The sequence below is a fragment of the Stenella coeruleoalba genome (genome assembly GCF_951394435.1).
Source record: "Stenella coeruleoalba genome assembly, chromosome: 15".
Taxonomy (NCBI): domain Eukaryota; kingdom Metazoa; phylum Chordata; class Mammalia; order Artiodactyla; family Delphinidae; genus Stenella; species Stenella coeruleoalba.
In genome coordinates this window covers 26,326,923-26,398,187 of record NC_137161.1, presented here as the reverse complement: position 1 = coordinate 26,398,187, position 71,265 = coordinate 26,326,923, and the positions used below count along the sequence as shown (strand labels likewise).

Below are 71,265 nucleotides of genomic sequence, written 5' to 3'. Positions count from 1 at the left end.
CAGAACTAGCTATAAGCAAGTCTGGAAAATGTAGGTTTTTTTTAAAAAAAAAAATCTCATTTGGGAATGTTGTCCAGGGTGACTGACCACCCCAGTTTGCCCAGGATTTAGGGCTTCCCCAAAACATGGAAGTTTCAGTACTGTAACCAGGAAAGTCCCAGGAAAACTGGGACAAGTTGGTCACCTTAGTTCTGTTACTAAGGCCTTTGGCTTTCTGTTATTAAGGCTGAAAGGGGACAGCCTCTGCCAGTGATATAGGCCTTACTTCCCCCCGCCCCCCTTTTCAGCGACAATATACTTGCTTAAGACTGTGCACTCTTAGGCCAGTCCTTAAACAACCTGCTAGAGAGATGACAGTCATGACAATGACTAACTTTAGAACTTGCTGTCTGCCAAGTGCTATTCTATAATGCACTTCGTTTTTAAAATCAACATAGCAACATTACAGTAGCTACTGTTTATTTACTGCCTAGTCCATGACTCTAAGTACTGTACAAATATTAACTCCTCTGTTTCTTACAATGACACCAATTTTTATCATACCATTTTACAGATAGAGATACTGAAGAATAGAGAAGTTAAGTAACTTGACCCAAGGTCAAGCAGCTAGTAAGTTGTAGGCCTGCGATTTGAACCCAGACAGGCTGGCTCCAGAGTCCACACTAAGCTTACACTGCTTCTCTGGAGGTAATCATTGAAGATGGTTCTGGAACAATGTAGAGACCAGGAGGCAGGAGCCCAATGTTGACTTTTATTTAAGCAATATTTATTGAGTACCTACCATGTGCCAGGCACTGTGCTCTGTGCTAGGGATACAGTGGGGAGCCAGACAAGGACGAGGCCTGTGCTTGGCACATAGTAGGTACTCAGCAAACAGAGAAAACCAGGTCCCTGCTCTTGCATGGTTTACAAGGTAGCACAGGAGACAATGAAATCATTATTTAGTAATAATAAGCGTCAACAGTAAAAAACACTCAAGAGAAGCTCAGAGTGCTGAGAGAGAGGCTGTGGAAACCCTACCTCATCTGGGGAGTCAGGAGGGCCTCTCCGAGGTGATGACACTTGAACTGAGACATGACAAATAAAAGGGGGAAGAGCGCTCCAGGTACAGGGAACAGCAAGTGCAAGGATGCTGAAGCGGGATCCACTTGGCATGTTTGAGGAGCAGCCAGGAGGCCACTATGGCTGCAGCAGAGGGTGTGAAGGACAGAGTGGTTAGAGAGGAGATCTGGTGGGGGCATCGGAAAGGCCTTCATGTCATGGGTAGGCTTACAGACTATGTGACCACATTTGACAGAGGGTCTAACCCATTCTAGAGGGATCAGGGAAAACTTTCCTGAGGAGGTGACATTTAAGATCCAATGGTGAGGAAGAGTTAGCTGAGCAAAAGACAGGGAAGGGGAGGCACTCCAGGCAGAGGGAACAGCATGTGCAAAGGCCCAGAGGTGAGGAGGTACTTGGAGTATTAGAAGAAAAGACAGAAGGCAGGGTGACCTGAGCACAAACAGCAAGGGGGAGACGAGGCTTGAGAGGTGGTGCGTGGCCAGATCATATGGGGCCTCGAAGGCCAAAATGGTGTATAGGATGAGGCCCCAGGCCCAGAGCACTGGTGGCTGCACCCTCCCACCTTCAGCCTACCACATGGAGAGGAGCTGGAGGGAGGCGAGTGAGGGCCCTTCCCCCCCTGTCTCTGCAGCAATGGCTCCCAGGACACATTTGAAGCCTGTTACAGCGGCACGTCCACACCCTCTTTCCATGGCTCCCACTGCAGCGGCAGCGACCACAGCAGCCTGGGCCTCGAGCAGTTGCAGGATTACATGGTCACGGTGAGCTGGGGCAGGCAGTGCGAACAGCATAAGCAAGGGCCTAGAGAACACATGGGGTATTTCAGGCATCATGAATAATCCTGGACGTAACTGAAGCATAAGACCTCAGCGGTCAGGGCAGGGCATGAGGTTAGGAGAGCAAACGGAGTCAGCTGTGAAAGGCTTTAAGTAATGTCAACTAGCACTGAGTGTCGACTTTATACCAGGCACTGTTCTGAGCACCTTTAATGCATCATTTCTTTCCATCCTTTCAACAACCCAAGAAGGAAATGCCTTCATTATCCTCACATTGCAGATGAAGAAAGCGAGGGTTAAGGAGGTTGTCACCTACCCACGATCACAGAGCTGGTCAGTGAAGGGGCCAGGATTTGAAATCGGGCAGCTTGAGTCCACATCCCATTCTTAGATGCAGCCCAAGGCCGGGTTTTCACGGGAGGGCTGGGCTGGATACACCCTTAGCGAGGGCTCTGGGTCTTTTAGGCAGGGGTTGGGTGGGGGTTGCTCTTGGGATTAATCTCGAATGGTGTCCCTGACAGTTGCGGAGTAAGCTGGGGCCCCCTGAGATCCAGCAGTTTGCCCTGCTGCTGCGGGACTACCGTCTGGGGCTGCCCATCCAGGACTATTGCGCAGGCCTGCTGAAGCTCTACGGAGACCGGCGCAAGTTCCTCCTGCTTGGTGAGCCCCCTGCCCAGGCTGGGAGTGTTTACTCTTTATCCCTTGGCCTCCCATAAAGCCGACATCATGAGATCCATGAGGCAAACAGGGAAACCAAAGTGCAGAGAGGGGAAGAGACTTGTCTGCAGTCAGAGCCGGGAGAGAGAGCACAGGTGTAACCATTTCACCTTCACAGCAAAGCTGGGAGAGGATATGATTCTTCCCATTTTACTCCATGAGGAATCTGAGGCTCAGAGAGGCTAAGGAACTCTTCCAAGGTCACAGAGCTAGTAAGGAGGGCTAGTGATAACAGCAACAGGAACGATAATCTTAATAAGCTAACATGTATTGGGCAGTTACCGTGTGTAGTGGCAAGGATCATCTCATTGAACGCCCTCAGTTCCGGGAAGTTGAAACTATGATTTGCCCTCATTTTGCAGATAAGAAAACTGAGGCTTAGAGAAGCAAAGTACATAAATAAGTCACAAAGCTAATAAGTAGTGACAGAAGTAAAACGGAAGCCAAATGGGGCACTCAGTGTGTGTTAAGTACCTTATTTAATCCTCACAGCCCTACCGAGAGAACAGGTGTAATTATCTCCCTTTTACAGGGGAGGAAAGTAAGGCTCAGAGTAATTATTGGAGGAGTGTTACACAACTCATAAATGGGAATGTAATAATAATAATGATAACAATAATAAGCTAACATGTAGTGAGCATTTATTGCGTGCGGAGCATTATGCCGTTACTCTCTGGCTCAGAGAGTCAGGAATTGTGCAAGGTCACACAGCCGGCGAGCGGCAGGGTGGGGATTTGCACTCCGCTCCCCAGAGAAGGTGATTCCTCCGTGGGAGGGGAAGGCTTGACCCCAAGGAATCACCCTGCCCCTCGGCCTGCAGGGATGCGGCCCTTCATTCCGGACCAGGACATCGGCTACTTCGAGGGCTTCCTGGAGGGCGTGGGCATCCGCGAGGGCGGCATCCTCACCGACAGCTTCGGCCGCATCAAACGCAGCATGAGCTCCACGTCGGCGTCAGCCGTGCGCAGCTACGACGGCGCGGCCCAGCGGCCCGAGGCGCAGGCCTTCCACCGGCTGCTGGCTGACATCACGCACGACATCGAGGCGCTGGCCCCAGACGACGACGACGAAAGCACTGACGAGGAGGCCCAGGGCTCCCCGAGCGGGGTCGACGCGGCCGAGGACAACTACCTGTAGCCTGTGCCGCCGCCCATGCGGAGGGCGGGGAAGGGGGTGGCCCCAAGACCCCGCTCCTGAGTCTCACTCGCCGTTGCCTGTGGGACCCCATCCCCAGACCTCCTCCTCAAACCCCCAACCGGGGCTCCACCCTCCCGGGGTCTCTGTCCCTACTCCCGGGGCTCCGGTTCCTGCAGTACCGAGAATGTCCTGCAGGGGGCGGGATCCTAACCGGGACTTGGCAGCCCCTTGGCCGGCTGGGGTGGACTGCGAACTTCTTTGTCCCGCTAGCCCCGCGGGTTCGGCTTCTGGACTCTCCTTCCTCCTCGAGACTCCGCAGCTTTCTGGAGACCAAGGGAGGAATGAAGAGTGGGCTCCACCTGCTGGCCGGTTGAGAAAATAATTCTCAGAGCCCAAAGACCTCTGTTCCTCTTATTTTACAGTTTGAGAAACATGTTTGAGAGAAGGGACTTGAGGGATTCCCCTTAGATATTACCTCAAACTGACCATACTAAATGGTGTGGAGGGTATTTTTAAAGCTCTAAGAGACAGGGTCTCCCCTTCGCAGGTGGAATTAGATCGTTAGTGTGGAATAGAGGACTGACAGTCAACCCAGAGGTGGACGATTTGGGTCCCAGTCCTGGCCCTAAGGCTCTGAACAGGTTGCTTGTTCAGATCTTGCATTTGGAGCCAGACAGGCTAGGCCTCCTGTCTGGTAGCAGTTCTAGCTTCTCTGCATCTCCATTTCCTCTTCTGACCAGGAAGTCGGCCCCACCCACCTCACAGGGGCGTCATAGGGATGACTGAAGGTCAAGACCTCAGTGCTGGGTCTAGCACGTGATAAGCGCTCAATAAATGCTGTTCCCTTCCACATCGAACACTTTCTGACTCAGTTTACCTGTCTTTACCTGTGTGCAACGGGACAGGAACTGAGGTGGAGGTGAGAAGACCCTCAGGGAGCTCACAGTTTGGGAGGAGGAAATAGGAATTGCCCCTCACAGCTCTATTACAGCCTGGCTCTGTGCTCGAGGCCCAAATGAAAAGTACCCAAGATTCCGCAGACAAGCCGTCGCATCTGGGGTAGTCAAAGAAGTCTGAAGACAGGGTTGGAGGGGAGGAGAAGTCAGCATAAGGACAGGACTCAGCACAGCCTCAGTAAAGGCTCAGAGGCTGAAAGAAAGAAGCCCTGAGAAGAGGCAAGAGAATTGCATAGAAGAGCTAAAATTTATTTGTAGAACTTTACATGGCCTTCCATGGCCAGACACAGGGCACTTACCGTGAGGTAGGTACTATTATCACCATTGTTAAAATTATATCATTATTATTATTAGGGCTTCAGATCCAGAGAGTTTCATGAGTTATACTCAGTTCGTGGCAAATGATCATCCCATCATAAATGATCCATGAAAGACCCTTCTGATGTCTTACTTTGTTTTATATTCCCCGAACTCCATCCATACATCCCCACAATCCTTCCCCTCCCTACAATAGGCACCCACCCCTATGTGTTGATATATATCCCTGGACATAAAATGTACAATGTCTTCTGTGTGTGTGTTTATATTACGTAAATGGTATTGTATAAGGTTCTCATTCTGTTGTTTCCTTTTTCACACCCTAATATGTTTTTAAGATCTACTTATGTTGGGACTTCCCTGGTGGTGCAGCGGTTAAGAATCTGCCTGCCAATGCAGGGGACACGGGTTTGAGCCTTGGTCCGGGAAGCTCCCACAAGCCATGGAGCAACTAAGCCTGGGCGCCACAACTACTGAGCCTGCACTCTAGAGCCCGCGAGCCACAACCACTGAAGCCCGCGTGCCTAAAGCCTGTGCTCCGCAACAAGAGAAGCCACCGCAATGAGAGGCCCGAGCACCACGACGAAGAGTAGCCCCCACTCGCCACAACTAGAGAAAGCCCTCGCGCAGCAACAAAGACCCAACGCAGCCAAAAATAAATAAATTTATTTTTTTAAAAAAAGATCTACTCATGTTGCTGTGTAAAAACCTAAATTATTACATCTAACCACTGCAAAATATTCCAAGCTGAGCATCCACTGTTTTATCTATCCATTCCCCCAGTGATGGACACTCAGGTTGCTTCCAGTTCCCTCTTACCATAAACCACACCGTGATGAACATCTTTGTGCATGACCCTTATGGGGCTGTGTGAAAATTTCTTTGAGCTCTATATCCAAGAGTAGAATTACTAGATCATACAGCATCTCTGTTTTAATTTTCACTAAAATCTGCTAGGATGGCTCCACTAGTAGCGTGTGAGGGATGTTTTCTCCCCACATTTTCAGCAACTTTTACATTATCTGACTTTGTAACTTTTGCCTACTTTGGGTGTAAGATGACATCTCGTTGTTTTAACTTGCGTTTCTCTGTCAATCCTGAGATTCAGAACCTCCTATACTTGTCAGGGATTTAGGCTTCCCCTTCAGTGAATTGTCTGTCCATATCTTTTCTCCATTATCTCCTGGATTTCCTGTTTTTTCTTGTTCATTTGTAGGAGTAGCTTATAAATTTTAGATGTCAATCTCTTTTTGGATATTGTTATTACAAGGATCTTCTCCTAGAGCATTGCCCATCTGTTATTTATGGCAGTGGTTCTCCAACTTCAGCATTTATCAGAATCTCCTGATCCCCACTCCAGAGTTTCTGACTCAACAGAACAGAGGTGGGACCTAAGAGCTTGCGTTTTTGGTTTTGTTTGTTTTTAGCACTTGTGGTTTTTTTAAAAAATAAATTTGTGTATCTATTTATTTTTGGCTGCATTGGGTCCTCGTTGCTGAACACAGACTTTCTCTAGTTGGGTCGAGGAGGGGCTACTCTTCATTGTGGTGCGCGGGCTTCTCATTGGGCTGGCTTGTCTTTGTTGCAGAGCACGGCCTCTAGGCGCGCTGGCTTCAGTAATTGTGGCTCACGGGCTCTAGAGCGCAGGCTCAGTAGTTGTGGCGCACAGGCTTAGTTGCTCCATGGCATGTGGAATCTTCTCGGACCAGGGCTCAAACCCGTGTCCCCTGCATTGGCAGGTGGATTCTTAACCACTGCGCCACCAGGGAAGTCCCAGCACTTGTGTTTTTAACAAGTACTCTGGTGATGCTGATGGTTCAGGGACCACACGTTGAGAACCATTCGTCTGTGGTGCCTTCCTCTGAACAAATTTTCCACTGGACAAATCCTTAATTATGATGTTTTCAAATTTATTTATTCTCATTTTATGGATGAAGGAACTGGACCTCAAGGAGGTGAAGTGAATGACCCAAGGTCACACAGTGAACTGGGAATTGGACCCATATCTGGCTAACCCCAGAACCCAGGCTCCTACCTGCTCTGCTATCCTCTCTACCAGTCTTTGGGATATAATGACTGCAGGCTGAGGCATTTGAACCCGAGGCTGTGGGGTGCCCTAGTAAGTGCCTGAGTGAGGCAGCCATGAGGGAGAAATCTGTTGATGAGGGGCAGAGGCCAAAGAGATGGGGTCCCTCTCAAAGGGCTGAGGGCTTTGCAAGAGGATCAAGCTTGGAAATTGCCCACAGTCCTAGCCTGGACACTGTGACAGGGCTGCTGAGAGGCACGGGGAAAGCTCTTACCCCACAGCTCCAAGGATGGAGCAATTTCCCGCACACCCCGAGGAAGTCCACACACACCCCGGAACTACCTTCTTACCAAAGCCATGCAACCCCTTGGTTTCTGAGGTCCAAAGGGCCCTGACTGGGGTGACCCGGGCTCTAAGCATGCGGACTCTGGCCACACTTCCTGCTATAGCACTCAGAAACCCTGCCAGGATCACTTCCCATCGTGGTTCAGTTCCTGGCACTGCAAGACGGGAAACGCCCCTGGGGGTGAATAGTTGATTCCCAAAGACCTGTAGGGGTGGCATAATGATGGAACTCCCCCACCAGCAGGATCGCATGGGGACAGTCTCGACCCATTGACAAGTGGTGGGTGGTGAAAATGTCTCCAGCTGCCCCTTACACTGAAGCCCCTCCCATTTGGGGGCCCGGGAGACTCCTAGCAATCCTTCACAACCGCGTGTTGGGGAGGAGTCCTGGGGCCACTGCCATTCAGTCACTGTCATTTAGAGATCACCCACTGTGTGCCAGGGGTTGTGCTAGAAAGTAGAAAGAGATACAGAATAATCCCTGCCCACTGCGGGGGTTCCTAGCCTGATGGTCCCCAAATTATCACAGCACAAAATTCTCAACTGTAAAATCAAAGAGTGTGAAACCGGCTCTTTCTGGGGAAGCTGGAAAAAGCTTCTCGGAGGAGGTGACGTATGAGTGAGACCTTGAAGGACGAGCAAGATTTTTGGCAGGTTGACAATAGCAGGGAGAGCCCTTTGGGGGGCCCAGCATGAGCACAGGCAGGGGAGCCGGAAGGAGCGTGGCACAGTCCGAGACACTTAAGCGCTCTGGCTCCAGGGTCAGACTGAGTGGTTTTCAGTCCCAACTCTGTCATCTGCTAGTTGGGTGACCTTGGGGTCACCCAAGGGGTAAATGTCTCTGTGGGTCTTCGTTTCCTCATCTATCACATGAGGTAATAAGAGCATTGCCCTCGTAGGTCTCATAGATTGTTGTGAGGCTTAAACAAGATAATCCGTGTAAAAGTACATCTAGGAAGTGCTCAGTCAATGTGACCATTATTTTTTCTGGAGGAGCATGGGGTGTGTGAGGTGAGGGGCAGGACTCGTAGGAGAGGAAACCAGAGAAGTGGGCAGACTGAGAAGGCCCTGAAGGGGCAGGCTGGGAAGTACAGGCAGTGGGGAGCGAGCTAATGGGCTTACATTTTCTTGAAGTGAATCTAGCTGCTTGGAGGGGAGTCAAGAGAAGCCTGGGCACTGGGGGACTTGGGGGGCTGTGGACACAAGGACCAGAGGAGAGATGCTAAGACCTGACTCAGAGGAAGGAAGAGGACAGGGCAGTTTCAAAGAGGGAGGGAGGGGAAGAGGGCTCCCTCCGGGCTCAGAAACAGCAACCTCTCACATCCTTTGATTAGATTCATTCATTCATTCTTCATCTCACAACTATTTATTTAGCACTTGAAATGGCCTCATGGAGCTTACATTCTAAGGAGTTTATATTACTATTAAATAATGTTACATGGGAATTCCCTGGTGGTCCATTGGTTAGGACTCTGCACTTTCACTGCCAAGAGCCTGGGTTCAATCCCTGATCGGGGAACTGAGTGAGATCCCACAAGCCGTGAGGCCAAAAAAATTTTTTTAATTAAAAAAATAAATAAATAAACAAATAATGTTCCAGATGCAGTAACCACCCACTCAAGGCCCAAATGATGAGAAACTGACAGCCCTATTTGTGTGTCTTCCCCTTTCTGACTTGTCTATCCACAGACATTCCAGATGAAGGGCAAAAGGTCTTAGAGCCAGGCCAGCCTGTCTTGCCTACCTCCTGCACTGGGGAGCTTGCTGTCTTCTGAGGCAGCCCTTTCCACCTAGTGTGAGAGCTAACAACTGCCTCCTTGCCCACCCCTCCTCCCCCAACCCCAGCACCAGATCCTAGCATCACCTTTTAGAACTCTACATGGCACGGCTGCCCCCTTAGCCCTTAGGCAGCCCTGCAGTGATGCACAGAAAATGATGTGACCTGTAGAAACTTCTCATCTCTGTCTAAAAGCAACTTTTTTCAAAAAATTATTTTTGAAGCTTATCGTGCAGACAGTGCCCTTGATGTGTAAAGAGAACATTCAAATAAATAATAAGGACCCACAGCCCAATAGAAAAATAGGCAAATTATTTATTCAGTTCACAGAAAAGAAAATACAATTGGTTCTGAAACATGTGACAAGATGTTCAACCTCACTCTAATAAGAGAAATTAAAACTACATTGAGAAACCATTTTTCAGTTACTAGATTGGCAAAGTTTGGAAAGTTTGATTACTTACTGTGTGTGTAATGTGAAGAAAGGGAAGCCCAGCCCTCACATGTTTTAAGTGGGAGGGCAAGTTGGCATAAAGCCTACTTAGCGGGGGACTTCCCTGGTGGTGCAGTGGTTAAGACTCCACGCTCCCAATGCAGGAGGCCCAGCTTCGACCCCTGGTCAGGGATCCTACATGCATGCTGCAACTAAGAGTTCACATGTTGCAACTAAGGAGCTGGCGAGCCGCAACTAAGACCTGGGGCAACCAAATTTTTTTTTAAAAACATATTTAGCAGGGCTTCCCTGGTGGCGCAGTGGTTGAGAGTCCGCCTGCCGATGCAGGGGACACGGGTTCGTGCCCCGGTCCGGGAAGATCCCGCATGCCGCGGAGCGGCTGGGCCCGCGAGCCACAACTACTGAAGCCCGCGCCCCTAGAGCCCGTGCTCCACAACAAGAGAAGCCACGGCAATGGGAAGCCCGCGCACTGCAACGAAGAGTAGCCCCCATTCGCCACAACTAGAGAAAGCTCGCGCGCAGCAACAAAGACCCAACTCAGCCAAAAATAAATAAATAAATACTTTAAAAAAAAAAAAACCTATTTAGCAATATCTACCAATATTTTAAATGCACACACCCTTTGATGCAACAATTTCACTGCCAAGAATTTCTCCTGCATTCATAGGCGCAAAATGGAAACGATGGCCATGCAAGGAAAATCGTTGCAGCTTTGCTTCTAAGAACAAGAGGTTAGAAATAAACCAAATGTTGGGACTTCCCCAGTGGTTCAATGGTTAAGACTCTGCGCTCCCAATGCAGGGGACACAGTTTCCATCCCTGGTCAGGGAACTGAGATCCCTGCATCCTGCATGCTGTGTGTCACGGCCAGAAAGAAAGAAAGAAAGAAAGGGAGAAACCAGACGTTCGGTGATAAAGAGGACTGGTTAAATAAACCGGGACTCAGGCAGACAATAGAATACCATGCAGCCAGAAGTAAGAATGCAGTAGCTCTCTGTGTACTGATATGGAATTGTTTCCAAGATAGAGTAAGTGGAAAAAAGAAAAACAAGGTGCAGAATAATGAACTATGGATGGTGCTGTCTTTTTGTTTAAAGAGGGCAGGAAATGTCTTTGTGTCTATGCATGGAACACATAGTTCTGGAAGCATATACAAAACAGGTTATAGTTGTTGCCTCTGAGCTAGAGGAATGTACAGATGTAAAATACGGAGGAAAGGAAACTCTCTTTTCATGATGTTATCTCAAATGTTGTGTCATGAACATGAATTACAGAAAAGCAATTTTAAAAACCACTATTGTGAGATTTATCATACTCTACAACACTGTCATCTGTTTCCATGTCTGTCCGACCTCCCCATCTCCACCCCCAGCACACACACACACAAAGAGATCTTGATCTTGTGAGCGGAAGGGGGAGAACTGGTTGTGACTCATCCTTACATTCCCTCCAGGAGCCCAACACAGCATCCAGCACAAAGCAAGTGCTCGGAAAATCTGAATCCATATTCATAATGGCTTTCTTCCCCAAGAAGTCCTCAAGTAGTCTCACCTCCTGGCATTCTTGCTCTTGTGTGGACCACTCCCACACTGACTAGAGATGACCTGTATGCCCAGTGTGATGTGTCACCTTGCTCTCCCAGATCGCTCGCTCTGGGGGAAGCCAGCCACATAAGCACACTCAGGCAGGTTTATGGAGAGGTTCGTGTAATGAGGACCTGGGCCTCCTGCCAACTGTCATATGAGTGAGTCATCCTGGAAATGGATCCTCAGCTCCAGTCTATCCTTCAGAAGACTGCAGATCAGGCTGACCAGGCCCGCTTCATGAGAGACCCCAAGCCAGAATCACTAAGCTAAGCTGCTCCCAGATTCCTGACCCACAGAAACTGGGTGAGATAATAACTGCTTATAATGCTTTAAACTGCTAAATTTAGGGATAATTTGTTACACAGCAATGAATAACTAATACAATCAATAAGTCTTTATTAAGCATTTACTGTGTATCAATTCTGTGGAAAATGCAAGAGAAAAAGACATCGTCCTGCCCTCAGGGGAGCAGGCCATGTACACATTCATCCTTCAACAAACATTTATTGAGCACTTATTATATACCTGGCCCTGTGTGGAATGCTGACTCATAGAATGTTGGCAATTAAAATATACTGTAGGACAAAGGGAAACTTTCAGGATTGATGGCAATCTATTTTAACAGGGTTGAAGTTAGATGGATGTATATCCATTTGCAAAAATTCAGCAAATGAACACTTAACCTTATTCACTTTGTTGTATGTAAATTTTACATTAAATTTTGTAAGCAAACATTGAACTAATATGTATGCCGAAGTAATTTACTTTGAAATACATTTCAAAGATGAATTGATGTACAGCTAGATGGACAGACGTGATGAAGCAATAGAATGTTAATGGTAGAATGAAGGTGGTGAGTATAGGGGTTTTGTTGTAAAAGTCTTTCAATTTTGCTCTATGTTTGGGAAGTTTCATAATAAAACGTTTGGGGAAAAAGACCCTCCATAACCATATATTCCAATCTTCTTATTTATTATCATTTTAATTACACAGATAAAAACAAATACACTCTAGTTTAAAAAAAATAGAAGGAAGTTCATCTCTTTCTCCCTGATCCCAATGTTCCTTTCTTCTTTCAATGACAATCTCTGTTCTTGTCGGCTGTGTAGTTTCCAGACCTTTCTCTACACATCTACATACGTATATAGGTAAATACAAAACCATGGTTGGTTTGTTGGGGTTTTTGTTTGTTTTTTAATGAATGTACTCTATACTATTCTGAAAGCTATCTTGGGACTCTCTCCATATTCACTCATACACATCGCCTCAGTTTTAAATTGCTGGATAGGACGTGCCCTCTCATTCAAGATGTGAGTCTCAGAGAGGAGGTCCTGTACAGAAAGAGACAGTGTGTTAGGACTGCTGGGATGCGAACTCGCTCTCCCAGCTCCAGGCCTGGGCCCACCCTGCAGGACCTGGGCCACCGAGGAAAGGGGGCGGGACTAGGCCAGGCCTTTTTATTCTGCTGAAAGCATGTGGGCGGAGAGGTCCTTCTGTGCCCCGCCCCTCCCCCCGCCCTTCCGAAAGACCCGCCTGGGCTCAAAAGCACCCGGACCCAGGAGGAAGTCCACGTAGCGCTTCCTCTTTTCTTGGCCTCCGGAGACACTGGGGGAAGGGAGGGGGGTTGTGAAACCGAACAGTCCCGTACCCCCCCACCCCAGGGGGACCCATCAGCTGGAGGTGGCTACGCAGCTGGGGGCAGAAAAACAACTTCATTGACACCCCCCACCATCCCCATCCCGGTTCAGCCCTGCCACACCCCTGAGCAAGAGGTCGGCTGCCTCTAGGATGGTACCCGGGATAGGTAAGCTTCCAAGACACGCATAGCCCAGTCTCCCTGGTCACCCTTATGAGAAAGCCCCAGCTCCTTATCCGCTGCTGCTGCTGTCATCTCCAGCCTCATGGTCTGCCTTCTCTTGCCTCGGGCTTCAGGCACCAACAAAACAGAAGTTTGTGGTTCCTCAAACAGGCCAGGCTTTCCTCCCTCAAGTCTTTGTCAGGCTGTACCTTCTGTCTGGAAAATCCTTTGCCATGACCTTCCACTATCATCCTTTAAGCCTCAATGGATCACCTCCTTCAAGAAGTCCTCCTTGATGCACCCCAGGCTGGGCCAATGTCCCTCCTACTTGGTTCTACAATATCATGTGCCTCTCTACCACAGAATTTTCCACTTCTGTATCTAAGTTATTGGTCTAAGTTTTTGTCTACCTAATTGAATTGGACGTTGCTTGAGGACCAAGACTATCTTGTCCATTTTTGTCCTCCCAGCTCGTGGCAGCATTCTGAGAGGTTAAAGTTCCTGGGCCCCAGCCTCACTCACATTCAGTGGTGAATTAACATGGAGAGAGCCCCAAGACATGCTTGTACAATAGTACAGAGAGTACATTCATTTTTTTAAAATAACATGGTTTTGTATTTACCTATATATGTATGTAAACGTGTAGAGAAAAGTCTGGAAACTACACATAGTAAACCCTTAATAAATATTAATAGAATTAATCAAATGAAGGGTTTTGATCCCGGCACTGTTATTCACTAAACCTTCCTTCATTTGGTTCCTTCCTTCAGTTTCTTTCATTCATTCAGTTTCCTTCATTCATTCAGTTTCTCCATCTGTAAAAACGTACACATAAATAGTACCTGCGTGAACCTGCAAAAAAAAAAAAAGTAGAAGAGATAGACAACAAACAGTTTAACATATAAATATGTATTAAAGTGCCTGGTGGTGACAAGTTCTCCGGAGAAAAATAAGCCAGGGCAGGGGTGGAGGTGGGCATGGGGGGCTAGAGATGATGGAGGATGGAGGAGTTTTGTGTGGTTTTTTTGTATGTTTGTTTGTTTTTGCGGTACGCGGGCCTCTCACTATTGTGGTCTCTCTCACTATTGTGGCCTCTCTTGTTGCGGAGCGCAGGCTCCGGACGCGCAGGCTCAGCGGCCATGGCTCACGGGCCCAGCCTTTCCGCGGCATGTGAGATCTTCCCGCACCGGGGCACGAACCCGTGTCCCCTGCATCGGCAGGCGGACTCTCAACCACTGCGCCACCAGGGAAGCCCCTGGAGGAGTTTTTTAAGAAGAGTGGTCAAGGACCTGCTGGGGGCTGTTGTGAGGTTCTCAAGGGCTAGTCTTCTCAGGTTTTTGTTTGCCTCTCTTGGAAAATGAGGACAGCAATGACCTCCTGCCTGAGAGGGTGTACACTGGCTACTTTGCAAGTAAAAGGGGAAATATCTGGGCTTTGAAATAATCATTTGTGGCTCTCTTCCCCATCCCCCATCCTGTTTTGAATGTAGAACAATCAGCAGTTCCCAAAGAATTTGAAATAAAATGCAAATGCTCCTGGAAATAGGAAAATATACTTTTGAAGGAGCTAACCTCTGACCGCCTGTAAAGTGAAGACTGCATTGTTCCCTAGCTCCTGCCCTCCCTCCAGGACTGAGCCCTGCATCATGTCCTCCCATCAGCATCTCTCTCTCTCTACTCCTTAATCTCCAGGGCACACTTATTAGGTTTGTCTAGTCGTTACAAGCACAGCCTTTGGAGGCACACTGGAGGCTCACAGACCTGGATTCGAATTTGTTGCTGGCTGTGTGACCTTGGCAACTGTCTTTACCTCTCTGAGCCATCCACTTATAATCATCCCCATTTCAAAGAGATTAAATGAGATGATATAAGTGAGGGCACAGTAATGAGCTTGATATGCAATGATTCAATGACCTGGTGAGGTAAGCACTCTTATCATTCCACTTTGCAGATGAGGAAGCAGGGACAGAGAGGAGTTGAGTAACTTGACCAAACTCAGAGCTAGTGAGAGGCAGTCAGTCCAGTCTCAATGCCTTTGCTTCCATCATTCTTACACCACTGGCCCCAGTGTGAAGTGCACACCCAGAACCTTTTTGGACTCTTCATCCTCTAAAAATCCTACCCAGCCCCAATTCTATCTTGTCCATGAAGTCTCTGATTTTTTAAATGACTTTATTTTTGAATAGTTAATATATTCAGGTCGTTCAAAATTCAAGAGTACAAAGGGTATACTAGGACCAATAAGTCTCTCTCCCTCCTCTGTCACCCAGCTACACAGTTCCCTTCCCTGGAAGAAACCACTGGGGCTGTTTCCTCTGTGCGCCCTTCCTGACCCCGCCGAGGCATGTGCTGGTAAATTCCCGTATCCTTGTTCTCCTGTTCTACACAAATAGTAAAATACAATAGAAACTGTTGTGCACCTTGCTCCCCCCTCCCCTTACCCACATGTTCCCTATTAGTACATAACGACTTTCTTCATTAAAAAAATTTTTTTATTGAATTATAATTCACTTATTCATCCATTTAAATGTACACTCTAGTAATTTTTAGTATGTTCACAGAATTGTGCAGCCATTAGTACAATCAATTTTAGGGCATTTTCATTACCCACCCCCCACAAAAACCCCGAACCCACTGGCAGTTACCCCTTATTTCTCCCCAACCCCCAGCCCTAGACAACCACTAATCTACTTTCTGTTTCTGTAGATTTGCCTATTCTGGACATTTCATGTAAATGGAATTACACAATATGTGAACTTTTGTGACCGGCTTCTTTCATTTAACAAATTTTCAAAGTTCACCCATGTTGTAGCATGTATCAGTACTTCATACTGTTTTATTGCCAAATAATATTCCATTGAATGGATATAGCACGTTTTATTTATCCATTGATGGACATCAGGGTTGTTCCACTTGTTGGCTATTATGAATAATGTTGCTATGAAAATTTCACATACAAATGTTTGTGTAGACATATTTTCAATTCTCTTGGGCAGACACCTAGGAGTGGGATTGCTGGGTCATATGGTAACTCCATGTTTAACGTTTTGAGGAACTGCCACACCGTTTTCCAAAGGGGCTGCACCATTTTACGTTCCCACCACAATATATGAAGGTTCTAATTTCTTCATAGTCTCATCAACAGTTGCTATTATCCGTCTTTTTTGTTATTAGCCATTCTAATGGATGTGAAGTGGCATCTCACTGGGCTTAATTTGTATTTCCCTGATGACTAATGATAGTAAGCATCTTTTTATGTGCTTATTAGCTATTTGCATTGCTTCTTCGGAGAAATATCTATTCAGATCTTTTGCCCACTTTTCAATTATGTTGTCGTTTTATTATTGAGTTGTAAGTGTTATTTAAATATTTAGGATACCAGTACCTTATCAGATGTATGATTTGCAAATATTTTCTCCCACTCTGTGGGTTGTCTTTTCTTTTTCTTTTTTTTTTCAGGCCACGCCATGCGGCATGCGGTTTCTTAGTTCCCTGGCCAGGAATCTAACGCAGGCCCCCTGCATTGGAAGTGCGGAGTCTTAACCACTGGACCACCAGGGAAGTCCCTCATTTTGAGACATCTGGGGTTTTGATAGGGATTTGGTTGGTCACTTTGGGGAGTATCATCACCTTAACAATATTAAGTCTTCCAGTCCACAGAGGGATGTCTTTTCCATGAGATGTCTTTTCCATCCCTGAGATGACTTTACTTAGGTCTTCTTAAGCTTCTTTCAAGAATGTTTCTTAGGGGACTTCCCTGGTGGTCCAGTGATTAAGACTCCATGCTCCCAATGCAGGGGACCTAGGTTCGATCCCTGGTCAGGGAACTAAGTCCCTCATGCCACAACTGAAAAAATATCCCGCATGCGCAATGAAGATCCCACGTGCTGTAGCTAAGACCGGGCATAGCCAAATAAATAAATAAATATTTTTAAAAATGTTTCTTAGTTTTCCAAGTATCTTGCATTTCTTTTGTTAAATTGATTCCCAGAATTTTATTCTTTTCATTGACATTGTAAGTGAAATTGTTTTCTTAGCTTTATTTTCAGATTGTTCTTTGCTAGTGCACAGAAATATGATTAGTTTTTAAACATCATTATTCTTTTGACAACTGCTTGGTACTCCATTACTGTATTATCATTTTTTTCCAGTCCCCAAATGATGGGCATCTAGGTTATTTCCAGTTCTTCCCTAGTAAAAGTTGTGCTGCAATGACTCTCCTTGTGAATACCCGTAAAGTTTCAAGCATTCTGATCCTTTCTTTGAGCTCCTACAATTGTCATTTGCCACCACCCTGGCGCATGCCACCATCTTCTTGCCTTTGGGGAACTGCCTCAGCCTGCTCACTGGGTTCCTTGCTTCCCCTGGCCCATCTAATGCATTCTCCACCCAGCAGCCAAAGAGATCCCACCAGTTGTGGCCTACTTCTCTGCTCAGAACACTCCAATGGCTCCCATCTTGTGTCAATTAAAGTTTAATATCAGTACCAGGAGGTTCATGGCCTCACAGTCTGACACCACAACTTCTCCAACATCATTTCCATCATTCTCTCCTGTGCCCACTCTGTTCCAGGTACACTGGCCTCCTTGTGTTCCTTCAACACATCAAGTGCAGTTGCACCTCAGGACCTTAGCCATTACTATTCCTTCTGCTTGGAACACACTTCCCCCAAACCATCCCATGACTCACTCCCCCAATTCAGCAGGTCTCTGCTCACATGCTCCCTCTTCAGAGAGGCCTTCCCCGCCTCTCTGTCTCAAGTCACACCATCACCCCTCCCCCACCGCTGCTACCTCTCCCCTTGCTTTGCTTTATTTTCCTTTTAATCCTTATCACCCTCAGACATAAGATGTTAGTTGACTCTCACAATGACTCACCTATTATTATTCCCACTTGAGAGATAAGGAAACTGAGGCTCAGAGAGGTGACTTGATATGTGCAAGATCACTCAGTTGATAAATGGCAGTGTCAGGGTTTGAACTCTAGTCTGACTCCAAAGATGCAGTATTTAGCACCACTGCTTGTGGCCAGCTATACTCCCCATGACAATGAATGAACGAATGCATGAGTAGACAAAATGTTTGCCACCCCAAATACTAGGAAGCCAGTGCTTTAGCATAAAACTCGTAATTGTATCAATGTTCTTTGATGCTAATATGAGTTAGATGGAAAATATTTTTTTAATTACAAAGAATGACAGTACAAAATTGACAAGGATGTGACAAAACTGGAAACCATACATCACTGGTAGGAATGCAAAATGGTATAATTACTTTGAAAACCAATTTAGCATTGTATTATAAAGTTAAACATACACTTACTATATGACCCAGCAATTCCAGTCCAAAGTATTTAACCAATAGAAATGAAAACATGTCCACACAAAGACTTGTACATGAATGCTCATAACAGCTTTATTCTTGTAACAAAAGGAACCCAAATGTCCACCAACAAGTAAATGGATAAACAAATAGCGATACATCGGTACTATGGAATACTTCTCAGCAGTGAAAAGGAACAAAATACTAGAATATGAAACAACATGGAAACTCCTAAAAGCAATATGTGAATAAAAAAGCAGATGAAAAAGAAGCATACTGTATGATTGCATTTATGTAAAATCCCAGAAAAGACAAAGCTAATCTATAATGACAAAAATCCAATCAGTTGTTACCTTAGGAAATGAGTGGGAGAAGTTGAGCGCAACAGGGTAGAAGGGAACTTTTGGGAGGGATAGAAATGTTCTATATCTTGATTAGTGTGGTGGTTACACAGATGTATACAGTTGCCCAAACTCATCAAGCTGAGTATTTTAAATGGTGCATTTTATTTATAAGATTATGCCGCAATAAAGTTGATAGGGGCTTTGGGAACACATACAAGAATTTTTATTGCAGCATCACTTGAATACCAAAAGAATTGGGGAAATTGGCTGTTAGCAGGAGAATGTTTCAGCTATCAGTGGTCCTTTGCCATCAGAATGGCAGACTTTTGGAAGAAGATGTAGCTGATGCTGGCAATGACCCTCTAATGTCCCGGGAACCTGCATCTCTCTTCCTAGAGGCTCTCTCTGGTGACTGGAGCATGCATGGGGCAGACCAGAAATGCTGAAGGATTAATATCCCTCTGGGAGCAGCCCTCATCCAATGCCTGACAGGCGTTGGTGTATAAATACCCCAGCTCCCTCAAGCCTCAGGTGGGATAACTCTGAAGTGGGTTCGGTTCCCAGCAGGATTGAGCTCCAGGAGCCCACAATTGGAGCTTGCTTGATAATGTTCTTTTTCTTTTTTTTTTTTTTTTTGGCGGTACGCGGGCCTCTCACTGTTGTGGCCTCTCCCGTTGCGGAGCACAGGCTCCGGACGCGCATGCTCAGCGGCCATGGCTCACGGGCCCAGCCTCTCCGCGGCATGTGGGATGTGGGATCCTCCCGGACCGGGGCACGAACCCATGTCCCCCTGCATTGGCAGGCGGACTCTCAACAACTGCGCCACCAGGGAAGCCCGATAATGCTCTCTTCATTGGCTTTCTTCCCTTGCCTGTCTCATTCACCCACTCCCTTACCAGTGTTTTCTGCATCTTCCAAATAACTTCCACTTGAATCCATGTCTAGGGTCTGCTTCTGGGGAACTCAAATTAAGACCAGCAGAGGATACCAAGGGACAAGATACGGGGAAATGGCAGGAGAGGAATCCAGGCAGCAGCCACTGTGCAAGAATCTGTCATTCTTGGCAAAGCAAGTCTTTATAAAATTCTCACAGGGGTTCATAAGGGGACACATATCAGGATGTCCCCAGTGGCATTGTTTATGGTAGCGTGAAGTTGTGTGCAATCTGGGTGTCCATGACTAGGGGAATGGATAAATAGACTATGGAGGATGTAGACAATGACCTTCAGCAACATGGCTAGATATTAATAGTATCTAGTGATGGAGTGGAAAAAAAAGGACAAAACTGAATAAGTACCATGCAAGTAACTTAAACACACAATTAAAACATTATCTAGGGACTTCCCTGGTGGCACAGTGGTTAAGAATCCACCTGCCAATGCAGGGGTCAATGGTTTGATCCCTGGTCTGGGAAGACCCCACATGCCACGGAGCAACTAAGCCCGGGCGCCACAACTACTGAGCCTGCACTCTCCAGCTGGTGAGCCACAACTACTGAAGCCCGTGCACCTAGAGCCCGGGCACCGCAACAAGAGAAGCCACTGAAATGAGAAGCCCGCGCACCCAGTGAAAAGTAGCCCCTGCTCGCTGCAACTAGAGACAGCCCATACGCAGCAAAGAAGACCCAACGCAGCCAAAAATAAAATAAATAAATAAATAAATAAATATATATATATATATATATATATATATATAAACCCATTATCCACTTTTTTTTTTTTTTGGCTGCATTGGGTCTTCATTGCTACGTGCCGGCTTTCTCTAGTTGCAGTGAGCAGGGGCCACACTTGTTTGCGGTGTGCGGGCTTCTCACTGTGGCGCACGGGCTTCAGTAGTTGTGGTGCCGGGGCTTATCCGCGGCATGTTGGACCTTCCCGGACCAGGGATTGAACCTGTGTCCCCTGCATTGGCAGGCGGATTCTTAATCACTGCACCACCAGGGAAGTCCCCCGTTTTCTACTTTTTAAAAGTGCATACATGTATTTAAGTACATAAACAAAACACATAAGAGCAGAGTCATTATCTTTCTCATCCATGGTCTGTACCCCTCCCCCCCAGGACGTTTGGTCATGTCTGGAAACATTTGGGCTGTCACAACTGGGGAAGGGGGTTGTTACTGGCATCTAGTGGATTAAATCCAGAAATGCTGTTCAACATTCTACTATGCACAAAACAGACCCCACAACAAAGAACTTCAGGACCTAGATGTCAATAGTGCTGAGGCCAAGAAGCCAGCCCTATGTAGCCCAGCGCCCAGCACAATCTTGCTGAATGAATGAATGGAGAGATGATGGTGGCCTGAACTGGCTGGTAGCAGTGGGACTACAGAGACACAGTAGGATTCCCGTACATTTTGGAGGTGTGTCCAGCAGAATTTAAGGCGACAGTCCCTCTCTTTCCAGGAGGAGATGTGCTCTGCCCTTGCCTGGCCCTGGGCACATCTCACTCATCTGCGGCCTCCAGCTGTGCCCTCCAGCCCTACTTGCCGCCCCCTCAATTTTCGAACTCCTCTGAGCTGCCAGGAAGCCTGCAAGGAGTAAGGCAGTCTGGTTCCTGCAGGCAAAGAACTTTGCTTGGCGTTTGAATCGCCAGGGGCCTGCGGAGCGGAAACCGCAGACCACAGAAGGGCCGGGAAGGCTTGGGACGCGGTGTGGGGAGGGGCCCGGGCTAGGAGGTTGCGATTGGAAGGGTGGGGAATGCTTGGGGGAGGAGGAGTGGATTTAGAATCCTGTGAGAATGATGAGGGTGGGATTAGGATCCTCCTGAAAAGGTTTAGACTCCTTTGATAGGTGCCATCAGAAACCCTGGAAGGCAGGGATGGAATATTTGGGTGCGCCGGATTAGAACCCTGGGGGGCGGATTAAAATCCTATGGGAACAGGTTGGGATCGCTCAGGAGACAGATTAGAATCCCTAGGATTAGGGTAATAAATCCTGAGGGCTGGGTTAGAATCTTTTCAAGAAAAGGGTTAGGGGCTTCCCTGGTGGCGCGGTGGTTGAGAGTCCGCCTGCCGATGCAGGGGACACGGGTTCGTGCCCCGGTCCGGGAAGATCCCACATGCCGCGGAGCGGCTGGGCCCGTGAGCCATGGCCGCTGAGCCTGCCCGTCCGGAGCCTGTTGCTCCGCAACGGGAGAGGCCACAGCAGTGAGAGGCCCGCGTACCGGGAGAAAAAAGAAAAAGAAAAAAGAAAAGGGTTAGTATCCTTCCGTTGGCAGGATTAAAATCCTGGGGGCAGAATTAGAAATCTCCGGTAGGCGAGGTTAAAATTCCTTCAGATGTGAGATTCAAAATCCTTTGGGGCAGAATTAAGATCTCAGGAGGAGGAGATGAGGTGTTGGGGTTCTCGGAAGGGTGGGGTTTAGAATCCTTTAGGGCAGGATTAGGGCGATGGGAGGCAACGTTAGAATAGAATACATTGGGGGAGGTGTTAGGTTATTTGGGGGTTAGGACCTTTGAAGGACCGGTTAAAATTCTTGGGGGCGGGGTTATTATCCCTCAGGGACAAGGTTAGGATTCTTGGGGGCAGGGTTAGAAACCTTGGATGGGCGGTGTTTAAAAAAATCCTTAGGCGGCGGAATTAGGATTTTAGGAGGTGGGGACAGAGATTAGAGTCCCTGGGGTGGGGTTAGAATCTTCGGGGGCGGGTTTAAGACACTTGGGGGCGGGGTTAGCATCACTCCGGGCGCGGCTAAGGAGCCCAGATGGCCTGTGGGCGACACCGCGTCCCTGGTTCCACCCCGGGCGCACCGCCGGGAACTAGAAGCAAGTGGGAGGGACGCGGACAGTCCAGCACGAGAGGGGCCCCATAAGACGCGCGGCCCCGAAGCCCCTCGGAGCGCAGCCCCAGCCTCTTCTCGAAAGTCAGTCCATTTTCCCTAGGGCACGAGCGCCCGGGACGCCGGGGGCCGCCGAGCTGGGGGGGCGCTCGAGCTGCGAGGATCCGGGCTGCCCACGGGACGAGGAGCGGGCGCCCAGGTGAGTGCAGCGCACACGGGTTCGGGGACAGCGACCCGTGACCCTCGGCCTGAGGGTCTTCGGGCTGCGGAGGGAGCCCGGGGTGGTGAGCCGCGTAGGTTGGGTTGCCCAGGAAAGGGACCTTCGTGGGAGCGACGGACAGGAGGTGGGATGCAGGGGCCGACCCGCGGGGGAGGGTGCCCAGATGAACAGCGGAATTGCCTGGCGGCGAGCCTGGGAAAGCTGTAGGGTGACTTTGTGCCTGAGCCGCCACTTCTCTGGGCACTCCAGGTTCCCCTTTTGCAAAAGGAAAAAAAAAAAAAAAAAAGGCTTCACGGAGCCCGGGAGGGGAAGGCCCTTACGGTTCCTGGTGGGGGTGGGTGACCGTCACGGTCACGGCGGGTTGGCAGCCATAGTGGGGAAGGGGACAGCTGGCCGTAGGCGTGACGGTGCGAGCCCAGGCAGGGCTGCAGCTGGGTCAGCTCGCTGAGCTCCCTCCTCCTCCCAGCTAGGCCCTGATCCCCAGGGGGTCTAGGTCAAACCCCAGAACCTCCTGGACAGACAACAGGATGTGTGGCCCCTGACTTTCCTCCTTGTGAGACCTTGGACAAGTCACTCTCCCTCCCTAAATTCCAATTTCCTAATCTGCCAAAGAGGGCTACTAAGTCTTTCTTCCAAGGCTGCAGTGAGCTAGAATATGTTAGAGGTCATGTAAGTGACAGTTTAGTGTAGTGGTTAGGTAAAGGGTTTCTGGGAGCAACCTGCCTGTTGGACCTTGGGCAGCGGATTTAGCCTTTCTGTGCCTCCATTTCCACAACTGTAGAATGTGGATAATTAAAATATGGCTCCTTCATAGGGTTGTTTTGAAGATTAGATTGAGTTGCTGAAGGAACGCTCTTAGAGAACTGACAGGTCTAATTGCTTAATACGGGTTAACTATTGTCATAGCTATTACAGTCTAGCCCGGTGATTCTCATATTTTAGCAGAACAACAGAATCATCTAGAAGGCTTGTTAAAACACAAATTTCTGGGTCTTGACCCCAGAGTTCATGACTCCGTAAGTCTGGCACCGGACCCCAAGAATTTGCATCCCCAGGTGATACTGATGCTGCCTGTCCCGGGGACACACTTTGAGGACCACTTTGGCCATCACAGAGAAAGCCCTCAATAGATACTGGTTCTCTTCACTGCTTTATTTTCACTATCCTTTTTTTTTTTTTTTTTTTTGAGGGGGATGAGGTTAAAATACAGAAAAGTGAAGAGAATAATATACTAAATATCCCAGGAACCCACCACCCAGAATTAACAAATGTTCACATTTTGTCCTGTTTGCTTCAGTTTTTTAAAAAATAATATTACTAAAAGTAACAGTTAAAATTGAAGCCTCCCCACCTTGTATCCCTCTCAGTTCTGTTTCTCTTCCTCCCCAGAGGCAACCTCTGTCATGAATTACAGTGCTTCCTGTCTGTGCCTTTAAAAAATGTATTACATATATGTGGGTACATAAACAAGACATAAAATTGTTTTTCGTGTTTTAAGGATCTACATAAATGCTATCTAACTGTGCGATTCTTCTGCAGTTTCATTTTCCCTTGCCTTCTTATCATTAAGTTGTCAGGGTCTAGCCAGGATAAGAAACAGAGCTCTAGTTTATTCCTTCTAAGTGGAGGATCCCAGCAGGGGACCATCCTGCCTTACTTCTCATTCCCCTGGTGATGAACATACAGGTTATTCCATGGGTTCACGACAACACACAATACTGCTGGGGCCAGCCTGGATGTGTGGTCTTGGGTGCATGTACAGGTGTTTCTAGGGGGAAACACCAAGAGGCTGGATGGCTCTCCCGAGGGGCAGCTTTTGCGTATGAGGAGGACTGAGGCGTGAAAGGGTCACCCAGGGAGTCTGGGGCAGAGAAGAGAGAAGAAAGAATCTGGCTCTGCTGACCTTCCAGCTCTTTCTAGACCCAGGGCCACTGTCGCCTGTTCTCTGCTGCAGGAGGGCAAAAATCTTCATTTGTCTCGTTCACTATGACTGACACTTAGTAGATGCTGAAGCAGTGGAAGCATGAAACTTTTGCTGTTGTTTGTTTTTTGTTTGTTTTTTTGACCGCACTTCGCAGCTTGTGGGATCTCAGTTCTCCGACCAGGGATTGAACCCCGGCCACAGCAGTGAAAGCACTGAGTCAGGGAATTCGGGGAGTCAGGGACGGTCCACTGGACCATCAGGGAATTCCTGGAACATGAATCTTTAAAAAAAATTTTGGATAACAAACATTTTAGCTTATTTTTATAGTCTTTTTTTTAACACATTTTATTTAACATAATTAGTAAATTAGTATTTTATGCACATTTTATTTAACATAATTAGTAAAATGCTGCATGTACAATTTGTAACCCACTTGTTTACTTAGTATTACATTGTAAGCATTTTTCCATGTCATTAAAACATCCTCGAATTCTGAATGGCTGAATAATATTCCACTGTTTGGAGGCACCATAATTTGTTTAACCATCCTAGCAAAGCACTTTTATGTAGTTTGTAATTTTGAAAACTATTTTTAGATGAACTTCACATAACATTATAAAATCAACTATTTTAAAGTGAACAATGCAGTGGCATTTAGCACGTTCACAGTGTTGTGCAATCAGCACCTCTGTGTAGTTCCAAAACATCTTCGTCATCCCAGAAGGAAACGCCATACGTTAAGCAGTTACTCTGTTCCTCCTTCCTCTCAGCCCATGGCAGCCACCAACCTGCTTTTTTGTATCGCTGGATGAATTTATTCTGGATATTTCATGTAAACGGAATCACACAAAGCCACACCTTTTGTGACCGGCTTCTTTCACTTAACGTAATGTTTTCAAGGTTCATCCAGTTAAATACTGACACATTTAATTCCTTTTATGGCTGAATAGTATTTCATTGTATGTATGCGTTACAATTTGTTTATCCATTCATCTGTAGATGGAAATTCAGGTTGTTTCCACGTTTTGACTATTGTGAATGGTGCTGCTATGAGCATGCATGTACATATATTTGAGCACCTGTTTTCAATTCCCTTGGGTATATACTTAGGAGTTGAATTTCTGGGTCATATGGTAATTCCATGTTTAACTTTGGAGGAATCGCCAGACTGTATTCCACTACTTTATATTCCCATCAGCAAGTACAAGAGTTCCAATTTCTCCACATTGTGGCCAACACTTGCTATTTTCCTTTTTAAAAAATTATTATTAGAGGGCTCCCCTGGTGGCGCAGTGGTTGAGAGTCCGCCTGCCGATGCAGGGGACACGGGTTCGTGCCCCGCTCCGGGAAGATCCCACATGCCGCGGAGCGGCTGGGCTCGTGAGCCATGGCCGCTGAGCCTGCGCATCCGGAGCCTGTTGCTCCGCAACGGGAGAGGCCACAACAGTGAGAGGCCCGCGTACCGCAAAAAAAAAAAAAAAAAAAAAAAAAAATTATTATTAGAGCCATCCTAATGGGCGTGGGAAGCATGAATCTTAATCTCACCCCAATCAGGTTGCTCTGTGGGGCCCCTTACCCCAGAGGGTGAGGAGAAAGTTGTCTGCATTCAGAGGACTGGTCAGGGCTTGGACTTTAGGCTATTTTAGAAGTTAAGTCCCATGAGGGCACAGACATGTCTGTCTCCTAAACTACTGTATCTCTAACACCTGGCACCTGGCACATAGTAGGGCCTCTCAAAAATACGGAATTGAGGGACATTGAACAGTCCCTCCCTCCCTTGCCTAGGAGGTATTTCAGCAAGTAGGTGTATTTCAATTGACCCCACAAAGTGATTCTTTTTAAATTAGTTGCTAACATTTAAAGTCAAGAGAGCTCACATAAATCTGGATTTCTGTCTTCTCTTGAAAAACTGGAGGAGCTGACAGCCCTGGGACTAGAACCCCAAGGTTCTAGACCAATCTCCTGTACTCCCCTGCTATTGACTCATGGTAGCGTTGGTGATGCTGAATGGGGCTGCCCTGTAGACTGCCCCTGAGCTGTCCGGTTTGCGGCACCCTTGCCCGGACCACCTTCCTCATGTGGATGGCCCTGTGGGCCCCTATAGCCACTTGAGTTTTCAAGCCCAGCCCTCCAATCATGACAAGGCCTCCCTTTAAATAGAAAAGAAATGTCAGGCCCAGAGAGGGTAAGTAACTTTCCCAAAGTTACACACAAAGTTAGTAGTACAATCTCTCTTAGCCTCTGTCTTTCTAAGCAAACCCTCACAGCACATTTTTTTTTAAGTCTTTATTGAATTTGTTACAATCTTTGCTTCTGTTTTCATGTTTCCGTTTTTTCGCCACGAGGCATGTGGGATCTTAGCTCCCCAACCAGGGATCGAACCCGCACCCCCTGCATTGGAAGGCAACGTCTTAACCACTGGACCGCCAGGGAAGTCCCCCCTCACAGCATTTTGATCCCCATCCCATTTCTCCGGTTCCCTCCACCCCAGGACTGGGAGTTTTAGTGTACTTTCAGAGGCATGGGTAATGATACAGAAGAAACCCTTGCTTGGATGTAAAACGTGCCCCGTTCTTGGCAGTGGCTGTGGCCACACATGCTGCACCCTCTGGATGGCACTGCACAGGGGCTTGCATTCCTAATCCTGCCCTATGACACCTGCCCGAGCTCCCACCATCACCATGAAATCCTTTGGTCCAGGAGACTTAGGTGCAACCAAGAGAACAGGTTGCTCTGCCAGAGCAGTGAAGCACAGGAGACGGAGCACAGGAGACCTGAGTTTGAGCGCTGACATTGCCTCATACAAGTCGTGATGCATCAGGCAAATTCCTTCACTCTCTGAGTCTCAATTTCCTCATCTAAGAGATGGGAATAAGAATACTGCCTCATGATGCGTGCAGAACAGTATTCCTTTGATGTGAACACATGCAAAAGATACTCCATATTTTCTATAGGCGTATATGTCTCAGATTGAGTTGGCCCAGAAGCAGACCATAGAAAAGATTTCAAATGCATTTACTATTTAGTTTATTTGGGAGCAGATCCCAGAAAACCCTGGTAGGAGAGTGGGGAAGCAAAACAAGGAGAGAAGGCAGCCAATCAAGGTGTGTTATCAAGCCAGTCCCGCTGTGGGCACCTGGAGCTCATTTCCACTGGGAGCTGATGACCGCGCTTGAGAAGCAAAGGAACTGGGGTATTTATCTGCCTGCTCCTGTCAGCCACTGGTCGAGGGCTGCTCCTGAGGGATGGTGATTCTCTAGCACTTCCACTTGCCAAGCTCAAGGGCACAGCAGGCACCAAGGGCCACAGAGAAATCTCTTAGGCAAAGAGATGCAAGTGCTAGCAGTTGGACGTCCGGCGAGTGTTCGGAAATGGTGAAGCGCTGAGCTATGGGGCAGAGCGCCGACAGCATCTTCTCTGATATAGTACATGTATGCAGACGCACGTGCAGAGGCTACCTGGAGGAGGGAGGGGTGGCCGTGGAGAGCCTGTAAAGGGTACCTTACAAGCCTTACTCCAAGGGTGCCTTAGATTTCGCTGTATTGTTTTCAATTTTTCTTTTTTTAAATTTTTTGGCCACCCCACGAAGGCATGCAGGATCTCAGTTCCCCGACCAGGGATCAAACCTGGGTCCACTGCAGTGGAAGTGTGAAGTCTTAACCACTGGACCACCAGGGAAGTCCTTGTTTTCATTTTTAACAAAGACGGTGTATTGTTTTACTAGGTGATGAAAGGTAATTTTAAAAACAAAAACACATACCCACCAAAACAGAAAAGAATAGGCTTTGTCAACTATAAAAGAATAAGTGTAAAAGGGTCAGAGGATGTGTTTCTTTGGCTTTGAAGTTTCCATTTACTGAGGACAGATTTGGGGGCAGCTGACCTCGGAGCACGTTGGGAGGTTGAAGTGAAAAGTTGTCCCTGGGGCGAACTGACCACCATGTCCTTTCTGAAGGGGGCCACCTCCACTCAGCTTCAATCGAGGAAAGACTTTGTTCCTCTCCAAGCAGAGATAAACAAACATGGAGAGTCCTTCTCAGTTTAAACACACATTTGTAACTATTGTTTAAATGGGGAAATCTAGGGCACCCTGGCAGCTAAAGGGCACTTTGTTCAATTAGTCAAGAATTTATTGAGCACCTACTGTGTCTTAGTTTTGCACACTAGTATATAGCCATGTACCAAACAATCATTACCCTCATGTATCTTACTTTCTATGGGAGGACAGATGATACATCCACAGGTAACAATAGGTGTGTTAGTTCAGGTCCTTTGAGAAGCAGACTCTCAGAGAGATTAAATGTGCAAGAAATTGATTAGAGGGAATGCCTGTGGGAGAAGCTAGGAGAGGCTAGGGGAGCCATCAGATAGCAGGCACGTCTGACTCCAAATGAAGGAAGGAGGGAGGAAGGAAGAGAAGAAGCAAGGAAGGGAAGGTGGAAGTGTCTTAGGCTGCAGGGCAGTTCTAAGGAAGGTTGGCAAGGCTGTCAAAGAACCCTTAGCCAAAGTCTCCTATCAGAGGTCCCCCTGGCACGGGCCTGCCTCAGTATCCCCGCCACACTCAGTCCCTGGCTGGGAGCAGCCCATGGCAACAGTGATGGTCTTCAAAGCACAGCAGCTGGGGCCATTTGTCAATTCTGCTCTCAGTAGAATTGCCCCGTTAGGTGGTGGTTAAAGCCATGAAGAATAGAGCTGGGAAGGGGCCAGAAAGTGTTGGGAGTTGGGGGCGGAGTTCCTATCTTAGCCAGGGTGATGAGGGAAGACCCCTCTGAGAAAGTGAGATCTGCAAAGAGATCTACATGAAGAGAAAGAGGCTTTCTGGGTGACGAACATTCCAGAAAGCAGCATGTGCAATGGTCCTGAGGTGGACACATGGTTGGTGAGTTGAAGAGTAGCAAGAGGCTAGTGTGGCTGAAATGGAAAAATCAAGGGCGGGCTGGTGGAGACAGGACTGTGAGGTTGAGGGGATTCCAGGTCATAGAGCCTTGCCAGCCATAGAGGGGAGCTGGGCTTTTACTCCAAGTGAGATGGCAGCCCCAGGAGGTTCTGAGCAGAGGAGCAACATGACTTGACTTATATTTTTAAAAGGCTCACTTCTGTAAGAGGCAGAATGGGGATTCAAACCCAGCTCTTTCTGGCTTCAAATCCCATCCTATGTTTTCCAAACTTCCCTGCCCCCTGCCTACCTTAAAGGTAGTATTATTCTAAGGAGGCTCGCAAGTGCCCTTGAGTTCTGGAGTTGACCAGGTGACCCAGAGGTAACATTGAACATGCTAAAAACTTACTACATGTTTGGAACAAGTGGTTGGAACACATGCATCTCAGAGCCAACCCTCTGGCCAAGTGAGGCAAATGACCAAAGGCCCGAGTTCCTCTTCAGTGTGTTGCTGTGTCACTTGCTTTCGTGTAAACCAGGGCATGACACCCGCCCTCTCTGGGGCTGCTGCTTCCATCTGTAAAACAAAGGTCTCTCCAGTCCCTTCCTGTTTGCAAAGTCAAAGTTTTGAGCTCTTGATCAGAAAGAAGCTGAGGGTCAGAAAAGGGAAGAGATGGGGAGACAGGGGTGACCCCTAAATGTCCATTATGGATAACAGTCACTTGGAGGTTTGGCTGGTTCATTCAGAAGACAGTCAGGGAACTCGAGAAGAGGGAGCTGTAGGGCTCTGCACTCCTGAAAACTCTTCAGGGACTTGGTCCCTCATAGCGAAATGCTTTCTCCCCCACCCCCATGGCTGAGCTATTCAGAGAAGGGAAGTTTCCTCTAACTGGACAGTCTTGAGCCCTGGGCCTCTGGCGGTCTGCCTTCCTAAGCTTCCTGTTTGTGTTAACTCATCCCCCCTCCCCTTTCCCCACTGCAGCTTCTGAGGCTGACCCAGTGAAGTATGAGAGGCAGGAGAGCTGAGTTCTTGTTGTACTTGCCACTGATCACCTGGGGATGCTCTCTGCCATGGGCCTCCATTTCCCCATCTGACAGGTGGGTTCATAATTCTGGTCCTGCTGACTTCAGCCAAGTATGGTCAGGCCTAGAGAGGGTTGAACACAATATATTCATTCCACAAATATGTATGGAAGCCCTTTCTAAGCATGGCTTCAGTGCCGTCATCTTCATGGGGTCCATACTTCACACACCCTCACCTACTCTAATGGGTCTAGTACTCTCTTTACTTTCTTCCATCAAACTTCCTATCAAGGCAGTCTTTCCCGTAAGCCATTAACACTTGAGTATGAATTGCAATCCCTTGTAAGAATTTCCTTTGCACTGGGCAGGACCCTTTGAGGTTTAAGGGAGCAGAAATTTAACTCAAACTGGCTCAAACAGAGGAAGGGGGTTATTGGAAAGTCCACGAGCACATCAACTTCAGGTAGGGCTGGAGAATCTGTATTTCTTCATTTCTTGGCTCTGCTTTGCAATTGCAAGCCTCTTTTCCAGCCAAACGGATGATTCTCATGGGCCAGGATTGAGTCACATGCCCATCTCTACTTCTATTACTGATTGGCCAGACTTGGTCACAGACCCACCCCTACAGCCAGAGGTTGAAGTCAGCTTTACCGCAATCCATGGGTTGAGAATGGGGGAAGGGTGGTTCCCAAAGAAAACTGGGGAGCTGTTGTCAAAAGAAGGAGGAGTAGATGCTACTCAGGAAAGAGCTATAGCTGTTCCCTTCAGAGAACTTATCATCCAACATCTCACTTCATATTTGGGGAAACTGAGGCCCAGAGAGAGGCTGGGACTTGCCTGAGGTCACACAGTGAGTCTGTGGCAGAGGTGGGACCAAACTCCAGGGCTCCTCTCCCCCAGCCCTCACAAGCCTCTGCTTGAGCCTAAAAGCTCCTAGAAAACCATCTCCCACCCAATCCACAGGATGCACAGGCAGGACCTGGGCTTGGCTCTGAGAGTTCAGGAGGCGGCTCTGAGGCCTCCACAGCCAGCACGGTGACCATGGGAGGCAGCCAGGCCAAGCAAGCTGGACTTTCTCATTTCCCTTCCATGCAGCACCTGCAGAAGCTGAGGGGACGAGGAGCCGGTTTCAGGTCCCAGGAGTTCAGCAGTGACCTGAGCAAGTGTCTTTGTCAGGGATCAGCTGTTCTAAGTTAGTCTGGGGCCAGGCAGGCCACTTCTGCTCTCAGAGCCTGGTTTCGAATCAGATTAGACAAGAAACATGTGTTTTCAGAAATTTTAAAAAGCCTTTCACATCTCTGTCCCACAAGCTTGAGAAGCAAGTGCCTTCTATCGTACAGGGAAGAAAATGAGGCTCAGAGAGGGGAAGTGACTTACTCAAGGTTACACAGCCAGTCAGTGGCAGAGCTGGGATCCAAACCCAAGTATTCAGATCCCAAGTTTGACCTTTATTCCACCACATAAGTTGGTCTCAAATTTTAGTGTGATAAGAATCTCCTAAAGAATTCTTAGAAATGCAGATTCCAGGCCTACATCCCCAGAAACTCTAGTTCATTCAATCCAGAGTGTGGCCCAGGAATATGCAAGAATCAGTGAGGACTCTTTGGGTACAAGTGGCAGAAATCCAACTCAAACCGGCTTAGGCAGAATTGAGAATTTACTTGCTCATGAATTACAAAAATTCTGAGGTTGGAAAGTTTTAGGCATAGCTGGATCCAGGTGTTCAAACATGTCTTCAGGAATCACATTGTCTCCATTGTTCAGCTCTGCTGTCCTTTGTGATGGCTTCACTCAAAGGCAGTCCCTCCCTTCATGATGTCAGGATGGCTCCCAAGAGCTCCAGTTTTCTACATCCCTATCTACATCTATACCCACATCTATACCTGCATCCACATCCACAGCTACATCCACATCCACATCTATAGCTACATCCACATCTATAACTACATCTACATCCACATCCACATCTCCATCTACATCTATACCTACATCCACATCCACATTCATATCTACATCGACGTCCACATCTATACCTACATCTACATTCACATCCACATCAACGCTTATGGAAAGAGAGTGCCTTTTCCCTAATTTTTCCAGCAAAACCTCAGGGCAGACTCTGCCTCGGCTAGGATCACGTACATACCTATAACTGAACCAAGCACCATTGGTTGTCGTGGAACATGGAATTCTCGAATGGGCTGGGCCTGTATCAAGCTGTCAATCCCTGAAGGCAAGGGTGGGGTAGCCCCCTGAAAGCCCATTGAGTGGGAGAAGCTGGGTGCCCAAGGAATATCCAGGCACTGTTATCAGAAAAGGGATGGATGCTGAGGAAGCAAGAGCAAAAAACGTTCACTCTGCCCGGTTCTCAATTAGAATGATCACGTGAATCACCTGAGCCTTGTTAAAACGCACATTCCGATTTGGGAGGTGGGGCCCGAGATTGCATTTCTAATGCCTCCCGTTCGAAGATGCTGCTGGTCTTCATGCTGGCCACACTCTGAGTAGCCAGGCACTCTTACATTTCTCACTCAGTTCAAGCAACTGTGCAGCCCCCACTCTGCAGAGAAGCCCTGGGATATATAAACCTCTTCCCTCGCCCTCTCCCCACCCCCATCCCATGGTTTCCAAACCCACCCAAACATCAGCGTCATGTATTTGGGGACTACTTGTCAACATACAGCAGACTTTGCTGCCAAATCACTGTTCATTGTGTTCTCCAGTGACCTTTATAGGATGATCCACATAATAAATTCTCTTTTGAATTTAGGGCTCAAAAAATATTTGTTTCTCTCAGTAAATTGCCATGCTTCCTGGGATTTTATGTTAACAATGTACAAATTGCCATTTTTATCTTGGCTGCTAGGAAACTCAGAGATAGATCTACTACTCAATGGCAGTAGCAGTAGCACCCTAGGCTTCTGGTTCAATAATCTTTCCTTTCTTAATGGTGTAGCATAACCCTTTTGAGTCTTGAAGTGCTCTGTATATGGTTTAATATTATAAGCTCCCTCAAATCCTTTTTGAAAGTCAGTGCTTCTTTGGAACATTCTTGAGTTTCCCCCAATCTTTATTGAAATCCTTCCCATTCTTCAAAACCCAACTCATTATCCTGCTGCTCAATTATTATAAACAGGTTGTTTTTCCTATGAACAAACTAACATACACATGTTAGTGACAGAACCCGGATATATATTCATTTTACAAAATGGCTTGATATTATATATGTTTTGCAGTTTGCTTTTCTCACTCAGTAAGTATTGTAGCAGTCTTTGCATGGCTCTGACTGTCCTTGCCAATGCCTAACAGCTTCTTGGGAATGTAGTTCTGTATGTCCAGTCTTCCCATCCCAACTGGAGCAGGAACCGGGTCCTGATGCTTTTACTTTGGCCTGACCACATGAAGCGTGGGCTCTGGGCATGTATTTACTCACTAACGGTGCACTATGCTCCTACCGTGTGCCAGGGAGGCACTGAGCTAAGCGCTGAGGGACACAGACGTGAACAAGACCAGCCTCTGCTGTGCTGCAGAGATGGAAACCTTCTGTATCTGCACTGCTGAATACAGTAGCTTGAGCCACAGACAGGTCTTGAGCACGTGAAACATGGCAAGTCCTAGCTGAGATGTGCTGTACGTGTAAAACACACCCTGGGATGTGAAGACTCAGCATGAAAAAAAATATATATATAAAGTATCTCAATGATAATTTTATATTGATTACATGTTAATAATTTTGACATATTGGGAAAAATAAATACATCTTAAAATTAATTCCCTTGTTTCTTTTTACCTTGAAAAAATGTGGCTGTAGAAAATTTTTAATTATATACGTGGCTCACGTTACATGGCTAGGTCTAGTGGTCGTGAAAATAAGCATTTCTGAGGCCGCTCCAGACCGGGCAGTAGAATGGTTCTCTTGACTTAGGGGGAAATCACATTTTATGCAAATTTGACTCCTGCTAGTACATCACTTTAAAAAAAAAAAACTTTATTGTGCAAAAATTGAACTAACGGGAATTCCCTATTTTAAAAAGTTAACTTCTAGAGTACTGTGGTATCTCTACACTTGTAGGCCAAAGGACTTGCAAACAGTGCTTGCTTTATGCTGCAGGGCAGTGCCACATCTGCTAGGGAATGGAAACGGTTAAGGTTAACATTTCTGTCGCACTTACTGTGTGGCAGACACCTTTACACTCCTCAACTCATCTGTGATTGCAGCCACCCCGGGAGGTAGAACCCCACCATCCATGGATCATGCGTGTTCATGCCTGGGGAGGCCCATCCCTCGAGACCCTGTGGCCATGCTGAATCTGTAACTTGATGGTGTAAGGCATACCCAATAGGTACTCAGAGAGGTGGAGGGAGCGGCTGTACCTCACACAGCTATGCTCTTCCCAGAACACCCTTAAGCTAATCAAAATATATGAAATGTAATATAATTTTGTCATACAAAACCACACAATATGCTGTTTTATTTCCCACAAGTGTAAACCATATTTATCACAAGTCAGAGAGGTATTGGTTTTTGTTTTCGATGCACACAAGTACATTATAAAGCACTGATTCATTGCAATCATTTTTCAATGATCTAGCACTCCAGGAGTCTGGATTAGTTCCTGACTTTATTCGCAAAAGGCGAATGAAGCAAAACCCGCTCAGGTCTTGATGTGGTAAACTGTTCCCAGTTCCCACCAGGACAGACAGAAAACATCCTTGTAAATAAAAAGAATCTTAAAAAAATAACTCTCGTTAACCTAGGAATTTGGGGTTATTTCTTAAGCCACAAACACATGTTTATTTTAACAAGATAAGTATAACTGAGTTCTAACTGCTTTAGAAGAAAATTGTGATTGTGTAGAGATGAGGAAGACAGTTACTTCCTTATGTGGCGGCTCACAGCCTATCTTCTCAGCAAATACATGTGCACATTTTGAGAAAAGAAAGAAAAAGTTTCTGCCACTTTAACAATTAAGTTTTGACTCTGATCAGGTAAAAGTGTTTTCTTTAAGTGTCTTTAAATTTGATTAATCCACCAGCAAAGTCTGTCAGCTCTACCTCCAAAATGTCCCCCGAATCTGTCCACTTCTTACCCCCTCCTTAATAGCCACCACCCCGGGCCAGGCCACCATCATCTCAAGCCTGGACTCCTGCAGTGGACAGGGCTCCCTGCCCTGCTCACTAAAGTCCATACTCCACCGAGCAGCCAGTGGGATTATTTAAAGTACACACTGAACCCTGTCATCCTTCTGCTTGAAACTTTCCATGGTTTCCCATCATCCTTAGAATCAAATCTAAACTCCTCACAACATGGGGCATCCTTGTCACATGCTATCCTCTCTCTGCTGCCTGTGGTCTCCAGTCACACTGGCCTCCTTTCAGTGCCTGATTCTCTTCAATCACATTCCTTTGCACTCGCTGTTCCCTCTGCCTGGAACACTGTTCCCTCAGAGTGTTACATAACTGGCTCCCTTGTGTCAGTCAGGCCCCAGGTCCAATATCACCTCCTGAGAGAGGCCTTCCCCAACCGCCCTGTGTAAAGAGGCCCCGCATAGTTGTTCCTGATCACATCCTCTTTCATCATCCTCACACTTTTCACTAACTGCATTTATCTTGTTATTTATTTGTTACCTGTTTATCGTCTGTGTCTCCCATCCACCTCCAGAGTGAGCTCCGTAAGGGCATGAACTTGCTTGTCTTAATCATGGTTTAGAAGAGTGCTCAGTAAACGTTTGCTGAGTAAATGAATGGTTGAATGACCAAATAAATCCATGAGAGAAAGAAGGGAAGGAAGAAAAAAAGAAAAAGGGGTGGGGGGGAGGGAGGGAAGAAGGAAGGAAGCTGTTAGAAGGCAACTAGAAAATGATGTGAGGAATATGATGACCTTGATTGTTTGAGCCACATTATGTGACCCGATCCTTATCAGTTTATATAAAATGTTGACGTTGTATAACGAGAGTATAGTTTTACTTCACCATTTGCTCTGAGCCTGACTCTGTGTTGAGTATTTCCCCACCCACGTGCTTTCTCGTCCTCCCAACGCCCAGTGAGTAGGTCGTATTATTATCCCCACTTTGCTGATGAGGAACTGAGACTGGGGAGCAGGGGGCATGGTAAGTGAGCTGCTAGTTGGGGAGGGAGGGGTCAAGCGTCAGCTCAGGCTTTCTGACCCCAGAACTGGCAGCTCCCACACCCGCCCCCCACTCTGCTCCGAGGCTCCGCCTGTTGAATTTCAATGATCATCACTATTTATTCTCTGAATAAACTCCCCATCGCAGGGGTCCTTGGTAGCATGACTACGACAGCTTGTCAGCTCTGTGTGGGTGCGGGCCAGACGTGGTGTGGGGAAGCCCAGAGATGACAAGGGCAGAGTGAGCTCCACGTGGCCAGGGTGGGGTGAGGGGGGCAGAGAGGGGGAGGGGAGACAGGGAAGGTGACAGGGTGCCAGCCTGGGAACACGGGGTCTAGAGCCCAGCATCAAAGACTCCCCCGTGTGGGGCTCAGAGCAAGCGGGGCTCATCTCCCTTCTCTTTACCACAGGATGGGGTGTGTGAAGTCCAGGTTCCTCCGGGATGGAGGCAAGGTCTCAAAAACGGAGCCCGACACCAGCCCACACAGCGCTTTGTATGTGCCGGATCCCACGTCCTTGGGCAAGCGGGTGAGTTGGGGAAGAAAGGGGAGACCAACGGCAGCCCGGGGGCTGCCCCAACCTGCCCTCACCGCTTCCTGTTTTCCCAAGGGCGAGCAGGGTGAGCCTGGGGTGAAATGGAGCTTACCGGTTGCCAGCAGCTCCCTGACTCCCCAGGATACCCCTGCACCAAGCACCCAGGGCAGGGATGTCACTGCCCCTTGTCCCACTGCCCAGGCCTTGGCCCATCAGCCTGGGTGACCAGGTCCCAGGGGGCATGGCCGGCCTCACACCTAGGAAGTACCATAAGCAGTACTGAGAGTCATGAGTGAGCAGGTTAGTGACAACAGCAGTTGAAGTAATGACAGGAATGATGACAGTATCAGCATCATGGCAGTAACTGTAATAACAATGGTAGCAATAACAGAAACAACAATACTAGTGGGAATACAACAGCAATAGCAGTAGGAACAAAAGCAGAAAGAGTAAATGAGAGAAGTGGTAATGCTAGCAGAGGTTATTTGCTTACTTCTCTTACACTTCTACAGAGCTTACGATGAGCCAAGCCCTACCTTAAGTGCATTACTGTTACTAACACCTTTAATCCTCACAATAGTGCTCTTGTAGGTCACAATTTATATTATACCCATTTTACAGATGAGACACAGAGAGATTAAATAACTTGCTGAAGACCACCTGATTGTAAGGATTGAAACTTGGGCAGTGCAGGTTCCAATGTCCCAGGGGTAGGAACAAGAGTAACAGAGCCAAATGCTAGTGACAGGAACAGTAGTCATGGTGGCAATAGTGGGGGTCCTGGGAGCAGTAGTTGCCATAGAAGTAGCCCCACTAGTAATGGTAGTTGTGATAGTCAGAAGAGCTGTAGCAGTAGCAATAGTAGTGATTACAATAATCGTACTAGTAAAGGGACAACAGTACTAAGAGCAGCAGTAACAGTTGTAATAATCATTATTGTTCTTTGAAAACCTACTATGTTCCGGGCACTGGAGTGAGGTATTTCTGTTCATTAATCCTCACCAAAAACTGAGGCTGGAGTTACTTTACTTTACAGCCAGGCTGACTGAGGCTCGAAGAGGTTAAATGGCTCCCCTGGGCTCATACCGCTGGGAAGCAGCAGAGCTGGGTCTTCCTAAACTCAAGGCTAGGTTCTCTCTCCTATAGGATCCTTTCGTCCATCCCCTTACCTGAGGCTGTCCAGGAAGGACAGCCTCTGCTCGCTGCCTGCAGAGGCAGAGGTGCCCCTTAGAAGGTTCTTCCTTGTATTGAAGGCAGGCATATTACCCCATAACCCTTACTCCTGGATCACACACCTGCCCCTTAGTCCTGCCCCAAACACATGGAAATGGGAGAAGACTGGAATATTCACCTCCCTCCTTCTGACACTTGACATCTACTAATACAGCCTGAGGTTACACGAGATCCTGAGCTGACATCCTAAACCCTAAGTCGCTCCCAGGTCTGCTTCTCACCTGGCCTGCATGTCCCGGGGCCCTTTCTGTGGCCAGGGCTCCAGGTTCTCAGGTTCTCTGAGGCCTTCTGGCTTGTCAGCAGTGGGAAGCAGAGGATTTTCTCCCGCCAGTTTCTGGCTGTTCTCTCTGAGCATCAGGTTTAAGGGACGCTATTATCAGCCATTCACTGTTCCCCTCATTCAGAGCACTGGTTCAGCAGTAAGTTAGTAACTGAGAAAGGGTTCCCAGGTCATATCAATTTGCAAAACACTGGGCCAAGCACTCCTTCCCTGTAGGACTCAGAGCCTTTATAAATCTTTGTAATGGGCTTTGTGACTCTCCCCAAAAAGGATATACTTCTTAGTGTTTCCCAAACCTATTTCTTTAAATTAATGTTTACTTATGTGTGTAACACACAAATTCATTCTCCTTGAAAATAAAAATCACAGATTTCAGTGAAAGCTATAGTCTCTGCTGACCAATGCCCCACACCCTACCTCAGAGGTATCAGCTGTTGTCAGTTTGGCATGGAACCTTGCAAACCTTTTTCCGTGAATTTACACTCACTTGTGTACAGTATGTGTCCACAGAAAGTGTTTAGGATGTTTGAGTATGTGTTTTATACCAATGTATCATATTTACCATTCTGAAGAACTAGCTTTGTTTACTCAACAGTATATCTTTGAGGTCTCATTGTGTCAGGAAGGAAGCGGCCTCCCTTTTATAAGGGCTACTTAGAGCACCACAGTGTAGGAACAAATTCCCCTTTGGACAGACACTTATGTTGTTTCACATACATAGTGGAGCCTTTATTCACGGGCCACGTTGGTGGACCTAGGGTTTCTTCAAACATAGCTTGGAAAACACTGATCTGGACCAAGCCCCTCACTGTATGTCGAGGGGAAGGCACAAGTACGTCCCCCAGTATGTCCAAGGCTGAAGGCAGAGCCTACAACCCAAGAGACCTGCATCCTTGTGCTGCCTGTGCCCCTAATGTGCTGTGTTACCTTGGGTACTTCCCAGCCCTCTCTGGGCCTCCTCCCATGACTCACGGGGCTGGGATATCCTTTTTGACACAGACCTTCCATGGCTACACACACACTATTGGATTCATCCCCTTCTCCCATTTCTTCCCCACAGTGGCCTGACAGTAGCAACGGCAACCCACCAGGGTCCACAGAGGGTAAGTAGCTGGCAAGCACGTGTAGTGGAGTCATGTTATGTAGCGGATGAGGTTAGGTTCTCAGTCAGAGCTTGAGGCAAAAATCCCAAACAGTCAAAACCACTCTTGAAAATCCCATAAATTTCCCCCAAAGTACTTAGTACAAGCTATTGTTTTTCTATAATGTTGTTTCATAACATGAACAAAACTCCGTTAGCTTTAAACTCAAGAATCGCAGCTGGCATGGCAAGATGCTTACTTATATCACGAGACAGACACATCAAGGGGTCCAGGGCTGGGTGCCAGGTGTTGGGGTGGGAAACACCCAGGACTGTGGGTGTGCTCAGATAAAGCCTCACCATCCCACATGTCTCTCTTCCCAGCAGGTTCTGAGGAGATCATTGTGGTTGCCTTGTATGATTACGAGGCCATTCACCATGAAGACCTCAGTTTCCAGAAGGGGGACGAGATGGTGGTCCTGGAAGAGTGAGTCCCCATTCCACTCCCCTCTAAGACATACCTATCTCCAATACTCAGTTTTGCTCTCTTGTGCTTCAGTAAAGGACCTGATAAACTATATTACACTAGGGTGTAAATGACTGATGAGAACCTGATCGTAATAAAGGAAGAAGAGTTTGCTGTTAACCTGGCTTACAGCCACAGTAAAGGGGCTTGCATACTTGCTAATGGCACATCCAGGCAAGGATGGACAGTAGAAAGTGCGTTCTCAGGGAAGCCTTCCTTGGACTCCTATGATTAAGCTGCAGCCTTACCTATGGACCAGACCCTGCTGAGGTGACTTTGCATTCAGAAATCCATGGATCTCTGAGCTTGCTACCTCCACTCTCCTACCATCTTCACCATCAGTGGATGTAGTGTCTAGTATGTCCTGGGGCCCAAGGATGGGAGTGGTTATGCTTGGTCAGACTCCTGAGCCCACTCCTTCTGGCTCTCAGCCCCAACGAGCCACTGTGAGTCTGCCATGGGCATAGGGCCCCACCTTACATATGGCTAATAAGGCCAAGGCCACAAGTCCAGGGAATAAGAGTGAGGCCACAAACCTAGGACTCTGAATGCAGGTACAGGGCTTGATTCTAGCCCTGGGCGGACCTTCAGAGGCACAGTGGGGATTGTTGTAAAGGTATTTACCTTAACGGGGTGAAGGCTGGGAGCGGAGACAGTAGCGGCCCTGCCCTTCACCCTACCGGCTTCCTGGTGTTGGGGGTATTCCAGGCCAAGGCTGGGGGGCCCAAGAGGACGAGGAGTGGTCCTCCCGCCCTCTGACCCCTTTGCTTCCTCCTGTCCCTCAGATCTGGGGAGTGGTGGAGAGCACGATCCCTGGCTACCCGGAAAGAGGGCTACATCCCAAGCAACTACGTTGCCCGAGTCAACTCTCTGGAGACAGAAGAGTGAGTATTCTATTTCCCCGCCCTCCAGAAGGAAGCATGAGCAGAGCCAGCCTTGCTCCTGCCTCAGGGCCTTTGCACTCACTGTCTCCCCTGCCTGGCACGCTCTTCCTAGGGCTCTTTGCCTGGCTGGCTCCTTCTCATCTTTCCAGTCTCAGAGAGGCCTTCCCGGTCTCAAGCAGGTCCCCTCTGAGATTCTCTCTCTCTCATGGAAACCCATTTTACTTCCTTCTAGACACTTCTCACTAGCAAAAATGATCTTGTTTCCTTGGTTGTTCACGGGTTCGCTGTCTGCCTCCCGCACCTCGAGAACCACTGACCTAAATACCTATGTGAGTCTTACACTCCTGGGTTCTTGTGTCTGCATCAAGAAACTGCTCACAGAGGCTGCTTCTGGGGAGGGCAGCTGGGGCACTGGAATCAGCGTGGGATGAGATCTTATTTCCTCATCTGCCTTGAAATAGGCAATATTTTCAAATGTTTCAAAATGCAAATGGTGCAGAAGGACCTAGGATAAAGAGTGAAAAGTGTTCCTCCCACCCTATCCCCACCCAGCTACTTCCCTTCCAGAAGCAACCAGTTTCTTGTACGTCCTCCCAAATGCTTTATACTTGATTAAGAAAATACATATATCTCCCTCCATTTTACACAAGTGGCAGATTGAACGCACACTGTTCTACTCCTTTTGTTCAGCTCTTCCGTGCAGCACCTACAGTATCCTCCTTTTCACAGCTGCAGTGTCTGTCACGCAGATGCCCCACCATCCCCTGCCAGCGGTCACTTAAGCTGCTTCCAGTCTTGTGCTGCGGTGAATCTCCTTGCGTATATGTCACTTCCTCCTGTGCAAGATCGGTGGGATAACTTCCTAGGGATGGAATTGCCAGGGAGATAGCGGGATAACTTCCTAGGGATGGAATTGCCAGGGAGATAGCTCTTACTCTGTACCCTTTAACATTGCTTGAACATTTTACCATGGCATGAATTACTTTACCAAATGAGAGCAAAGAAGGCAAGTGGGAGGTGTAGAATGGTGACTAAGACCTTGGGCTCTGGAGTTAGACTGCCTGGCTTTGAATCCTGCCCCCACCACTTCCTAGCTCTATGACGCCAGGCAAGTTACTTGCTTTCTCTGTTCCTCAGTTTCCTCATCTATAAAGTGGGGATAATAAAGGCAATGATTCCACAGAGTTGTTGGGTGGGTAACAAGAACTTGAGGAATGTCAGCTGTCTGTCTCCCCAGTTGATAGCAGAGGAAACAGGAGTCCAGAGAGGGAAAGCGACGTGCTCAAAATCACACAGCAGATTTGTGGCAGGGTCAAGGCCAGCTGACCTCTGGTCTGAGGTTTTTCCATCACAGCCCATGAGCTACTCCTCAGGGAATGGGTTTGTTTGCTGCTGCTTGAATTTTTCCACCCAAGATCCCAAACATCCAGGGAGTATGAAGAAAAGGTCCAAGGATACGGTCCCAAGTAGAAAATCATTTGAAATCTCACCTTTTCTCTTAGAAACGCATGCCGACTTTATATTCACTCTGTATCCACAGAGGAGGATGAACGGTGGCAGTAACAGAGCTCAGCCCTCACTCACATGGGCCTCCAAGACCCTGAAAAGATGGTCAAATGTTCTTGTGAAATTTGGAGAAGTAAGATTTTTGACCGCAGTTGGTTAAGACCGCTGTATTTTTCCACCCAATCTTTCTGTTCATCACCTTATCCCTCCCGTTGGCTGGTGCTGGAACGACCACGAGCATTTTGTATTTGTAACGCTGTGTTACTTTTCTTGAAGAAAGCTCCCCAAATTGCATAAGTTTCAGCCTCAGCAAACTGGATTCACCAGTTTGGTAAAATGTCTGTTTTAATGTTAAAATATTAAAAGAATGGTTGTTTTCCCCAAAAGAATCTGAGTAAAATTGATCCCGCAGGAAGCCTGGCCCTCAGAATCCTGGTGCCGGGCAAGAGCACTGAGAGCCAGCCAGGACTGTCCGCCACGGGTTCACACGCTGCACCCCCCTCCCCTCCAGGTGGTTCTTCAAGGGCATCAGCCGGAAGGATGCAGAGCGCCAACTCCTGGCCCCTGGCAATGTGCTGGGCTCCTTCATGATGCGGGACAGCGAGACCACCAAAGGTGATGCGGGCCCTCCCAGCCCTGTGTCCCTGCCCACCCACCCCTACCCCACGGGGAATGCCCCGGGGGATGGGGGCCTGAACAACTCACCAGCCCACCGCGGCTTCCAAGCTTCCTCCGGCCCTTTGCTCAAGCCTAGTTTGGGCCTTCTCAGCCCCCAGAGCTGCCGGCTTAGGCCAATGGAAGTAGGAGGCAGTGACCGCCCCTAAAAACAACATCCTGCTTGTATTCTTTTAAATATCCATCAAAATATATCTTGTCCCTAGACCTGACTCTTCCCTCTCTCCATACGAAAATGGGTGGCCTCCTCCCAAAGGAGGGCCTTCACTAGGACCCTGCTTAAAATAGCTCCTTCGAGGTATTTGGAAGTTTTGATGTTGGAGGCCTGCTTCCTGAAATTTCTGTGCTGTGAGGGTGGCTTTGTGCCGGGTCATCGCACAGGAGGCAAGAGCAGTGCCCCAAAACAGTGCGTAACTCAAACTGACATCAACTGAGGCGTTTTCCCAAAGGAATGAATGTAAGTAGGAGTCTCGTGATTTCGGATTTCACACACAGAGTGGACCTTTACTACGGTGTTTAGTCTCAAGACTGCCTGGTTCAAAGAAATCAGTAAATTGCGTAAAGTGTGACCTCACAGTACCCTGGGCAAACGGTTTTGGGGCCAACAATCGAAGGCATCTGTGTGACCTTCTACTCACTCCCTAGGTATCTGAACTGGGGAAGCCTGAATGTGGCTAGAACGCCACTCAAAATCAGTGTTTTGGGTCAGTGAATATTTAGGCTTTATTTCCTCCCACCCAACAAGCCCCTTTTCAGCCCCCAGAGGAAAAGAAATGGACAAAAAGGTAAAGCCATACACAGCCCTCGGCTTCTCTTCTCCCGCTGGGCCATCCTGCACACAGGGGCAGACCTACGGGGCAGGAAGGTGAGCTTGGGCCACTGTCATAGCCCTCGGAGGTGGGGGCATAGGCGGGTTCGCCGAGTTAATAAAACTTGCAGCACAAGTGCCCCAAATCCTATCCTGCTTCTTCTTGGATTCTGCTTCTCCCCACCCAGCATCGGCCAAACCAGCCTCACCTTGACTGGGCAGAGTGGCTAAGAGTGGGGGTCCCAGAGCCTGCTGCCTGGGTTTGACTCTCAGCTCTGCTACTTACAAGCTGTGTGACTGTGGGTGAGTTACTTCACCTCCCTGGACCTCAGTCTCCTCATCTATAACATTGTGGTGATAAAGAACCTCTACCTTGTGGGGTTATTCATTCACTATAGTGAATAATATCATTTATCATAATACCTATAACTATAATTCATTATAATGAATATTATTCCTATTCATTCATTTTTTCTTTCATTCATTTTTTATTCAGACAAGGTTCTTAGTGGCTAGCATGTATGATCAACTGTTATTCATGCAACAGTTTAAACCTCCCCCAAATCCTATGACATGGTGCTACTGTGGTAGAGAAAACTGAGAGACAGAGAGGCTGATAACTTGCCCAAGGACACTCAGCTCACAAATGGCAGAACCGTGGCCGTGGACTGAAAGACGTGTGTGTTTCTGGTCTATGTGATGCCATGCGTATTAGGTTCCTATTGCTGTTGTAACAAATTACCACAAGCTTAGTGGCTTAAAGCGAGATAAATTTATGGTGTTACAGTTCTGGGGGTCAGAATTCTGAAATCAGTCTCACTGGGCTCAAGTTAAAGTGTCCGCAGGACTGGTCCCTTCTGGAGGCTTCACAAAAGAATCTGTTTCTTTGCCTTTTTCAGCTTCTAGAGGCCACCAGCATTCCTTGCCTCATAGCCCCTTTCTCACATCTCTCCAACCTCAACTTTCCATCTTCATATATCCTACTTTGACCTTCTTACTTCCTCTTATGAGGACCCTTGGGATTACACTGGGCCTACCTGGATAATCCAGGATGATTTCCCTATCTCCAGATCCTTAACTGAATCACATCTGCAAAACCCCTTTTACCATGTAAGGTAATATATGTACAGGTGTCAGGGATTAGAACACGGACATCTTGGGAGCTGTTACTCAGCCTGCCACAGCATTTAATGTTTACACTTACATTTCAATGTTTGTACTGTAATAATTGAACTGGATATTTTTGTGTTTGTTTTATCTTTTTGCTTGTTTGTTTCTAAATAGCGTTTCTACCAAACTGGTGTGGTATCTTGGCTTTTGTGATTGATAGACAGATAGATAGATAGATGATAGGAAGAAAAAGAGATAATAATGAAGATGATGACAGCCAACATTTAATGAGTGTTTACATCCTGAGTACAAGCATTACTTCTTTTAACCATCAGGCAATGGGATGGGGGTGAGGAGGTATGACCAATCCCATTTTACAGATGAGAAAACTGAGGCCCAGAGAAGTGACGCGGTCACTTGTCCAAGGTCTCACAGCTGGACATGGAGCAGCCCGAGAAGCACCCAGGAAGCCTGACTCCACAGCCCACTCCTACCCTGTACTCCACTGAGCAGGTGCCAGGACGGTGCCAGTAGTGGCCTTACAGAGTGTCAGGTTGCTGACACAGGGCGGCAGGCCTCCGAGAGTCCACTCCTGAGGGGTTTCTCTCTGGCCCACGCAGGGAGCTACTCTTTGTCCGTGCGAGACTACGACCCCCAGCACGGGGACACAGTGAAACATTATAAGATCCGGACGCTGGACAATGGGGGCTTCTACATCTCCCCCCGGAGCACCTTCGGCAGCTTGCAGGAGCTGGTGGCCCACTACAAGAGTGAGTCCTGGGGGTTCCCTGGCGATCCAGTGGTTAAGACTCCGCGCTTGTAATACAGGGGGTGCAGGTTCAATCCCTGATCAGGAAACTAAGATCCCACATGCTGTGGGACGCAGCCAAACAAACAAAAAAGAGTAAGTCCTACTGGGGCTGCCTTCCAACCGGGGGCCCGAGTGGGTGGGCCTGTTTCCCAGGAATCCTGGTCAAGTGTGCACTGCAGCCTCTGAGGCCTGATGATGCTTCCTCCCCAGACAAATAGTTGCTTCGGATTCTCCTGAAGGCCTTTTGAGCAGGAGGGCAGAGGTGGCATCTCGTCATGCTCTGTTCTCTTGGGGATGTCCCTGATAGGGCGATCCTTTGGAACATGGGCCAGATACAGTGGACCGGGTGGGGCAGCCCCCAAGGGGAAGCCTGTGGCTGGCCTGGAACTGGCTGCCCTCAGCTGATCAGGGGCTCTATTCCAGAGGGGAGCGACGGACTCTGCCAGAAGCTGACAGTGCCCTGCATGTCTTCCAAACCCCAGAAGCCTTGGGAGAAAGATGCCTGGGAGATCCCCCGGGAGTCCCTCAGGCTGGAGAAGAAACTTGGAGCTGGGCAGTTTGGGGAAGTCTGGATGGGTAAGGACCCAGGGCCAGAGTGGGGAGGGGAAGGAGGGGAGAGGGAGGTCCTTGCTTTCAGGAACAGCCTGAGGCAAAGTGGGAATGCCACCCAGGGCAGAGGGGAGATTTGAATAATAACCATAAAGGAGCAATTGTTCAGTTCCTCTCTGATAGCAAACCAAATTGTCCTGCCATGCAAACACTGATTTGCCTTTGAGGCCAGGCCTGTTGGGGTCAAACACTTTCTTCTGGGAAGTAGGAGTCCTAGATGAGGAATCTGCTCCCTCATATGGAGCTGGGACAGTCTATTAGTTGGGTGTTGACATAACCTGAACATCTCTTAGGATGATGAAAATTAAGAATGGGAAAGAATATAGGACTTCCCTGGTGGTCCAGTGGTTAAGACTCTGTGCTTCCAATGCAGGGGGTACGGGTTTCGATCCCCGGTTGGGGAACTAAGATCCCACATGCCATGCAGCATAGCAAAAAAAAAAAAAAAAAAAAGAAAGGGTAAGTATAACTGGAGATTTCCAGGTGAGTTCAGTGTTGGCAGCTGACGAACAAGCTGTTCTGAGCACCTGCCGTGTGCCCAGCGCCATGCTAGGGCATTGTGGAGCACCAAAAAGTCATATTCCACCCCTGCTGTCCTGCCTCTAACAACCTAAGAATAGCAAAGCCTGCTTTGCAGGACTGTGGGTTAGACACGATGCCTGGCCCAGTGCCTGGCGCCCCCCATTGTGTTTATACTCCACCACATTCCAAATGGGAGTGAAGACAACTTACAGATATGCAAACAATTCAGCCAGAAAAAAATAAGGTTAAAATCCACCTATTTTAACTATATTTATTGAGAGCCTACTATGTGCCAGGCACTGAATAAGAGAATGTGGCAGAGAGAGTATGGAGAGGAAGGTAAGACAGATTGGGCTGATGAGGTTGGAAAACAAAAAATATTATATGAGGCCTTAGACTCTTACTACAGGAAGACCTCAACTCTGGATTAGAGCTTCCTGGCAGCCAAGGCACACATGGAAACACAAGCAACAACGAGATTTACAAGATCAACAAGATGAAGCAGGGAAGGAGTAGGGTGAGGTGAGGGAACAGCATGTGCAAAGTCCCTGTGGTGGGAAGGGGAGTTGGCTGCTTGGGGGACTGAATGACACGCAGGCTGATTGGTGCACAAAAGGTAAGGGGGGTGTTGGTGGATGATGAGGCAAGGTGGGCAAGGCCAGATCATGCAGGGCCTTATGGACCATGATGAAACTGGTATTTATTTTGAGAGCAGTGTTAAGATTAAATAAACCATTTTAAGCAAAGATAGTATGTGTATGAATGTCTGACAAAACAAAGGTAGGTGTGTGAGTGAGTGACATAATCTGAGTGATGTTTTAAGGTTATTCTTTAATCCCTGAAAGAGCCTTTGCAGATGAGGAAACCACAGTTCAAAGAGGTTGAGTGACTTGCCCAAGGGCACACAGCTAGGAAGTGGTAAACCGGCCCTCCAACCCACATCTGTCTAAGGCCAAAGCCCATGTCTCCCCTTCTCTCTCTAAGGGCTGAGATGGGCAGGGAAGGCGTCCTGGAGGAGGCAGGTCTGCACCCGGGTCTTCCAGAACTGTGGGGAAAGAGCAGTGGGTCCTGACCACCTTTCCTGCTCCCTGTTCCACTCCAGCCACCTACAACAAGCACACCAAGGTGGCCGTGAAGACGATGAAGCCCGGGAGCATGTCTGTGGACGCGTTCCTGGCAGAAGCCAACCTGATGAAAACTCTGCAGCACGACAAGCTGGTGAAGCTGCATGCCGTGGTCACAGAGGAGCCCATCTACATCATCACAGAGTTCATGGCCAAAGGTGCCACATGCTGGGAGCGGGGGATGCAGGCTGTGGCTCCTCCGGGTCAATTGCAGAGTCAACGGTGACTCTGTCACGGTTCTTGCCTTCAAGATTTCCCCAGTCTGACCAGGAGCTCTTCTGACACGAGCTCACTGATCATCTTCATATCCACCTACCCCACCCTCCTGTTTGAGGGGCTGAAATCATGTTAGGGGGATGCCAGGAGAAGGGGAGCACATGGGCCCCTGGGAGAGCGGGTGGGGCCAGAATCCCCCTGGGTGATAGGAGAAGAGGCTTCTAGGTGTTCACTGTGAGCCCTAGAGCCTGGGGTGACTCCCTAAACCACCCCCCACCCCCCACCATCAGCCACCTTCCCTAGCTGGACCAATGCTCCAGAAAAGAGAGTCAAAGCATTAAGACCTTTGTCAACCTTAAGAGTTGACAAAGCATCCGTTCCAGGCTGCCCCCACCCTGCCTACACACAATTCAGGACAGTCTCAGGGATCTTTTTTTAGACCACCATTTACCAATCATTTTCAATCCCTGCCCATTTCTCTATATACAGAAACATCTCACATGACCTCCATTTAGAGTGATTCAACATCTCAAAGCTTTTATCATTTTCTAAACACATAATTATGCCTGCCTTATAAAACCACACCCCCAGTCATCCAGGCTCGGAAAGCTGTCTCAGTCAAGGGACCAGTCTGGCAATCACAAAGTCGTTTTCCAAACGTCCCAATTCTGTTTCTCAAACACTAGGAGCGGTAAATACTTTTATTTAGATCCATTACTAGGAACGATCTTAAGCACACGCTGAAGTCCTGAGAGTAGTAAATGTTGCTTCACCCTCCCCGACACAGGCAGCCTGCTGGACTTCCTGAAGAGTGAAGAAGGCAGTAAGCAGCCGTTGCCAAGACTCATCGACTTCTCAGCCCAGGTGTGAGTCTAATGGGGAAGTCTGGGGAGGGCGACAGGAAGGCAATTATCTCTTCAACAAATGTTTATTGATCACATACTACAGTAGTAACAGTAATGATAGCTAACATTTATTGAGTGCTCAGGATTAAAGTATGCTTTTTCTATGTGCCTTCTATGTACTAACTCACGTAGTCCTCACATCAACCTTCTAGGGTGAGATTTTTGTTATCTATTCCTTTGTCATCAAGCACTCCAAAGCTTAGTAGCCTGAAACAGCAACGTACTATTTCCCATGATTCTGTGGAGTTGACTGGGGTCGGCTGGGTGGTTTTTCTGCTCCACGTGGTGAAACCGAGGTTCCTCTTGTGGATGCAATCTTCTGAGAGCTTGCCTGGGGCTAGAATGTCCGAGACGGTGGCTCATCCTCCAAGTCTCTCTCCAGTGGCCCCACGTCACTCAATAGGCCAAGCAGAGCTCCTTTACATCCTGGCGGCGAGGTTCCAAGAGGGAATCTTCTAAGGGACCAAGCCGTAAATGAGCAAGCTCTGCTTGCATCATGCTGACTAACGTCCCCGTGGCCAAAGCAAGTCACATGCCCAGCCCTCAGTCAGTGTGGGAGGGACTACACCATGAGTCCCAGGAGGCATGGTTCACTGGAAGCCGCTGATGTAATAGTCCGGCCACAGATAGGTAATTGTCACTCCATTTTACAGCACAGGAAATTGAGGCACAGAGATGAAGTGAAGTACCGATGAGGAAACTAAGGCCCAGTGAGGTGGAGTAGCTTGTCTAAATTACTATGTTACTTTTAGGGGATACAGCAGTGAACAAAATGGAAAGTATTGCTGTCCTCCCAGGGTTTACACTTACTAAACAACTGAGTCTCTTAGAGAGCCAGGACCCAAGTGGTCCTGGCTCAGTGCCAAAAGAATGCAGTATCCAGCAAAATTTAAAATGTCCATAAATCACACAAACGCTTCTTAAAACCCCATTTTCTTTCTCATCTTCCCCTCACTTTCTACAGCTCTTCTCACCCGCAGCCTGAGTGCTTTTTACTTCTAGCCTCTCATTCTCTCCTATCTGTGGGAAAACAGGGGAGGTAAAGTCTGCTATGGGAGTACACGGCTGGAGCACTTAGCCCAGTCCAGGAGCAATCTGAGAAGGCTTCTCAGAGGAAGCGGTCTCTAGGCTGAGCCCTGAAGGATGAGTAGAAGTTAGGCAGATGAAGAGGAGAGGGAAGGGTATTCTAGGCAGAAGAAGCAGCCTGTGCCAAAGCCCAAAGGGCAAAACAAGAGCTCAGCCTGGTCAGTTGGAGGCTGGGCCTGGCAAAAATGAAGAGGGTGTGGCTTGCAGCCTGGAAGGTGTTAAGGGAGACGGGGGCGCCTGGGCCTAGGGCTGGGCCTTCTGGAGATGCCTGAGGCAGAGTTCACTTGAGTAGGCAAATCCTGGGGGGGTGGGCAGAGGTATAATAAAAGACTTTACCTTTCAGAGCCTGGAATGCCAGAGGCCTATGGAAATCAAGACCTGGCATTTTCCCTTCAGTGGGCGCTGCCCCGGGGAAACAATAGTCTGGCCTGTTACTAAATTATAACCATCAAACTGGCAGAAACCTTGCTGGGTGGAGGTTCACGGACTGGGGCAAGAACCACTCTCCTCATGGCACGGACAGGAAAACAGAAACCACAGGAGGGAAAGAGGTTCCAGGCCCTTGTGCATCAAGGAGCAGAGGTACCCTCAGAGCCCAGGGACGGGAAGGAGTCAACCTGGTGGCCTGATCTTCACTTCCAGTCTAGAGAGGCAGGTGGGCGCTGTCAGTGGAGGCTGCCCAGCCCTGTCACCAACTGGCTGTGGAGCCTGAGATCCACTCTGGGTCTTGGTCTCTCTATTTGTCAAATGAGGGAATTGGACCATCTCTGTGGTTTTCAAGTTTGAAAGCTTTTTCTTTTTTTTTTTTTTAAGCCATAACTCGGTTAGTCAAATGAATCTTATAGAGCAGCTGAATACTTTAAAATAGATCAAAACAGAGCTGCTCTGATTGAAGCAGGTGGCCTTTATTTTGTCCCTCCAACCCCAAGATGACCTTGAGGTATCAACTGGGTTCAGTTTGAAGAGCCCTGAGCTGGGATATCCCTACAGGCCCTTCCAGCTGGTTCTGTGATTCCCTGATACTCTGAGAAGCAAACCCAGTAATAACGCCTGACATCATGGCAGCCCACTTGGTGGGCATGAAATCTCACCACCTCATTAACCCCCAATTCGTAGACCAACCCTGAACCCAGTCAACCTATCCACTATTTGTTCAGTTGACAAACCCTTGAGAAGAACCACTATATACACATGGGCTTAGGAATCACGTAGAGTTTTGCTATTGACCCCAGCTCTGCCTGTGTAGCTTTGAGCAAATTGCTTAACCTTTCTGAGGGCCACTTTCCTCAACAGGGACCATTATAGCCACTGTTGAAGTCAATAATTATATGCCAGACTCTGTTCTAAGCCCTGATGTAGACTTAGAGTATTAATCCTCACACGACCCCTTGGAAGAAGGTTCTATTGTCCCCATTTTACAGAGAAGAAAAGTGAGGCACAGAGGGTTAAAGTAGTTTGCTTGGAGGTCACAGAGATATGGGGCTCAAATTGAGCTGGTCCAACCCTGGAGTCACCTAAGCATTCTCATCTGCTGTCTCCTGAGTGGGGTTAGTCCCACCTGCCCCACTGAGCTCATGTGCTCATGTGCAAATCCATAACATGAGAGTCTGTCCCTGGGTACTGAAAAATGGTAACGACCAGCATTAGTGCCTGCTCTGTGCCAAACATTCAGGTAGAGTAATGGACACAGACCCTGAGCAGGGCTGTCAGATTTCCAGTCCTGGTCTCCACTTGGGCCAGTTAATTATTTCTCTAGGATTCAGTTTCCTCACCTGTAAAATAGTGCTGATATCAATAGTACCTCCCCCAAAGCAGAGAGTAAATGCTATTTAAGTTTGTTAAGTATTATCTTATGATTAATGAATAAGCTACAACGTCTGCCATTAATGTTACAGCTGTTGTTAACTGTTTGGTCGAGGAACTCCTTATAAGTTTTCCACACCCCCTGGTCAAGACTCTGCCTTACCACAAACAAAATCAGAAAGTCTCACGTCTTTGTTGGAAAGACTGGAGCCTCAGACCGCAGTTCCAATGGCCACAGGTGCTCCCTGCTGGCCACTTTCCACAAGTGCACCATCCACTTGCCTCAGACTTTGAACAGGCTTGTGTCTCGGTTTGGTCTGGTCAGAAGTCCCACCTCCCCAAATAATCTCACCGGATTGCACCCAGCTGCAGTTCTCCAGGGCACTGGGGTTCTGAGTAACTAGAGGCAGCTTGGGGTATGGGGAGTGGAAATCCACAGACAGGTTTGAATCAGAATCTCCCTGGTGGTGTGATCTAGAAAATGTGTCCCTCCCCTGTACAACAGAAATGGTGATAACACCTGCCTCAAGGACATTGAAGGCCAGTTTATGAACTATAAATGCTATTTTCTGAGTTTCTGAGGGTTAGTCATAAGCCTGTTTCTGAGGGTTAATGCACAAACCCTTGTAAGTGGAAAACTTCTCTAAGGAAAAATCCCACATCTTTCTTTCAGGCTTCCAAGGTCCCATTGTGAATAAGAATCCTCCACACAAGGTTGGGATTGACATATATACATTAATATGTATAAAATGGATAACTAATAAGAACCTGCTGTATAAAAAAATAAATAAAATAAAATTCAAAACAAAAAAAAAGAATCCTCCACACAGTCCATTATGCACTCAGCAGCCATGATGACATTAAAATATATATCAGACCATGTCACTCTCCTGCTCTAAGACTTCTCTCTTCCCTTTACGCTTAGAATACAACCCAACTGCCTCTCCTAACCTACAAGGTTCTTCCCAATCAGCACCTCCCTAACAACCTCAACTCCCCCAACTTCCCCTCTGGCAACTTCTGCTCAGCCACCTGTTCTATGAATACCCAAGCTCACTCCTACTTCCGGACCTTTGCTCATGGTGATGCTCTTATTTGACACACTTTTATCATCACTCAGATCTTTCCTAAAGTTTCACCTCATCAAAGCAGCCTTCCCTGACCATCCAATCCAAAACAGCCCTCTACACTTCGTGTCCTATTACCTGCTTCATCCTTTCTTTATGGTACTTATTACCACCTGCAGGGATCTTGCCTGGCTCCCCACCTGTTCAAGCAATATGTCTGGCACCCATGAGACACTCAGTAGATATTTGTTGAATGAATAAGGGAATTTTCCCTACCCAGGCTTCGGGGTGAAGGAGGCATAAGAGATACAGCAGAATGTTATGTGAGCCTAGGTTGTTCCCAGAAGTGGGGTTGGGGATGAAAGCCCGTCGAAGTATATTGGTTTGTGTGTGTGTAGGTCCCTGGAGAAATAACACTTTTTCCTCAAAGCGTTCTTGGGAGGTCTTGGAGCTCTAGAGAAGCCCCAAACTGGCCCAGGCCCTGAGGATCCCCCCAGTCTGGCTGGGTAGACAGAGAAATGCCAACCTGAGCCCAGGACCCTCCCACAAAAAAAGAGGGAGCTGGCGCACGTATTTTCCAGCCTTCTCACACTTGGACATTTCTGTTCTGCTTTTGGATGAGACCCGCCTTGGGCTGGGCCAGATCCGAGGGTAAGGGTGTCTCTCTTTTGGGTGGAGATTGCAGAAGGCATGGCCTTCATCGAGCAGAGGAACTACATCCACCGAGACCTCCGAGCCGCCAACATCTTGGTGTCTGCGTCCCTGGTGTGCAAGATTGCTGACTTCGGCCTGGCGCGGATCATAGAGGACAACGAGTACACAGCTCGGGAAGGTAGGGGATGCTGCCGAGGGCCCCGTGGAGCCCACTCGGGTGGGTCGTGACTGTTGAGAGTTAAGACCCGTGAAAGTGACTGGTAAAAATGCAAAGGTCTGTCCCAGTATCAGCTGTGAGTTACTAAGCTGGACGGACTCCTGGACATAGTGTCTTGGTCTGCAGATTCTCCCCCAGTGACTGTGATCAGTTGTAGATTGGGTTAGTCAAGTCATGTTGAAATTAAGGGTAAGAGCAACGTTATGTGTAGTCGACAAAAACTGGGAAGCACCTGGCTTCCCTGGTGGCGCAGTGGTTGAGAGTCTGCCTGCCGATGCAGGGGACGCAGGTTCGTGCCCCAGTCCGGGAAGATCCCACATGCCGCGGAGCGTGGGCCCGTGAGCCATGGCCGCTGAGCCTGCGCGTCCGGAGCCTGTGCTCCGCGACGGGAGAGGCCACAGCAGTGAGAGGCCCGCATACCGCAAAAAAAAAAAACAAAAAAAAAACTGGGAAGCATCTAAATGTCCACAAATAGTAGAATGATCTTTAAATTGGGGTCTATTCACAGAATATGATATTATGGAACGATGAGAACTTACGAACCAGTGACACATGCAAAAAAGTAGATGACTCTCAAGGCATAATATCGAAATAAAAGAAAATCAGACACAAAATTAGATGCTGGATAGTTGCATCTATATAAAATTCAGAAACAGGCAAACACATATGTGAAGGTTGACAGCAGCAATATTCTTAAGAGCCCAAAAGTGGAAGCAACCCAAATGTCCATCAACTGATACACAAAATGGGATATAGACATACAATGGAATATCATTTGGCCATAAAAAAAGGCATGAAGTATTAATATACCCTAAACATGGATAAACTTTGAAAACATCATGTTAAGTGAAAGAAGCCAGACACGAAGACCTATATTATATGATTCCATTTATATGAAATGCCCAGAACAAGCAAATCTACAGACAGAAAGTAGATGAACTCCAGCCTAGGGCTGGAGTGGGGACCTGGCAAGAAATGAGTAGTGACTGCTATGGTTTTGGGGGGTATGATGAAAATATTTTAAAACACAACTTTGTGAATATACTAAGAACCATTGTACTGTATACTTTAGGTGGGTGAATTATACGGTCTGTGAATGTATCTCAAACGAAAAAAAAACAGGCAAAACTCATTTATGATGTTAGAGATCAGAATAATAGCTACCTGGATTGGGGGGGGTATTGACAGAGAGGGGGCCGGAGGGAACACTTCTGAGAAAGTGTTCTATATCTTGATCTGAGTGGTGATTACAAAGGGATATACATATATAAAATGCATCAAGTTGTGTATGAAAGATTTGTACATTCTATTTCATGTTTATTATGACACAATTTAAAAAATCTAAACTTAGGGCAACCACTAAAAGAATAGAGTGTAGGGCTTCCCTGGTGGCGCAGTGGTTGAGAGCCCACCTGCCGATGCAGGGGACACGGGTTCGTGCCCTGGTCCGGGACGATCGCACGTGCCGTGGAGCAGCTGGGCCTGTGAGCCATGGCCGCTGAGCTTGTGTGTCCGGAGCCTGTGCTCTGCAACGGGAGAGGCCACAACAGTGAGAGGCCCACATACCACAAAAAAAAAAAGAATAGAGTGTATAATTTCTAAACCAAGAGAGGATAAGCAGGAATAAAAAAAACTCTCTCAATCCCAAGGAAGGAAGGGATTGGGGAAAAAAAGAAAAAACATAGAGCATTTTCAGAACTTGACTATGTACTAAATCATAAAGCAGGTCTCAACAAACTCCAAAGAACATGTATCCTTTACACCACATTCCCCAACCGCAGTGGAATTATGATAGAAATCACTCACCAAAGGTTAACTAAACCCATCCCAGACCAGAGGCAAGGAGGGGAGGACTAGAAGGGGAGACACCCAGTGACGGGGGAAACCTCAGAGGCCAAGAGCCAAAATCTTCCCTTTCCCCATTGCAGGGGGTTAGGGGGCGGAGGCATCAGATGTGACCTGGTCTCAAAGCCCCTTGAAGTTCTGCTGTCCCCAAAGATCCTGTGACCTCTAGGACTCCACTCTTCAGGAGTTGCAGTTCACCAGGACATCAGCTGAATCAATGAGGTGGCCCCAGAGAGTGAGTTCCCAGACACATCCCAGGCACCTCGGCCCACTCCTCCCCACTTTAGCAATCTGTCCTCAGGATGGATGTTCCTTGCTTCCACGGAGGCCAGATTGAGGGAAGTCACAGTTCTGCAGGGGGCAGACGTTGGCAGCTGTACCGCTGTCCTGTTCCCTTGCATTAGCAGAGACCCAGCCCTGACTGCTCCCCAGACTCAGCCTGACTCTGCTCTGTCCAAACCACAGGGGCCAAGTTCCCCATCAAGTGGACAGCTCCTGAAGCCATCAACTTTGGCTCCTTCACCATCAAGTCAGACGTCTGGTCCTTTGGTATCCTGCTGATGGAGATCGTCACCTACGGCCGGATCCCTTACCCAGGTAGGAGAGAGAACATCAGCTTGGGGCTGCTTCCAGGGCCCAGCCTGGCTCTCTTCTCTTGTCAATGCGGCCATTCGGACCGAGTTTTTGTTTGTTTGTTTGTTATTTTGTTTATTTATTGTTATCAATTTTTTTTTTTTTTTTGGCTGCATCAGGTCTTCTTTGAGGCACGTGGGATCATTCGTTGCAGTGTGCGAGCTCTTCGTTGTGGTGCGCGGGCTTCTCTCTAATTGTGGCTTGCGGGTTTTCCCTCTCTAGTTGTGGCACGCGGGCTCCAGAGCGCGTGGGCTCTGTAGTTTGCGGCACGGGGGCTCTCTAGTTGAGGCACATGAGCTCAGTAGTTGTGGCACACAGGCTTAGTTGCCCCACTGCATGTGAGATCTTAGTTCCCTGACCAGGTATCAAACCCACATCCCCTCCCTTGGAAGGTAGATTCTTTACCACTGGACCACCAGGGAAGTCCCGATTTTTATCAATATTTTTATTGAAGTATAGTTGATTTGCAATGTGTTAATTTCTGCTGTACAGCAAAGTGATTCAGTTATATACATTCTTTTTTTTAATATTCTTTTCCATTATGTTTTATCATAGGATATTGAATATAGTTCTCTGTGCTGTACAGTAGAACCTTGTTGTTTATCCATTCTATATATAAAAGCGTCCATCTGCTAACCCCAACCTCCCACTCCATCCCTCCCCCAACCCCTTCCCCCCTGGCAACCACCAGTCTGTTCTCTATGTCGGACTGAGTTCCTGGCCCTCACCCCCAACTTCCCCTCGCCTGCCCCATCTCAGTTAAAGCCTCCATTATCCATCCAGTTTCTTAAGCCTGAAATCTGGGAACCTGCTTGGCCCTTCCTCTTCTCTCATCCGTTTCCACATCCAAGAAGTCACAGGGTTCTGGCCATTTGACTCCAAAACACCCCAAGTCGGCCCACTTCTAACTCCACAGCCTCCACCAACACCAGGCCAACATCCTCCCTCACCTCGCTGGTGCAGTGGCCTCCTAATCAGTCTCCCATCTCTCTAACAGGCCTTTCTCCACCTGAGACCAGAGGGATTTTTCTAAAACTGTGAACCAGATCTTTTCCCTTCTCCACCTCTAACTGTTTAATGGCCTCCCAGCATAATTAGGACAGAATCCCAACTCCTAATTGTGGCCTGCAGGTCCTTCATGATCCAGCCCCTGCCTACTTCTCCCGCTTCATTTCATGCTGTACCCCACAGCCCAGTCATCTAAAGCAGCAACCTTTTTGGCACCAGGGACTGGTTTCACGGAAGACAGTTCTCCCACGGATGGAGGTGGGAGGGTGTTTCAGGTGGTAACGCGAGGGATGGGGAGCGATGGGGGACAGCAGATGAAGCTTCGCCTGCTCACCCGCCGCTCACCTCCTGCTGTACGGCCCAGTTCCTGTACTGGTCCACGCCCCGGTGGTTGGGGACCTCTGATCTAAAGTACCATACATGTCCCTGTGATTCTCATTCACAATACCCTATACTGTTTCATTCACAGCATTCATCACCACTGATAACTATATATTCATTTGATATTTTCTCCATCAGACTCTGAGCTCTGTGAGGCCAGAAATCATTTCTGTATTCCTCACTGGTGCATCTGCACTGCCTACATTTGTGCTTGGCTCATAATGGGTGTCTAGTAACTATTCGTCAAATGGATGAATTTATCCCCATGCCTATGGGCAGCACCCTACACTGAGTAGACCATAGGGTATACAAAGATATACCCGACATGTAGATTGCCGGGGACTCAGTAAATAAAGTTGTTCGCTGTTCCTTTTCAGTTGGGATGTACCCTAGGGTATCTGTAGCCAGAACACTGGGGAGAAGAGGCAAGGTGGATATAAAGAGTCCCTGACTTTTTTTTTTTTTTTCCGCGGTACGCGGGCCTCTCACTGCTGTGGCCTCTCCCGTTGCGGAGCACAGGCTCCAGACGCGCAGGCTCAGCGGCCATGGCTCACGGGCCCAGCTGCTCCGCGGCACGTGGGATCTTCCCGGACCGGGGCACGAACCCGTGTCCCCTGCATCGGCAGGCGGACTCTCAACCACTGCGCCACCAGGGAAGCCCGTGTCCCTGACCTTTTAAGTAAATAGTCCTGAGTTTTAATCCTGTCCCCATCAACTATTACACTTTGGGAAATCCACTTGACTTCTACCCTAGTTCTTCATCTGTAAAAATTATAGGTAATGATGTCAACTACCTTGCAGAAGTGGTTTTGAAGATTAGAAATAAAAGGTGTAGACACTTGGTTCACTCATCAGTATTTACCAAATTCCTACTGTGTGTTAGGCATGAAGGATACAGCGCATGAAGGATACAGTAAGAGACAAGGTCCCTGCTCAGCAGGAGCTCACGTTCTAGCCTGGAGGAACACACACTAAACAGACACACACTCTCAGTGGAGATCACTGCAGAGAAGAAAATGAAGCAGGGGCTCGGGAGAGGGGGTGACATGGGCCTCCTGCGGACAGGGAGCACTGTCAGAGCAGGTCATATTTGAGCGGAAAGCCAGCCGAGTGAAGATCTGGGGGAAGGATTCCAGGTAGAAGGTACTGCCAGCTCTTAGGGCCTGCGGTGTGCCTGAAGAATAGCAAGGAAGCCAGGTAGCTGGAGACAAGGAATGAGAGCAGACGGTACATGAGGGGGTTGGCAGGGGCCCAGTCAGGCAGGATCCGTAGTCATGGTGAAGCTTATAGGTGTTAGTCTAAGTGTACAGAAGCTATTGGAGGATTCTAGGCAGGGAAGTGGCATCATCTGATTTCCACATTTAAGCGATGCTTTGGTTTAGTGTGGAGAGTGCATCGGGGCTGGGGAGATGGTGGGAGCTGCAGCAACGGCACAGGCAGTGGTGACAGTCGTAACAGATATAAGTTGATGAGTTGGTGCTGTGTTTTATAAGAAGAAATGGTGTGACTTACTGATGTGGAAGGTGAGGGAGAGAGAAGAATCAAGGATGAGTCTCCTTGTTTTGATTGAGCAACTGGGTGCATGATAGTCTGGGAATAGAAATTCAAGAATTCTGTTGCAGCCCTGTTAAATTTGAGGTGACTTGTAGACATCCAAGTAAAGATGTTCAAGGGAGCACTTGGATCTATGAATATGTTTGGTGTTCAAGACTGGTAATATAAAATTGGGGATCATAGATGTTTAAAGGGTTGTTCTTGAGGATAACTAACATAAACTTTAATTGAACAAAGAAATGTTCCCAGGGCTTCACTGGTGGCGCAGTGGTTGAGAATCTGCCTGCTAATGCAGGGAACACGGGTTCGAGCCCTTGTCTGGGAGGATCCCACATGCCGCGGAGCAACTGGGCCCGTGAGCCACAACTACTGAGCCTGCGCGTCTGGAGCCTGTGCTGTGCAACAAGAGAGGCCGCGATAGTGAGAGGCCCGTGCACTGCGATGAAGAGTGGCCCCTGCTTGCCACAACTAGAGAAAGTCCTCGCACAGAAACGAAGACCCAACACAGCAAAAATAAATTAATTAATTAATAAACTCCTACCCCCAACATCTTCTAAAAAAAAAAAGAAAGAAATGTTCCCACTCATAGGGTGACACTGAGTCTAGCTACCTGACTGTTTTATCTTGAGGGTACACCAATAAAAATCAGACAATGGGTTATGGAATGCTGTATCCATTAGGATGCATTAGGCTGCAAGTAACAAATTATCAGGCTAAGAGTGGTAGAAACAATAGGTAAGTTATTTTTCCCCAGAGCAAGGAATCTGGTACTGGTGACTGGTCAGTTCAGTTGCTCAAATGCTCTCAGGACTCTGGGTTGGTTCCTCTGTGACTGTCTTCCCCATGTGGTCAGATGGCTGCTGCAGCTCCAAAGATCACATTGTGTCAGTATCCAAAGGAAGGAGGAAGGGTGTGTCCTCCAAAGCCTCTTTTCTCATAAGGGAGAAAAACCTTGCCTGAAAGTTTCCTGGGAGTCTCCCCATCAGCTCCATTGGCCCAAACTGTGCACCAGGCCCCTGCTCTCGCTGCAGGGGTGGCTGGGGAAGGGATACCTGGCTTTCACAGTGGGAGGAGCTCAGTTCCCATGGGGAGGTGGGGAGTGATGGTTGTTGGGGAGGCAACGGTGTCTGCCACCCCAACCCCAATCCCTCCCTTTTCAATTCCATGGCTCCTTCTCAGGGATGTCAAACCCCGAGGTGATCCGGGCACTGGAGCGGGGGTACCGGATGCCTCGACCAGAGCACTGCCCCGAGGAGCTCTACAACATCATGACTCGCTGCTGGAAGAACCACCCCGAGGAGCGGCCCACCTTCGAATACATCCAGAGTGTGCTGGATGACTTCTACACGGCCACCGAGGGCCAGTACCAACAGCAGCCATGACGGGGGGCGGCCAGGCAGGGCCAGGCACTGAGGCCATGCCTGCGCAGGGGCTCCAGCACCATCTGCCCAGCACCCGCTCACCTTTCCCACTCCCAGACACCCACCCTCTCTCCAGCCACAACTCCTCATCTGTCAAGTGGGTGGGTTGGACCGGACAATCTCTTTTTGACTCTAGCAACCCACAATCTGCCAATCTCAGGACACCCCCGGTTGATATTTCTATTGCCTGGGACAGCTGGATTCCAGTTACAGCTGTGGTTTGGATGGAGAACTTTAAAAATAATGAAATAAATATTTAAATAAAAGATCTGAATGCTAAAGGTTTTACTAACAGGTTGACTTGTCTTGTCCTGCCAATTTCTGAACATTTGCCTTTTGCTGGATGTCAAGTCAAAGGGGGAAGGACTGGCAAAGAGAAGTGGGGTTCAGTGCTCACAGTTTTCTTACTGCCCCCAAATACTTGCTGGCTGCATTAGTTTCCTATGGCTTCTGTAACAAATTAGCACAAACTTGATGGCTTAAAACAAAACAAATTTATTGTCTTGCAGTTCCATAGGTCAGGGTCTGAGATGGGTTGGCAGGGTTCTGGGGGACAATTGTGTACTTGCCTTTTCCAGCTTCTAGAAGCTGTCCACATTCCTGGTTCCCTTCTGTTCATCACTCCAAATTCTGCTTCCGTTATCACATCTCCTTCTCTGACTCTGAGGCTCCTGCCTCCCTCTGTTACTTGTAAGAACCCCTGTAATTACATTGGACCCACCTGGATAATCCAGACTAATTTTTCCATCTTCAGTTCCTTAATCACATTTGTAAAGTCCCGTTTGCCACATAAGGTAACATCTTCACAAGTTCCAGGAATTAGGACGCGGACATCTTTTTTTTTTTTTTTTTTTTGAGGGGGAGCATTATTCACCTATCACAGTGGATGGTTTTTTGTCTCCCAGAAGCTGGGTTGGCCAGGATGACAGGAATGATTTTTCACGATCTGGGACACTGACTCTCCTGTCAAGCTACTTTGCTATGCATGTTGGTTGGTCTGGATCTCCCACAGGATAGGGGGCTGCCTGTAGCCCCTGCATTTCTCATGGCCAAGCAGCCACCATGGTTGTTAAGATGGTATCCACCACTGCAGGAGCCCTGGCAGCTGGGCTATGTCTGCTGAGAGGTATCCGGTACCCTGCGTTGGAAGCTCTCAGTGGAGGGTGGGGTGTGGGGGCAGATGTGGGAAGGAGGCAGAGAAGATGAGGCAGTGGGGCCTTCCTGCATGTTGTCTCAGTTGAAAGTCACTGTTGGTTAGCTTTGTGGTAGGGGGAGCGATGAGAAGAGGTGGGCAGTGGGGTGGGGAGCAAATAACACCTTTCTGTATTATTGTATCTCCTGAAGGATCTATCTCCTTCTGTGAAGCACCCGCCAGAGTCCCATGGAACGCTATACTGACTTGATTCTGTAGCCTTGAGTAGCACAGAGTCTAACCTTAGGCACTGGGTATAAGAACAGTGGAAAATAAAGCTAGCAGTGTTTCAACTGACTTAGTTTATAACTGAATTTCTCTCTTGCTTTCTTGTTTGGGAATGTGTCTTTGGATGTCTGAAAGCAGAACCCAGAGTCCTGTGATAGGAATTTGCATATATGATTTGTGGCATATTAGATTGCTGTTCAGTAATCCACAGGAGGAGTATACTTCCTGCCCCATTGATGGTGAGCTCGGCCATGGACTTGCTTTCACCAATGGAATATTAGCAGATATGATGCAAGCAAAGACTAGAAATGTGCTTGTGTGGCTGGGCTTGCCCTCCAGTCTTTTGACCTGAAAAGAACAAGGTCCAGGGAAGATAAGTGACATGTGAAACAGATCTGGACCCAACCTGCAGCTTGGATTTAAACCCAGCTGAGCACGGCCTTGATCAACTGAAATCCAGCCAACCCATGGACATGTGAGAGAGAAGTAAATGCTTATTATGATAAGCCCTTGAGTTCTGGGGGTGTTTTGTTATGTAGCATTATTATAGAAATAGATGACTGAGAAATAATCTCAAAAGGTGGAGCCTATATGGACAAGATCAAAGGGTCAATTCCTGCCCTCCTGCTCTCTCAGTTTACACTGCCCTCTGAACCCCATCAGCCTACACCCTGATTTATCCCTTTGGTCACAGGAAAGACTGATGAATACCGGGGACAGGTACAACATCAAAAGTATGATCTGTGGGGCTTCCCTGGTGGCGCAGTGGTTGAGGGTCCGCCTGCCGATGCAGGGGGCGCGGGTCCGTGCCCCGGTCCGGGAGGATCCCGCGTGCCGCGGAGCGGCTGGGCCCGTGAGCCATGGCCGCTGGGCCTGCGCGTCCGGAGCCGGTGCTCCGCAGCGGGAGGGGCCACAGCACTGAGAGGCCCGCGTACCACAAAAAAAAAAAAAGTATGATCTGTGAAAGAAAAAATTGATAAATTGGACTTTATTAAAATTAAAACTCTGCTCTAAGACATTTAAGAAAATGAAAATACAAGCTCCAATCTGGGAGAAAATACTTGCAAAACATGTATCTGACAAAGGACTGATATCCCAAATACACAAAGTCTTAAAACTCAACAATAAGAAAGCAACTCACTTTAAAAAATGGGCAAAACTGGGCTTCCCTGGTGGCGCAGTGGTTGAGAGTCCGCCTGCCGATGCAGGGGACACGGGTTCGTGCCCCGGTCCGGGAGGGTCCCACGTGCCACGGAGCGGCTGGGCCCGTGAGCCATGGCCGCTGAGCCTGCGCGTCTGGAGCCTGTGCTCCGCAACAGGAGAAGCCACAACCGTGAGAGGCTCGCGTACCGCAAAAAAAAAAAAAAAAAAAAAAAAAGGGCAAAACACATGGACACCTCAAAAAGAAGATATGCAGATGGAAAATAAGTATATGGAAAGATGCTCAACATCATATGTCATTAGAAAAATGCAAATTAAAATAACAATGCAATACCACTGCACTCCTATCAGAATGGTTAAAATTCAGAACACTGATACAACCAAAAGCTGACAAGGATGTGGATCAACAGGGACTCTCACTCGTTGCTGGTGGGAATGCAAAATAGTGCAGGCACTTTAGATGACATTTGGCTCTTTCTTACAAAACAAGCATACTCTTATCGTACAGTCCAGCAGTTGCACTCCTTGGTATTTACCTGAATGAGCTGAAAACTTATGTCCACACAAAAATCTGCACAGATGTTTGTAGCAGCTTTATTTATAATTGTCAAAAGTTGGAAGAAACCAAGATATCCTTCAATAGGTGAATGATAAACAAACTGTGATACATCCATATAATGGAATATTGTTCAGTGCTAAAAAGAAATGAGCTATCAAGACATGAAAGAACCTTAAATGCACTAAATGAAAGAAGCCAATCTAAAAAGGCTACATACTGTACGATTCCAACTATACGACACTGTAGAAAAGGTAAAACTACAGAGACAGTGAAAAGCTCAGTGGTTGCCAGGGGTTTGTTGGGGAGGGAGGGAGGGATGAAGAGGTGGAGCACAGGGGATTTTTAGGGCAGTGAACCTAGTCCATATGATTCTCTTAATGGTGGATACATATCACTATAAATATGACGAAACTCATAGAATGTACAACACAAAGAGTGAACCCTAATGTAAAATATGGACTTTGGTTGATAATAGTGTATCATTATTGGCTCATCAATGCTAACATATGTACCACACTGAGGCAAGATATTAATAATAGGGGAAACTGGGGGCTGGATGAGGGAGTATACGGGAACTCTGTACTTCACACTCATTTTTCTGTAAACATGAAACTGCTTTAAAAAATAAAGTCTATTAAATAAATATGGGGATAGATTTGTGCCACCCATTTTCTGGGAAAACGGCACGCACTCCTCCCCGGAAGATGGCAAAGAAGGCATGGGTAAAGTGCCCATTCTAAGATGTTAATGACTTGTTTCAATCTTTTCTCTAGTTATAGCTTTGAGTTTAAATTTAGGGAAAGCACTTGTTTCACTCTCTTCCCTGTGACTTGTAAAACTTTCTCCTTATTACCCCCCTGGGCCCTCAATTTTGTCACGTGTCTGTCCTTGTCGCAATATGTTCTGACATAAGGCTATAACAGTTTGCATTCTGTTTGCATCCCTTCCCTTTGGGGGGTTGGCAGTGACTGCTGGTTGTCCCCATATCTATGTTCCCCCTTCTTCTAGAAGTAGAATTCTGAGAAACAGAATTTTTATTAGGGACACATAACTCCCTGGAATGAAGACTACATTTCCCACTCTTGCAGCAAAGTGTGGCCATGTGATTAAGTCCTGATCAATGGGTTGTAAGTGGAAGTGTGGTGTAGCATCTTCCAAATTCCCTTCTTAAAAGACAACTGATGTGGTCTCTTCGCCTCTTATTTTTCATCTCTTCCTCTATCTTTCTGCCTAGAATGTACGTGTGAAGGCTAGAGCTTTAGCTGGAAGCTTGGACCCTGAGGAAAATAAATTAAAATTCTAGGGATGACAAAGCTGGATGAAGCTTGATTCCCTGAAGATATTTGAGGCACAGCTGCCATATCAGCTAAGACAGTCCTCCCCAGACTTTTAACTTTACAGGGTGTGACAGGCACTGTTGGTATCCCTTAAAGTGGACTGGATTTTTAGCTGTCATCTGCATCACTGTGCCTGAGAGCTCTTTTTCTAAAACTGCAAAAAGCTTCAGCTACCAGTGTTCCCAGAAGGCCAAAAGTTCTAAGGAATTAACACCCTGTGGGATCAGTCCTCAACTAATGACTTTTGGGAGGTGGTGTATAAATCCCCCAGCTCCCTTGCCCCTTGGGTAGGATAATTGAGGTGAGTGTTTTGCATTGTTTCCCAGAGTTTCCCCACAGAATTAAGCTTCAGTTAACCACGATGGTAACTTGCTTGACAACATATGCTTTCCAAGTATAGTTCCAACACGAATGTGGGTTGATAGTTTCATGTATATTCACGAATCAGGTGAAAATGAAATAATGAAGGCGTACATCAGAACTTCACTTGTTAGTCAATGATATGAGCAACTTCTTTGCTGAATAAAGAGTTTCAAATGCTATCACATTTTTGTGCTAATCACAATGTAACAGCTACAGACATGATATTCTGAAAGTTTAGTCTGCATAACTGATACTTTCTCCATCACTTTAAGTCTAAGCTGGGGTTTGGCAAACTACATTTTATTGGAACACAGCATGCTCATTATTTACTGTTTGTAGCAGCTTTTGTACTACAAGGCGGAGTTGAGTAGTTGTGACACAATCACATGGTCTGCAAAGCCTAAAATATCTACCATCTGTCCCTTTACAGAAAATTTTTGCTAACAAAGCAAAAATTCAAGTCCTGATTTGTAGCATTTGCTGATTTTTGTGGTGTAAATATCCCCACCATGGCCAATTTTAAGCTACCATCCAGAACTGTATTGTGGCTTTCATGGGGCTTAGGCAGTTTTGCCTTTGTAGGACACTTCCTTCATAAAATATACATTTTATAAATATCAATATAAATATTTTTATTTATAAACATAGATTGTATTAAATATAAATTGCAGTCAACAGCTGCATTGATATAAAAATGAATACACTGGGAATTCCCTGGCAGTCCAGTGATTAGGACTCGGCGCTCTCACTGCTGGGGCCTGGGTTCAATCCCTGGTCAGGGAACTAAGATCCCATAAACTGCGCAGCGTGGCCAAAAAATAAATAAATACATACATAAATAAGTAAATAAGCTCTTTTTTTAAAAAAAATAAATATGCTAATATTACGTATGAAAACTTTTACTTCAACACCAAAGTTCATTTTTGCCTTCTGATTTTATTTTATTTTATTTTATTTTGTGTGGTATGCGGGCCTCTCACTGTTGTGGCCTCTCCCGTTGCGGAGCACAGGCTCCAGACACGCCGGCTCAGCGGCCATGGCTCACGGGCCCAGCCGCTCCGTGGCATGTGGGATCTTCCCAGACCGGGGCACGAACCCGTGTCTCCTGCATCGGCAGGCGGACTCTCAACCACTGCGCCACCAGAGAAGCCCTTGCCTTCTGATTTTAAAAGGAATTAATTTCTTTTAAACATTTCGTGGACCCTAAAAGTATGTTGGGCCTTGGGCACTGTACCTACTGTGTTAATGGATAAACTGTCTCTGCTACCAACCCAAAGTCACTGAATACAGAGCTGGGAAGAGATGTGTAGCAGCACATGAAATAACAGTATTTCTGTCATACACATAAAATAGATGTAAATAAAATCAAGAGCTTAGCAAATAATAAAATCTAGTAAAATTATTAGGAAATGAGTTTTGAATATTTCATACTTTTGTTTTTAATACCACTTATTTAATTTTAAATGTATATAATTTAATTTTCAATAATGCCCGTATTCAACAACTGGCTCACAAAATTTCTGAGAATTTAACTATCAGCTCTTGCAAACAGTAGAAGCTGGCTTCTGCACACCATTGTCTTCTGGCATCCCTTTACCTCCCAGATAAAGTACTTTTGCTTGAATCCTTGTCTCAGAGTCAGCTTCTGGAGAAAAGCAAACTAAGACAGAGAAAAGTAAGTGTTCATCTTGTTAAGCCACTGTTATTTTCCAGGGGGGCGGTGTGTGTCTTCCTTGCAGCCGGATCTATTCCCAACTGACAGAGTGAGGCCTAAGATTAATTCATAATGCAAGCATTCAACAAATATTTTTTTGAGCACATACTTAATAGGGACACAGTTGGGAACACCATAGACCCAGTGTAGGCTTTCATGGAAGAAGGACAATAAGAAATAACCAAAGTATCTGTGTGTGTGTGTACGTGTGTGTGTTCCCAACTGTGTTGGGGGGGCAGGGAACAGCTCTCTGAGGTGACAGTTGAGCTGAGACCTAATCATGAGAAGGAGCTAATTACACAAAATGTTGAGAGAAGAATATTCCAGAGAGAAGGAATTGCAAGTACAAAGGCCCTGAGACAGAGATGAGCTCGGCAAGTTCCAAGTAGGTCTGTGTGGCTGGAGCCTGGTGAGTAAAGGGGACAGTGTAGGAGTCAAGGCCAGATCATGAAGGCCCTTGCAGGCCATGGTGAGGACTTGGGATTTTCTGTTACCACAGTGGGAATCATTCGAGAGTTTTAAACAGGGAAGAAGCAGTTGATTCTTGTTTTTTAAAAGATGACTTTGATGGTTAAATAGATATTAGAGGTGACAAGAGTGAGTGTAGAAAAAAATCACCCCAGATGCCCAGGGGAGAGAGGGGAGGGTGGCCTAGGCAAGGATTGCGCCATGGTTTGTGACAAAATGACCCCCAATGAATCATGCCTCCTTGAACTCGTGCCTGTGTGTGATCCCCTCCCACTTTGACTCTGGACTGATCTTGTAACTTGTTTTGACCAACAGATTGTGACAGAGCTGATGCTATGGGATTTCTGAAGCTTAGGCATTAGGAAGAGGCTAGCAGCTTTTGCTCTCACCCTCAGGGACCCCTGAGACCACAATGTGAAGAAGCCTAGGCTGCCCTTGTTGAGGATGAAAGACCATGTGGAGAGAGAGGCCCTTCTGATAGTCAGCACCAACCTCCCAAATATATGAGGCCACCTTGGACCCTCCAGCCCCAGTTAAGCTGTCAGATGAGAGCGTATGAAAGATCCCAGTTGAAACCATCAGAATTTCCCAGATGGCCAACTTACACAATCAAGGGAAATAATAAATCGTTGTTTTGAGCCACTAAGTTTTAGGGTAGTGCGTTATGTAGCAATAGATAACTGACACCACTGTGAGAAGGACATAGATTAATACATCCTATCCTTTTCCTTGGAGATATCTAAGGATCGGATTTGCTTCCTCTAAGCCCAGCCCCACCCTCCAGTTTTCCTTGGAGAAGCATTTTTGCAGGTGTCTGGAACTACATGCCTCGATGCTCCTATAAGACCCCTCTAGTTTGGGTTTGGTTTTGTCTGTCTATCTGGATGTACAACGGAGGCATGGACTTGACTCAATGGATTTGAGTCAAGCCTTATCCCCCTTCTGATTTGCTGGGTTACGTTGTCCAAGTTTCTCAACTTATCTTTATCTTAATGTTTCCACCATTCCAGAGATAAAAAGGCAGGCCTACTGACCTCAAAGTAATAACAGCAAACATGTATATAGCACTTACCATGTGACAGGCACTATTCTAATCTTTTGACATATATTAACTTATTCAGCCCACATAACCATCCTATGAGGTAAGGTCTTTTATGATCCATGCTCTACAGATGAGGAAGTTGAGGTTTAGAGAGGTTAAAAAACTTGCCCATCTTCACACCCATTAGCATGGTTATTATTAAATATAACAACAACAACAGAAAATAACAAGTGTTGGTGAGGATGTGGAGAAATTAGAACCCTTGTGCATAACTGATGGGAATGTAAAATGATACAGCTACTGTGGGAAATAGTATACCAGTTCCTCAAAAAGTTAAACATAGAATTACCATATGATTCAGCAATTCCACTTCTGTGTGTACACCTAAAAGAAGTGAAAGCAGGGATTTGAACAGATATTTCATAGCAGCATTATTTACAATAGCCAAAAGGTAGAAACCACCCAAATGTCTTAAGGAATAAAATTCTGATACATGCTACAACATGAATGAAACTTGAAGACATTATGCTAAATGAAATAAGCCAGACACAAAAGGACAAATATTGCATAACTCCATTTATATGAGGTATCTAGAATAGGCAAATTCATAGAGACAGAAAGTAGAATAGTGGTTACCAGGGGCTGAGGGGAAGGTATAATGCAGAGTTAGAGTTTAATGGGTACAGAGTTTCAGTTTGGGATGATGAAAAGTTTCCGGAGATGGAGGGTAGTAATGACTGCCCAAGATTGTGAATGTACTTGATACCACTGAATTGTACACTTAAAAGTGACTAAAATGGTAAATTTTATGTGATGTATATTTTACAATAAAAAAAATTAAGGGAAAAGTGAAATTTGCCCATACCATGGAGCTGGGGGGTGACAGAGATGGGATCTAAACCAAGCAGTCTTACTCCAAGATTCTGATGTATGTATGTTACTAAAGGAGACTGGGTCATGAAAGCCCTATGGGAAAAACAGAAAGTATGAGGGGAAAAATGGAAATACTGAGGAATATGCCATTCACGGAACTTTGGTCCTTATCAGTCATCCTTCTTCAGGCATCCAGAAATGGTGGGAAACACCCAGGATTCAAGCTCCAGGAGAACTGATTGCAAGTTTGGAACCTATGGCTTACTAGCTATGAAACTCCGGCAAATTTCGCCCCCCTCCAGTCTCTCAAACTTCTTCCCCCTTGGGGATTTATCTGTTGTGCTCTTCTTCAGGATAGTTGTGTGGGTCACAAGAGTTAATAAGTGTATGTTTCAATTATCTATTGCTGCATGAGAAACCACTCCAAAATCTAAAACAACCGAGCTCAGCTGGGCAGTTTTTTTCTTCCATGTAGTGTCAGATAAGGTTATGCATGTGGCTGTATTCTGTTGGCAGTTCAGCTAGGGTTAGAATGTCCATGATGACTCCATTTGTATGCCTAGTGCTCAACTAGAATTTCCAGAGTAACTTGAGGAGATGCCTGGGCCTCTCTCCCTCTCCATGTGGCTCTCCAGCTGGGTAGCCACACATCTTTAGACCCAAGATGATGGAAACAGAAGCTGCCAAGTCTCTTAAGGCTTAGACCCAGAACTGGCAGCGTCATCTGTACCACATTCTATTGGCTAAAGCAAATGATGTGGCCAGCCAGATTCAAAAGGAAGAGAACAAGCGTCTACCTCTTGGCGGGAGAAACAGTATGCTCACAAAAAGATGGGAAGACTTGTTGGCAGCCTTCTTTGTCTGGCAATCCACCATAGTGGTGCTTGTAGGTGGGCAACAGAGTTCAACTGCCCCCTGCCAAGAGGTAGGATTAGATAAGAGAGTCTTATGAATAGTTTTAGCATAATGCTAAATGCTGCAGCACACAACAAATGTTCAGTAAGTGATTATTATTATTAACCATTATTATTCTTTTGTCTTTTTAAAATTAATTAATTAATTAATTTTTGGCTGTGTTGGGTCTTTGCCGCTGAGCATGGGCTTTCTCTAGTTGCAGCGAGCAGGGGCTGCTCTTCGTTGCCGTGCGCAGGCTTCTCATGTTGCAGAGCACGGGCTCTAGGCGCGCGGGCTTCAGTAGTTGCCACACGCGGGCTCAGTAGTTGTGACACACGGGTTAAGCTGCTCCGCGGCATGTGGGATCTTCCCGGC

At 47.3% G+C, this 71,265-nt stretch overlaps 2 protein-coding genes across 5 annotated transcripts in view; both read left to right on the top strand.

Annotated features, from left to right (window-relative positions):
- The window catches only part of CCM2L (CCM2 like scaffold protein), a gene marked incomplete at its 5' end in the record, with an annotated part of 16,232 nt that extends 10,949 nt beyond the window's left edge, over positions 1-5,283 (top strand). For all 3 annotated transcript variants that reach the window (XM_079944399.1, XM_079944398.1, XM_079944400.1), the window contains 3 exons: positions 1,697-1,826; positions 2,363-2,501; positions 3,379-5,283. In XM_079944399.1, the coding sequence (XP_079800525.1) occupies positions 1,697-1,826; positions 2,363-2,501; positions 3,379-3,695 (586 nt within the window). In that variant the 3' untranslated portion in view covers positions 3,696-5,283. The remainder of the gene's footprint in view (positions 1-1,696; positions 1,827-2,362; positions 2,502-3,378) is intronic.
- Positions 5,284-22,361: 17,078 nt separating this feature from the next.
- Positions 22,362-61,284, top strand: HCK (HCK proto-oncogene, Src family tyrosine kinase). Of its 2 annotated transcripts, XM_079945286.1 has the most exons (13): positions 22,393-22,595; positions 36,977-37,094; positions 39,674-39,716; positions 40,082-40,181; positions 41,006-41,104; positions 43,122-43,225; positions 45,824-45,973; positions 46,438-46,590; positions 48,248-48,427; positions 49,273-49,349; positions 54,025-54,178; positions 56,528-56,659; positions 60,818-61,284. In XM_079945286.1, the coding sequence occupies exons 2-13, from the start codon at positions 36,978-36,980 to the stop codon at positions 61,018-61,020; spliced, it is 1,512 nt and encodes a 503-aa protein (XP_079801412.1). In that variant the 5' UTR covers positions 22,393-22,595; position 36,977; the 3' UTR covers positions 61,021-61,284. The 2 variants fall into 2 exon arrangements, with proteins under 2 accessions (XP_079801411.1, XP_079801412.1); XM_079945285.1 differs by lacking the exon at positions 60,818-61,284 and having other exon boundaries at positions 22,362-22,595; positions 56,528-57,263.
- The last annotated feature ends 9,981 nt before the right edge of the window (positions 61,285-71,265 follow it).

What these genes read in the sequence shown, in the direction of transcription:
- HCK (XM_079945285.1), top strand. Translation starts at nt 36,978, where the DNA reads ATGGGGTGTGTGAAGTCCAGGTTCCTCCGGGATGGAGGCAAGGTCTCA. An exon ending in CCCACCAGGGTCCACAGAGG is followed by an intron (nt 39,717 to 40,081) that starts GTAAGTAGCTGG and finishes TCTTCCCAGCAG; the next exon opens with GTTCTGAGGAGATCATTGTG. An exon ending in GGACAGCGAGACCACCAAAG is followed by an intron (nt 43,226 to 45,823) that starts GTGATGCGGGCC and finishes TGGCCCACGCAG; the next exon opens with GGAGCTACTCTTTGTCCGTG.